The sequence below is a fragment of the Solanum dulcamara genome, chromosome 5 (assembly GCF_947179165.1).
Source record: "Solanum dulcamara chromosome 5, daSolDulc1.2, whole genome shotgun sequence".
In the NCBI taxonomy this organism is placed as follows: Eukaryota; Viridiplantae; Streptophyta; class Magnoliopsida; order Solanales; family Solanaceae; genus Solanum; species Solanum dulcamara.
In genome coordinates, this window is record NC_077241.1 from 72,283,836 (window position 1) to 72,344,783 (window position 60,948).

The 60,948-nt window shown below is 32.6% G+C and overlaps 5 protein-coding genes, 1 non-coding gene and 2 pseudogenes across 8 annotated transcripts; 5 read left to right on the forward strand and 3 right to left on the reverse strand.

The window, feature by feature from the left end:
- Nucleotides 1-8,534: 8,534 nt before the first annotated feature.
- Nucleotides 8,535-8,608, reverse strand: TRNAT-AGU (transfer RNA threonine (anticodon AGU)). The gene has a single exon. It is a non-coding gene; the product is annotated as a tRNA-Thr (tRNA).
- Nucleotides 8,609-14,229: 5,621 nt separating this feature from the next.
- Nucleotides 14,230-20,191, forward strand: LOC129889659 (cellulose synthase-like protein D3). 3 transcript variants are annotated; one of them, XM_055965061.1, is made up of 4 exons: nucleotides 14,230-14,466; nucleotides 15,776-16,684; nucleotides 17,046-17,853; nucleotides 18,195-20,191. In XM_055965061.1, exons 2-4 carry the CDS (start codon nucleotides 15,828-15,830, stop codon nucleotides 19,947-19,949), a joined length of 3,420 nt encoding a protein of 1,139 aa, XP_055821036.1. In that variant the 5' UTR covers nucleotides 14,230-14,466; nucleotides 15,776-15,827; the 3' UTR covers nucleotides 19,950-20,191. The 3 variants fall into 3 exon arrangements, with proteins under 3 accessions (XP_055821036.1, XP_055821035.1, XP_055821037.1); XM_055965060.1 differs by lacking the exon at nucleotides 14,230-14,466 and adding an exon at nucleotides 15,078-15,417; XM_055965062.1 differs by lacking the exon at nucleotides 14,230-14,466 and adding an exon at nucleotides 15,078-15,417 and having other exon boundaries at nucleotides 17,046-17,625.
- A 7,538-nt stretch (nucleotides 20,192-27,729) lies between these two features.
- LOC129889660 (CSC1-like protein At1g32090) lies at nucleotides 27,730-37,487 on the forward strand. Its single transcript, XM_055965063.1, has 11 exons — nucleotides 27,730-28,252; nucleotides 29,391-29,543; nucleotides 31,406-31,541; nucleotides 31,722-31,823; nucleotides 31,942-32,061; nucleotides 32,233-32,313; nucleotides 32,538-32,878; nucleotides 34,339-34,584; nucleotides 34,753-35,077; nucleotides 36,245-36,478; nucleotides 36,755-37,487. The coding sequence occupies exons 1-11, from the start codon at nucleotides 27,939-27,941 to the stop codon at nucleotides 37,148-37,150; spliced, it is 2,448 nt and encodes an 815-aa protein (XP_055821038.1). The 5' UTR covers nucleotides 27,730-27,938; the 3' UTR covers nucleotides 37,151-37,487.
- Nucleotides 37,488-38,880: 1,393 nt separating this feature from the next.
- Nucleotides 38,881-43,607, forward strand: LOC129889662 (4-coumarate--CoA ligase-like 6). The gene is made up of 6 exons (XM_055965065.1): nucleotides 38,881-40,252; nucleotides 40,722-40,911; nucleotides 41,269-41,414; nucleotides 41,676-41,743; nucleotides 42,893-42,995; nucleotides 43,200-43,607. The coding sequence occupies exons 1-6, from the start codon at nucleotides 39,137-39,139 to the stop codon at nucleotides 43,311-43,313; spliced, it is 1,737 nt and encodes a 578-aa protein (XP_055821040.1). The 5' UTR covers nucleotides 38,881-39,136; the 3' UTR covers nucleotides 43,314-43,607.
- Nucleotides 43,608-44,462: 855 nt separating this feature from the next.
- Nucleotides 44,463-49,128, forward strand: LOC129889664 (plastidal glycolate/glycerate translocator 1, chloroplastic). The gene is made up of 8 exons (XM_055965066.1): nucleotides 44,463-44,832; nucleotides 45,193-45,508; nucleotides 46,166-46,427; nucleotides 46,539-46,654; nucleotides 47,283-47,392; nucleotides 47,791-47,968; nucleotides 48,082-48,211; nucleotides 48,573-49,128. Exons 1-8 carry the CDS (start codon nucleotides 44,566-44,568, stop codon nucleotides 48,721-48,723), a joined length of 1,530 nt encoding a protein of 509 aa, XP_055821041.1. The 5' UTR covers nucleotides 44,463-44,565; the 3' UTR covers nucleotides 48,724-49,128.
- A 639-nt stretch (nucleotides 49,129-49,767) lies between these two features.
- Nucleotides 49,768-51,618, reverse strand: LOC129890738 (premnaspirodiene oxygenase-like; annotated as a pseudogene).
- Nucleotides 51,619-53,203: 1,585 nt separating this feature from the next.
- Nucleotides 53,204-55,867, forward strand: LOC129889665 (receptor-like protein 9DC3). The gene is made up of 2 exons (XM_055965067.1): nucleotides 53,204-54,516; nucleotides 54,597-55,867. The coding sequence occupies exon 2, from the start codon at nucleotides 54,647-54,649 to the stop codon at nucleotides 55,253-55,255; it is 609 nt and encodes a 202-aa protein (XP_055821042.1). The 5' UTR covers nucleotides 53,204-54,516; nucleotides 54,597-54,646; the 3' UTR covers nucleotides 55,256-55,867.
- A 2,515-nt stretch (nucleotides 55,868-58,382) lies between these two features.
- Nucleotides 58,383-60,126, reverse strand: LOC129890739 (premnaspirodiene oxygenase-like; annotated as a pseudogene).
- Nucleotides 60,127-60,948: the final 822 nt, after the last annotated feature.

Genomic DNA, 60,948 nt, shown 5'->3' on the forward strand with positions numbered 1-60,948 from the left:
CCGTGGGCCAAGTGAAAGTGCGTTATTTGAATAATGTTAAAGAAAAAATATAATTGTACTATGTTTGTTTTATATTAATTATCTATTTTTTCGTTATTTATATGCTTCTCAAGAAATCAAAAATAAGAAGAATAATTTTAATAATTTGCCCCGATGATTATTTTTTTTTGAAATTTTATAAATTTATTTACACTTTAAAAAATTAATTATAAAACTATTCTTTTTTCTTGATATGGAAGGAGCGGCCCAATTCCACCAGTAACGTATTCAAACATGTGTCCGTCCTAACAATACTTATTGTAGCTGCAGTTCTAACATGATTGACTTTATTAATCCCTTAAATATTCAAATTATTTTCATAATTTAATAGTCGTAAGTTGTGACTGCAAAAGAAAACTATATTTTTTCTTCCTTTTTTTTTTACAATGAAAATAATATCTCTACTTTATTCAATTGTTAGAAAAATTACAAAGAAATATAAAGCTTAGTATCTTACAAGAGTTATTGTCTGGATATACTTTTAGGAATTTACAAGCAACGCTCTATCAGGATACAACAAAGCTTGAATATATATGTAATTGAAAACGCTATATCAGAAAATTCATCATATTTAACTTTTTAAAAGAATCGCTTCTTTTCTGAACGGCTGTAACCGTATTTGTTTAATTCAATTTTAAATATTAATTTAAATTTCAAAATAAATAAATTATGATTCTATAAATGGCAACTGTGGCAAACTGTGTCCAAAAGATTTCATGAAATATAATTACAAGACAGAGAATAATGTCTGATTCTATGGATCACTAAACCACTGTGTCCAAATGGCATAAAGTGTGTGTTAACTTTTTTTATTTTGTAATACTGTTGGTACATGAATATAGAGAATCTAAGAATTATTAATATACTAATAATTAGTAAACCTAGGTTCATGTGGCGTTGATACCATCATTATACTTCAAACTTTTTAATTCCCATTCATTATTATTCACTAGTTTCAACTTTTAAAAAGAAAGAGTATCATGTGATTTTCAAATTCTCCCTTAGATAGGTCAATAGAGTTTGGCCTGCCACTAGGGAATGTCCATTACTACCAAAAGCAAAGGGTCATTTGGTTAAAATAATTATGCAAAAATTAATAATGCATGAATTTATTTATGCAGAAATTGTAGTAATTATTTCTTGTTTAATACTACTAATGTTCTAGAAAAAGGAAAGGTATAAGTTTGAATGATGAGGGTATTTTAGCAATTTCAAATTTAAAACCATGTGTAATGAATTCATTTTTAGTAATAAATGTGAAATAATATTATAGACTTCAAAAAAAAAAAGTGTGACACCTAAGACTAGGCCTCCTAACTCTCATAGAAAAAAAAAAACTACACACAATCTGCTAATTCAAAGAAAACTAAATACATACTACATAGTGTTGAAATTTAATTTCTTTCTGTATTTATGAAATTTCCAAATTGGTATTTTTATTTATGCCTCGAAATATCTTTGAGTTTCCAACTTATCAAGTATGATAAATTATGGAAAAATTACTTGATTGAGTGCTTTTTAAAAATTAATTACTGATTTTAGCAATATTTTTTATTTATTACCATTTATAACAATATATAGCAATATTATGATAAATCTACACTTGTATTAAAAGTGAATTATGCATACAATATAAATGTATTATAAGTGTTTTAAAATATATATTATATTTGTGTAGTAAGAAACTGACATAATGTATTATAAGTCTATTAAAATATGTGATAAATGTATTATCTATCTATAAAACTTGTATTATATATGTTTTATAAATAGTTCTCTGCAATATGTATTAAAACTGTATTATAAGTGTTCAGTAAAATTTATTTTTTATTGTTATAAATGGTAAATATTTTTTTAATATTATTGTATATTAATGTAAGTTTCCCATAAATTATTGTTCCACTTCCCATATAAAAAATTTCGTATTCTTATTTTTATATTTTATCTCGTAATATGGGATATATGTTGAATTTTATAGATAGATTAATTCTCCTTACTTTATCAACCAAACGGTGGCCGGTCATTAACTTATTAAACCAGGATTAGTTCTTAAAACACAACCAAACGCGCTAATATGTTTAGTAGTATTTGACTGAAATGAAATAAGTGTTGTATGTAGACATAAAATTAAATATGCATATATAAAATGCTAAAAAGCACCTCTAGCGTCTAATAAAATATAGAAATGATCGATATTTTTTCAGAGTAGAAATATGACATTTTTTAATTGACAAAGAGAAGAGAAGAAAAAAATGAATCAAATTGAGACAGATGGATATATGGAGTGTCACAATCTAAGTATTCTTGAATTGTTTTTTGTCTCGAGTAAAGATTAATTATAAAAGGCTTGTCAATTTCAAAAATTATCATCGATCCCACTTAGATCATATCATAGTTGGCTGCCTGCCAAACAGAAATTGGTCTTTTTTTCACATGGAAATATCCCTTCTTACTTGGATTTATTCACTTAAAGAAACCAAGATTGACAAGTTACGCAATAGAAAAACAACCAGTAACATATATTCAGTGTAATATTATAAATAGATTTCAGAAGGATAGTGTGTATTGTGTACATAATTTCACGCAGTAACGAAGTGAAGATTTTTACTCAGGGAATTAAAATCCGAAAAAATAGACACATAAAATATTCGAAGGAGGGTTCGACATCTACTATATATACATAAAAAGTTATTTTACCTATGTATAAATAGTGCAATTTTCCATCGAAGGGGGTTCGAATGAAACACACCCCCCCCCCCCCCCCACACACACACACCCTTAATCCTACGTTGTGAAGGTAGAGATCAGCAGGTTATTTCCGATAGGCACTTAAATCAAGTAAAGTATATAAAATCATATAAAAAAAAGGAAATACATTAGTGGAGAAATCATGTTAAACATAATGGAGTTTAATCTGGTAGTATAAACAGAATAATGTTAAAATCATGAAGACCCTTAAAATATTGATTGAATTTTTTGTCCTTCATAAAAAATTCTTGTTTAGACAAAATCATCTTTTTCTATTTTCCTCTAACTATTGTTTAATTATGTTTAATATATTTAATGTTGATTATAATAGCTATCCTAAAATAATTGGAAGACTCTTTTAAGTATACGGAATTTTTGGTCTCCATAAGGCAATAAAGTTACATTAAGGTATCCTATAATATAATATAATATAGTAGAAAAGTACATGAGTCCTAACTATATAGAGAGAAACTTCTAGGATTTTAAAACTTTTTACCTCATATATTTGTTTCTCATGTGTCCTTTTGGCTTTTGGACAATAATTCTTTCACAGTTAATTTAATTTGTAACGTTTTTAGGTTAGATTATTTGATTTAAGTAAGAAATTATAATATTTAATATTTTAAAATTAATTAGAGTTTCACTTTACATTAAAAAAAATTCTATAGCTATTTAAGTAATATTTTTGGATCACAAAATTATTAGAAACATACCTTTTACTTCTTCTTCTTACTTCTATGTTTTGTTCTTATTTTGAGGATTTTGATTAAAGTCATCTTCTTGCATTATTTATCGTTATTCTTTCTACTTTTTTTAGTTAATAATTTTAAGCATTATATATGGATTATGTATAATCAGTAATTGATAATAAATTCTTCCATTTTGATAATTTCTCGTGTTTCTCTTTCAGTTAAAAATTATTGATCTAAAAATTGGACGAAACAAGCATTTTGCCACCAAATGAAGTTGTCGATTTTTTTTAAAGGTCTAACACTTTTCTTTTTTCTTCCTTTGTTAAATTGTGAATTAGTTTTGATTGTGTTATTTAACTATATTTTGGTATGTTATTCGTTAGTATTATAATTGTCTTTAATTAAACTTATTTGTTGAATTTGAGATATAAGGTTATAGTTAAGTGTTAAATCTTGATATATAAAGCTTTTATTTGAATGATAAACCTATAAATTTAGGGTTATAGTCGATTCCTTCAATTTGGGTCTTAGTAATTAAATTTGAAGGCGAATCAAATATATGTTATTCGTTGTAAATCAAATTTAATCTATCTAGCTATATCTATATCAATGCATCAAACATATTACCCTACCCTACTATAGTCAAAATTATCTTTTACTATTTTCGTCAAATAAAATTATAATTATACATAAACACTAATAATATAATATTCTAAAAGTTTCCCAAAAAAAAATGCCCTAAAATTCTTAGCTTCCACGATATCCAAAAGCTTCTAACAACTAAGAACTCCAAAAATCAAAAATAAAGAAGAAGACATATGAATTAGGTAATAAATAACTATATATAGCTAACTTTATATAACGCTTTATACAAATTCTCAAATATTTAGGACTTTAATTAGTACCTGATATGTTTGGACTTCAAAATTAACTAATTTTACGTATTAAATTTTTTCTTAATTGATATATTAATTTTATGCATTAGATTTATTATTATTTGATTTATATAGGTCCTTAAAAATGTTGTTTGAAATTTTTAGTCCTTCATTAAAAGATTATGCTTTAGATAAAATCGTCTTTTCACATTTTTTGTCAAATTATTGTTTAATTATATTTATAATATTTATTCTGAAAATATATAAGAAGAATTTTGATAAAATAAGAACTTTTAAACTGTCAAAAGACTTCTAAAATATATGATAAGAGATATTGAAATAATTAATTGGAGAATTAATGTCGATAGTTTTCTTCTAAAATATATAAGGAGAACCTGAGAAAATATTAGGACAATAATATCAGTATTTTTTTTTTAAAAAAAAAATAACTATCGATTTCAAATCAAACCCTGTTCACAGGTTACACTCACGCATGATTTTCTTCATTGCGGGAGAGGATTTGGACCAGAGATTCTTCTTTAGTAGAAATATTAAATTAGTAATAAGTTTTCTACTCAAAAATAAAAGACTTTCTCGGTACATTAAGTAAAAATAGGCACATGCAAGAAGACATAACATTAAAATTGCAAGTTTTACCCCCCCAAAAAAAAGCACAACAAAAAATTATTTCCGAAAAAAACAATCTATCACGAAAATAAAAGTAAAAAGTACTCAAGTTCTCAATGATATTAAATTATCTTTCTTGCAATGTCTATTCTACTAATCCCCATTTTATTTTATGTGTCATCAATTAACTTGATACGGTATTTAAAAAAAAAAAGGAAGATTTTTGAAATTTATGGTCTAAAACAATTTTTAGATATTTGTGTTGTTGCAAATCATTTCAGTAAGGTAAAAAAAAAGTTTTAGAGTTAAAATATTTTTAATTATATTAAGATGACATTCTTTTTGAAATGGACTAAAAAAAAGATGTCACATAAAATAGAACAGATAGAGTATATAAATTAAGTTTATATTAACTTTAACATATATTTTAGAACTTCTTAATTATTAATCTTTTAATACATTTTATCATATATTTTAAGACTCCTTAATTATTAATTCTTCTAATAGTCTTATATATTATTTAGGACATTTTAATTTAATACAAAAAATAATAGGCGTACCAATTTAGATTTACAAAGGCTTCTGCATAAATTTGGAGTCATGATTACGTCATCTTAAATATATACAAATTTAATTGACCTTCTTCCTACATAATTTAAGTCTACATATTAAATTGTACAAAAACAAATTCCCCCCTATTATATTAATAATAATTGAGAGGAAAATGACGAAAAGACAATTATATCTAAAACGAAGTCTTTTAATAAAAGATAAAAAGTGATAATTGATGTCGCTACTAATTAAACTAAAATATTAGTGAGAAGATAGTTTTGTCGATATTAATAATCTTTTTAGTAAAAAAATACAGTATCAACTATATATTTTTATATTTTTATTGATGAATTCATAAGCATTATACATTTGCGGGTAAAAAAGAATTTCATAGTTAATTTAACTTTATTTAGTGACGAAACACCAAATCATTCAAACAAACGCCATATGTATTTTAACGTCAATTATTTTTAAAAATATTTTTTATATACGTTTTTTATTAATTGACGCAATGCACAACTCTACACTAGTTATATTATAAACAAACCACAAGTTCATTCCCCAAATAAATATGAAACTCTAACACCCCTTCACATTTAGGCCTAACTGAATCGTGAATACTGAATAATGAGTCCAAACAAAAATAGATTTAACTTTAATACCATAATAAATTGATTTTGGACCTAACTTACACAGTTACACTTAAAAGTTCAACAATTTAGATCGAGCCTCAGTAAGGTTCACCAAAAAGGTAAAACGCTTCTTATCGTCGATTTTTTCATATCTTATATATATTCAAAGATCTAATTTTTAATCATTCTATTGTATCATATGAACATGTATATGTATTTTGGTGGTCCACATAACAAAAGCGCATATGAATAAAGTGAAAATATGAAGAATGAAGAAAAATGTGGAATCGACTAAGGACACGTGGCAAATGGTCAATGCAGACATTCCTCCTCAAGTTTTGCCATAAAATCTGCCGTTGATTAAAAAATCAGTAATTTGGATTGGATTACTACTAAGTACTTACTAATCATGGCCTTAATCCCACCAAATTTTTGTGTCATTTATCATTTTATCTAAGGAAAAAGTTCTAGTGGGATCAATAAAATTGACAGACGGAGTAATTTTGACTACCCCATTCGGTCAAAAATAAAATATTAGGGAAACATTAAAAAATATCTTGGGCAACAAATATTTTAAGTAAAATAATATTTTTTTTTATCCTCAATCCTGTTGGATTTTTTAAACCTAATTATTCTTTCGAATAAAATTTATGCCCAATTATCCCTTACTCTCAATTCCTTCTTTTTAATTGTCGAAATGCATATTAATGAACAAATGATTGTGGAGTATGGTAAGACGTAAGTCATCAGATCAAATTCGATAAGGGGCTTTGTAAAACTCAAAGGAAACTGAATGGAATTCATAACTGTCTCAAAGAAGAAGCAATGACGGTATCTGGGGAATAAGCATCGGCTAACTCTGTGCCAGCAGCCGCGGTGATACAGAGGATGCAAGCGTTATCCGAAATGATTGGACGTAAAGCGTCTGTAGGTGGCTTTTTAAGTCCGCCGTCAAATCTCAGGGCTCAACCCTGGACAGGCGGTGAAAACTAGTTCAAATTTGAGCAATTTTTTCTCTCTATCTACCTATCGTATTCATGACTTTTAAGTCATAACGAAGTTCAATTATCAAAATACAAAAGTTTATTGTACTAAAATAAATATTTGTTTTTACTTATTTGATTTAAAAAATTTAAAAATAATTTATTAATTTAATTAATTTCTAACTTAAAAAATATGCTAAATCAATAAGATGAACGGATGATATACTTGTCAATTTCAAAGATTCTACAATGCTTAGACAGCTAATTTAATTCTTCAAGGTATATTGTGATAATCACAAGCTCTTAAATTTGTTCAAATTAACTTAATTTTTTTCGTGCAAATATTAATTATTTGGTAATTAAGACTACTACAATTTAGAATCAGCAGCTTTTATAATGCGGGCTAAATTTTAAAACAATAGTTTAGGGCAAAGAAGGAAAAGAAACTAGAGAGCCGTTGTAAATTCTGATTAAAATATGTGAATAGTGCAAAATTCAGAGTTGAATATTCTCTTTTTTTTTCAGCCGAAAGATGGTACTTTTTTTCAACACACTTTCCTCCTTCTATCTAATTTTATATAATTTTAAAAAACTCAAATTCATTTAGCCACGATAACAATATATATATATATATATATATATATATATATATTGTAAATTATAATAATATATTCGATGAAATATTAAAAAATAAAGTGTGTGTAAGTCTTATTTCTACTTCATTGAGATAGAAAAACTGTTTTCTAAAGACTCTCTTCAAAGAGAGCAAATCACAGTAGTTATAGAAAAAAAAACATGAAAATTGATAAAAAAAGCAGTAGATGATAACATATATCAAAATTAAGAAATTATAAGAAAAAAGATTAATACTATGATAAACACAGTGTTCCACCACATCTAGAGCCCGTTTGGATGGACTTAAAAAAATAATTTTTATGTATGAAGTACTTTTAGAATTTTGAAGTGCTGAAAGTTATTTTTATAAATAAGCAGTTGAGTGTTTGGATAAAAGTGCTTAAATGAGGAAAATGATGTGAATTTTAGGGTTAAAAGAATAAAAATGGTAGTTTGGAAATTTAGTTAAAATATAAGGGATATAAAAGTAATTTCTATGGTCAAAGAAAATGACTTTAAGCACTTAGAAAAAAAAAGTTAGAAATCCTAACTTTTTATTTTTGACTGACTTTAAGAACTTTATGGCTTAAAGTTATCATTAGACAAACACGTCCAAAAGCTAAAAAGGGATTTTAAGTTGGTTTTGACCATCCAAACGGGTCCCAATCATGTCTAAAAGTAAGACAATGCTCAATTTAGATGCTATGAAATTTATTTAAAATTTAAAAACTGTCAAAATTTGATAAAAAGTCATATGACTTGAAGTTTGGATGCTCTTGTTGAGAGTCGAACTCAAGACCTCCCGCTTACTAAACGGGTGCTCTAACCAACTGAGCTACAAGAGCATTTGTTTACTGTTGAAGAGTATATTTTATTGGAATTGTTGGGAAATATCATACACACCGTTTTACTAGTAAATTTAATAGATTTCAAATCGATTTATGGAATCATCAGCTATGTGTTAATCTCAAATTAATTATCTTATCCCTCATACTTTGAATCGAGGCAGATAAATTGAAACGGGGGAAGTAGATAGCTAAAGATAAAAGAACAATCACATAGATGATAGAACTGCATGCATAATATATGTGATTTATGTGCCTTTTAAATTTTTAATTATTGTGATTATAGTATTTTTTTAATATAATTTTCAAATATATAAAAAAAAATCCAAATAATTGGTGAATGATAAATGATAAATAAATTAAAGATAGAATTGAGTGTATTTATGGTACTAAAGAGAAGTCCATGGTTATCAAAATTGGCCATGAAATTCATATTCGTTAAACCTTTAAAATTAAAATGTACTCATTCCACTTCATATCAGTTGTCCATTTTTCACTTTATATGTCCTTTAAGAAATCATAAATTAAAAATATAATTACCCTTTAAAAAACTTTTTAAAAATTTTACAAACTTATTTTTACCCTTTCAAAAAGAACTGTAAAGATAGAATGGTAAACTGTAATTATTATATCTTAATTTTGTAAATTAATGATAATTTGAAATAACTATTTTCAATAATGTAGATAATTAATATGAGATGGAGAAAGTATGATATTTAACTAAAAAAATATTGACCATATTACATGCATTTATTTGGAGAAAGAAACAAGTTTTGTAACTAATTAATACAGCCTAGCGTTCTCACATTCAGATACACGAAGGAAACACGTAAAGGGAGACGGTTGGAAACTTGGAATTACATTTGAAATTTTCTTTTTCTTTTTCTGTTGTAGGAAAGAATTAAATTAGTAATTGTTTTTGCTAATTTTATATGAAATCAATTTTATTTTTTATTGTTATAGAAATCAATGTTGACCCCAAAAATATGTTGTATTCCACATTGGCCCCCCTAAATTCATGCATATATGCATGTGTTTTGCCTGAATTTATGCTTTTCACATGACCAATGCATGTTCAAATATCAAACAACATATCAATATGATTCACAAATTGGTCAGGAAAAAAACAGTTTACGCATATCTTACTCCGACTTCAGGAGGTAGAGAGATCAAAATAGTAATAAAATTGAAAAATAAATAAATACTAATATTAATACTAATAATAATAGGATTCAGCTCCTTTTCATTTTCATTGTCTCCATTTTCCTCAAATTCTTACTTGCATGAAAAATTGAAAACACATGATGTCAGGAATTAAAATTAATGGTTGATATTTAATTAATTAAAACAAAATTCTAACCATGATTTATATAATTTATATTTCATACATTTGCTTTCAATTTTTTTAATAATACCACAATTAATTATAGCTACAGCTTATTTTATCCATAATTTTTTTAAAAAAATCTCGCTATTCCTACTTATTTTTTCTATGTCGTTCTCCATTTATTTGCATGTTTGCTCACAAAGTCACAATCGATTTTCCAATTTCTTTATGGGTTGAGAAAATATTGGAAGTTCATAAATCTGGATAAAGGAGAAATAATGGAAAAAATCTTAAATTAATAAGAATGTATTTATTATTCAAATCATGATTATGATCTTAATTTTAGTTGATTAAATTTTAATCATTAATTTTAATGAATGTCATGTATGTTTTATCTAATTAAAAAGGTCAAATCCATCGGTGGCCCCGTAAAATTGGCACCAACTTCTACTTAGACACCTCAACTAGGCTTTGTTCATTTTAGACACCTTATGTGGAGGTTCACTATCTCATTTTGACACCATTTTTATATTCTCAGAACTAGATTGTGCGCGCGTATTAAATGTCTCCTACGTGGATAAATAAATAAATCGACATGTGACATGTGGATTTTTTTTAAAGCTCACTTTTAACTTTGTTTCTCTCTCGAGAATATCCCACCCCACCCCCATTTTCTTCTTCTTCTTCATATCTTGTTTTTCTTTCTCTTTCTTTGTGGTTTTCTTTTTCAAATCCACCAAAATCTATATGTTTTTCTTGTGCCAAACAAAATTTTCATTTCTTGTGTTATATTCCTTGATTCCTCCTTTCTTGAAAATTGATTTTACATTTTGAGTGAAAAGTAGCAATATTATTTAATTTGCTTCCTCCTTTCTTAAAAATTGATTTTACATTTTGGGTGAAAGTAGCAGTATTATTTAACTAGTGTTATGAAGAATATTATGAGGAGGATGCTATTTGAAAAGGGTGCAGATATAATGAGGAAGAAGGAATAAATAAGGCTCACAAAGCAATTCGGTATTTTTTTGAATTGTTATTTTCTAAAAATCATCTCTATTTGTGTGAATTATTTTCTTAAAAGATGTCATTTTGCTTAATTTAATTTTATCGGTTGTAGTAATAGACACCATTGATGTAGCAGAACTTAAAATTTATTTTTTGATTTGATTTTTTTTTAAATACCACATGTTGTTAGAAAATGTTGGTGGTCTTATTTTTCTACGAATTTTGTTGTTGAAGAAATTAGATTCTAATGTAACCCAACAAAATTTTGTAGGATTTTTTCAAAGAATTGTGCGGTTATGGAGGGTGGTGGAAGGTGAAGAAGTTTCCGGAAAAAACGAGTGAGGAAGAAGAAGAGAGAGAAAAAAATAGAAAAAAAAATAACTATTCACGCGCTGAAAAATCGTGTAATACACTTGTTATGTTGAGTTAGCAAAAAGGGTCAAAATGAGACACTGAACCTTCACATAAGGTGTCTAAAATGAACAAAATTTAGTTGAGGTGTTTAAATAAAAGTTGATACCAACTTTAGGGGCTACCGATGAATTTGACCGTAAAAATTTGGAGAAAATGAAGACAATAGAAATGGGGAAGAGCCCTATGAATGATTAAGGGAATAGATAGGTGCTCCATCAATGCCTAAACTAAGGTTGAAGAAATAAGACAATAGCTATACATGCGTTTTTGAGGGAGAAGTGAACTAAAAATGATTTTGTAACTTTGTTTGTCTCCATATATATATTAATTAAATTTATATTATCTCCGTCTTATTTTATGTGAATATATTATAATTTCAAGAGTTCTGAGCAAACTTACTCAAAATATTTTTTTTTCTATTATGTTGCTATATACGTCATTACAATAAAAATAATATTTAGCGGCAATAAATATATACATTAACAAAGAGTGTTAAAGTCTCTATCGAAATTATTTAATTGTCATTAGATCTAATGTTGTTATAAGCTTTAGAGATATAAAAAAAAGAGTGCAAATTGCCTGTAAAAAATATATTTAGCGGTAATTAAGCTATTACAATTAATTAATACTTGTTACTTGTTATGTTAACATGTAATACTTGTCATATAATTGTTAAAAATGTAAATTTTATTTATAAAATTTAACGAATCAAATTATTTACTTACCTCATTCTGTTTTGTTTGCTTGATTTGGACTCGTACAAGGTTAAAGAAGGTAATTAATTTTTTATTAAAATTTATGGTCTAAAATTAAAGATATGTAGTATGTTCTTTTCGTATCAGTTTATATGTTTGGTTTGATTTGACACAAAATTTAAGAAAGTAAAAGAGAAGTTTGAATCACGTGGTATTAAACTAAATATATGTATTTTGACTTGGCACACCTATTAAAAAAATAATTATTCATATAGTGAGTTTACTATTTTACCCCTATTAATTGATAGAGTTTTAAACATATTACTAACTGCGTTTCTTAAGGACATTAACTCAATGTTAATAAATTGAGGATATAATAGGAAGAAAAAAATTATTCTTTCTTGATTTGTCAAAATTGACAAGTAAAAAGAGATAATCAAATTAGAAAATATTTGACAAGTAAATAAAAATGGAGGAAGTAGTATTTTCTTCATTTCAATTTAGATGACACCATTTGATTTGATACAAAGTTTTTAGGGAAAAAAAGAAAGAAGGAAATTTGAAGTTTTTGGTGTAAAACAAACTAAGTTATTTATATGATTATAAATCACTTCATTAAAAATAAAATAAAAATATTAAAATTAAATTATTTTTAATTATAAATAAATAACATTAGTTTTTAGATAAATTAAAAAAAAACATGCCACATAAATTGAAACGGAATAAATACTTCTACAAAATTTGGAGTAACAAGACAATTGAAATACAAAAACTTGGATATGGTGTTTTTTTTGTTTTATTTTTTATTCGGTGTTTGAAACTTGAAGCTCCAATTAAATTCGAATCGCGTATTGTGAAATCTATTTGAAATGGCACTCCCAATAAAAATTCTCTCATAATAAAGCTCAAATTTAATATCTCTAATTAAAGATAAAACAATTCTGATACCATCCCTGCCAGTGTGGATATGGTAGTAGTTATCATATTGGATGAATGGTTCAGCCCACCCATGATAGTATTATCTTTTTTGGAAGTATGATGAGCTGGAGTATACTAAAATCTATAATATTATTAAAATAGGTGAGCTAAATAGATAAAACTCCTACATATGTTTTTGCTTTTTGGCCAAACGCGTACTTACTACTAATTCCTTCGTTCCTTTTTTTTTTCATCCGAAGTACTTCTTCATTTGAAATTTGAAAATTTGCCGAGCCGAGTAGGGGTATGTTTTGTAAATATCCCAAACACGAAGGATAATGTTGGTAACAAAATCGAACATATCAATAATAGTTCAACGTTGTCTGCATGAGAAGAACTTTTGCCTGTTTATACACCCGTTACAGTGTGGGCCATGACATTACTGATGAAACCAGGGAATTATAACCTACACCTTAAGACCACCACACTCAACCAATAAGAATGGAGTATGATGAATTTAACGTTGATTAATGATACATAATTATATATGTATTTATGTTTCAATTTCAAAGTTAATATAGTATTTGTGTATTTATGCGCGAGATTAGGAGAAAAGTATTTGAGATACAAGTTATATTGGCGATATAACTTGTATATAGTGTCTTTCCTCTCTTTCGATCTAGTTTGCCCCTCTCTTTTTAAATCTATTGCCATAAATTATATTTAAGCAAAATATAATTCTTATTTATAATTATGATTCAAATTAAAGCTATTTATGAAAATTTTTCTTAAAATTTTAGTATTAAACTGTATGGTATTTCTTATGCTAAAAAGGAAAATAAATTATAAATAAAATGTAAAATAATATGTATTTTATATAGAAAAATAATCCAATAACCAATTAAGAAAGATGGAAAAATCCTTAGAAACTGTTTGAATTAACTTATAAGCTGTTTCAGTTGTTGAGTGGCCAACTTAAAGTCATCTAATTAAATTTATTAAATTTAATTTATTTAAAATAACTTACACACCTAAAATAACGTATAAGCCAAAAATAATAAGTTAGATTATCCTAATTTTTTAAAATTTATAATAAACAGTTTTTAACTTATAAACAGATTAAAAAAATATATTCAAACATGCTCTTAGTTACTTGGTAATTGGTATTGGTAATAAAATCATTTATTTTTTTTAAAAAACAAATAAAAGATTGTAGAATTGAAAGCCGATTGTAAAGAGTGTGAAAATCAGCTGTACCGTGTATCAAGCATGCTCAGACCGACCCCCTATATTCCCGATAATTACTTTTTAAACCCCATAAATTCCGTCCTCTTTCTCTCTCCGCCCACAAAATATACTCTTTCTTCCATACTTGTCTCCTTCAGTAAGAAATCAAAACCAGCAACAGTAAAAGCCAAAATCTTTCGCACCCAACTCATCTTCAAAAGTTCAAATGCACGGACTTTGCCTAGTAATAACTACATTGAAGAGTAGATAAGGTAAAAAATTACATAAATCTCACTTCTCTTTTTTTTTTTGGAAATTTTCAACCAACCCCAGAAATAACTACATTCATTCAGATCTCTTATTTTTATTTCTAAAATTTCTCATATATACACATTTTATAACCCCTATGTGTATTTGGGTATCAGGGTTTTTGTGTTCTTTTTAGCCGTCTGCTGTAAGCTGCAAAAAATAAAAAATAGAAGCTTTTTTAGGTTAGTTGTTTTGAAAAAAAAAAAGAAGCAAAAAGTTTTAATCTTTCTTAGCTGATGTGTTCTTTTTTTTTTCAAAATTTTGAGGTTAGTAAGTAGAGTACTAATTTTCTGATTTTTTTTTAAAGGGGTGACAGAAGAAAGAGGGAGGGAAATGGGTATTGTGTATTAAGTCTTACGTAATAGAGATTTTTAATTAATTTAATTTACAACCCATTTGATTTAATTGGACAATGGAAGACTAAGTCCGACTTGTCAAAGGGACCCCATGAAAAGCTTTGTTAAAGTTGTAATTTTGTAGTGTGTATATGTTTGCAAGTAGTGTGTGTTTATATTTTATTGGTATTATGTTTTGAATATTTCTTACACGCCTTCAGTTGGCCGATTCTCTTGTATTTATAAAAATAATGTTTTCCATATCTATGTTAATTGTCTTATAAGTATTGGGCTACTGGTGGAGGTCATATATATATATATCTCTACTCGTGCAAAATCATTATGATTTAGATATATATATATATAGGAGGGAAGATTTGTATGTGAAGAGAAGGATCTGGATGTGTTCTTGAACTTGCATTTTTTTCCCTTCTGTTTTTTTTCCACCTTGGTTTCTGGGAAAGTTTTGTTCTTGAACTTGCATTTTTTCCACCTTGGTTTCTGGGGAAGTGTTTTGGATTTTCCTGGAAATGGTCTAGGAGAATCTTGATTCTTACTTGTTGGTGTATCTCATCTTAGGTGATCTTCTCTTCTGAGGATTTTTGTTATATTTTGAATTGGTTTGATGCTTTTCACACAAAATGATCAAGTGTTTTTTGCTGAAAAAGGTGCTCCTTTAATGCTTTTTAACTAATAAAGAGAGAGGAGTGGCTTTGGAGAAAGAGAAAGGGTTTTTTTTTGGGTCATGCTTTTGTTTTCTCAACATCATTGACACGCTGGGAATCTCCAAAAAAAATTTCATTTTCCTGTTTCAAAAAGAAGTTGAATCATTTTGAATCCAGAGCTTGTAGTATATCCTTTTGCACTATTGCTTTTAGTTTTGATCTTTCAACTTAGAGTTAGCTAATGATCATATTGCTTCTTTGGCCTTGTGCAGTTTCAGGCTTTGTTGTTTCATCAAGTAATCTTGAGCACAACTTTAAAGTAACATGACTTCAAGATCCTTCAAAGCCTCTGATTCTCAACAGGGTAAGCCTTCTGGTGTCACCTTTGCAAGGAGGACCTCATCGGGTCGGTATGTGAACTTATCAAGGGAATCTCTGGATAGTGAGATTAGTGGCATTGAATTTGCAAACTACACAGTGCATATCCCTCCAACCCCTGATAATCAACCTATGGATTCTTCAATTTCTCAAAGGGTGGAAGAGCAGTATGTGTCAAATTCCTTGTTTACCGGTGGTTATAACAGTGTGACTCGTGCTCACTTAATGGATAAGGTAATTGAATCAGAAACTAACCATCCTCAGATGGCTGGTGCTAAGGGTTCTTCTTGTGCTATACCGGGTTGTGATGGGAAAGTCATGAGTGATGAAAGGGGTGAAGATATTCTTCCTTGTGAGTGTGATTTTAAAATTTGCCGGGATTGTTACGTTGATGCTGTCAAGACTGGTGATGGGATATGCCCTGGTTGTAAAGAGTCTTACAAGAGCACTGATTTGGCTGAGAATGCTGTGGATCCTGCTGGACGACCTCTGACTTTACCTTCAAATGTTAGCATGTCTAAAATGGAAAGGAGGTTGTCGTTGATGCGATCAGGTAACAAGTCAGCGATAATAAGAAGCCACTCGGGGTTGATGAGGAGTCAGACAGGGGATTTTGATCACAATAAATGGTTATTTGAGACAAAAGGGACGTATGGCTATGGAAATGCTATATGGCCAAAGGATGAGGGGCTTGGAAATGACAAAGAAGATAATGTTGGTGAGCCTTCTGAGCTTCTGAACAAACCTTGGAGGCCGCTTACACGTAAACTGAAGATACCTGCTGCAGTTATTAGCCCATACCGGTAATTTCTCCTCCCTAACAGTTTCTATTGCCATCTTTCTTCTCTATTTCATTGAATTCAAGAACAAAATTTGGTGAAATTACCCACATCCCAGTGGCTAGTGAAATTACAAATTAGTTTTAACACAAATGCTTCCTTCTAATCAAAGAAGGATGCTAAAACAGTCATCATAATTTTTCTTCACTGTAAGTTCCTGTTATGTGTTGATGGCCCTCTAAAAACATGTGTGAGACTTCCATCTTTTATCTTGTAATTTACAAACTTAGCTTCTTGAGTATACCATAGTTAAGAGACATATTAATAAATTTAACTTTTTTTGGTGGATACCATTAATAAATTTAACACAACTCCATTTATGCAGGCTCTTGATTCTTATTCGCGTTGTTGTTCTTGGACTATTTCTTCAATGGAGGATTACCAATCCGAACAATGATGCTATATGGTTATGGTATATGTCCATAATCTGTGAGGTTTGGTTTGCAATCTCTTGGCTGCTTGACCAGCTTCCAAAGTTATGCCCTGTTAACCGTGCTACCGATCTTAATGTTTTGAAAGAAAAATTTGAAACACCAACTCCTACCAATCCCACAGGAAAATCTGATCTTCCAGGTATAGACATATTTGTCTCTACTGCAGATCCTGAGAAAGAGCCACCACTAGTCACTGCGAACACGATACTGTCTATCCTTGCTGCTGATTACCCCGTTGAAAAGCTGTCGTGCTATATTTCTGATGATGGAGGTGCTCTTCTGACGTTTGAAGCAATGGCAGAAGCTGCAAGTTTTGCCAACATTTGGGTCCCGTTTTGTCGTAAACATAATATTGAACCAAGGAACCCGGAAACCTACTTCAGCTTGAAAAAAGACCCTTACAAGAACAAAGTACGTCAAGATTTTGTTAAGGACCGCAGACGGGTGAAGCGTGAATATGATGAATTTAAGGTTCGAATCAATAGCCTCCCTGATTCAATTCGTCGGCGTTCTGATGCCTATAACGCTCGAGAAGAAATCAAGGCCATGAAGCTTCAGCGAGAGGCAGCTGGAGATGAACTTTTGGAACCCATCAAGATAACTAAGGCTACTTGGATGGCAGATGGAACCCATTGGCCTGGTACTTGGATGATTTCTGCTCCTGAGCACTCTAGGGGTGATCATGCAGGAATCATACAGGTATTGATTCTTCGTATTAATGATGTCTAGTTATTTGTTACTTCCATTATTATTTACTGATCAGGGCATAATTGTTTGATGCATTATTGATGCCTATGATCTCATGCTAAATCCACTCCTCTTTGTTCCTCCCTCCAAGGATGAGGAAAAAGAGGAGAAAAACTTATTTTCTTCTCCCTGGTTATTATTAAGCCAGTCTTTTGGGGCTTCTCATTTTGCCAACTGTACGTTTATTTTGCTATTTTATAATGTTCGTCAGCTGACAATGTCTTGTATGTTAGATTCTTGAAGTAATAGATTTGGTTTAACATTGCTAGTTGTTTTTCTGAATTTGGTTACAGGTTATGTTAAAACCCCCAAGTGATGAACCCTTACATGGAACTTCTACTGATGACGGTCTAATTGATTCAACCGAAGTGGATATTCGTCTCCCCTTGCTGGTGTATGTCTCTCGTGAGAAGCGTCCTGGCTATGATCACAACAAAAAGGCTGGAGCCATGAATGCCTTGGTCCGAGCTTCTGCCATAATGTCTAATGGCCCATTTATCCTCAACCTTGATTGTGATCACTACATCTACAACTCGCAGGCAATCAGGGAGGGAATATGCTTTATGATGGACCGGGGTGGAGATAGAATCTGTTACGTTCAGTTTCCTCAACGTTTTGAGGGAATTGATCCTTCCGACCGTTACGCAAACCACAATACTGTTTTCTTTGATGTCAACATGCGCGCTCTTGATGGCCTTCAAGGTCCAATGTATGTGGGGACTGGTTGTCTCTTCCGCAGGACTGCTCTTTATGGTTTTGACCCCCCACGAAACAAGGAATACCACCCTGGTTGCTGCAGCTGTTGTTTTGGTCGGCGCAAGAATAATGCCACTGTGTCCTCTGTCTCTGATGACAGCAGGGCACTTAGGATGGGTGATTTTGATGATGAGGAGATGAATCTTGCTTCCTTTCCTAAAAGGTTTGGTAACTCAAGTTTCCTCATTGATTCCATTCCAGTTGCAGAATTCCAAGGTAGACCACTTGCTGATCACCCTGCCGTAAAGAATGGACGACCACCTGGTGCTCTAACTATCCCAAGGGAACTTCTTGATGCCTCCACTGTTGCTGAAGCGATCAGTGTCATTTCGTGCTGGTACGAGGACAAAACTGAATGGGGTAATAGAGTTGGATGGATTTATGGGTCTGTTACTGAAGATGTGGTGACAGGGTATAGGATGCATAATAGAGGTTGGAGATCTATTTACTGTGTGACGAAGAGAGATGCATTCCGTGGCACTGCACCAATCAATCTGACTGACAGGCTTCACCAAGTGCTTCGATGGGCCACTGGTTCTGTTGAAATCTTCTTCTCTCGCAACAATGCTTTTTTGGCTAGTCCTAAGATGAAAATTTTGCAGCGGATCGCCTACCTCAATGTTGGCATCTACCCCTTCACCTCGATATTCCTAATTGTATACTGCTTCCTCCCAGCACTTTCACTCTTCTCTGGTCAGTTCATCGTCCAGTCCCTGAACGTCACCTTCCTCACGTATCTCCTCGTGATAACATTGACTCTTTGTGCACTCGCGGTGCTAGAGATCAAGTGGTCCGGCATTGCTTTGGAAGAGTGGTGGCGTAATGAGCAATTTTGGTTAATTGGAGGCACAAGTGCCCATCTTGCTGCTGTGCTTCAGGGGCTGCTGAAAGTGATTGCTGGCATTGAGATTTCATTTACACTGACATCAAAATCTGCCGCTGATGATGATGATGAATATGCTGACCTCTATATTATCAAATGGAGTTTCCTGATGATCCCACCTATTGTTATCATGATGACTAACTTGATCGCGATAGCTGTTGGTGTAAGCCGGACAATATATAGCACGATACCACAATGGAGCCGTTTGCTAGGAGGGGTTTTCTTCAGTTTTTGGGTTCTTGCTCATCTCTATCCTTTCGCAAAGGGATTGATGGGAAGGCGTGGAAGGACACCAACAATTGTATTTGTCTGGTCAGGACTTATCGCCATTACCATTTCGCTCCTGTGGGTTGCGATCAACCCCCCTGCTGGTGCCAGTGAAATTGGAGGGTCCTTCCAGTTCCCTTGATAGCTCCAAACACATTCCATTCAAATTATTCTTTAGTTTTTCTACTTCTTTTTCTTCCCTCTCTGTAACAAAATGTGGACACAAGGGCCTTGAATATTATGTGGATTTTACCATCACTATTGTCCTTGAATTTTTGTTTATGGTTCAATGTTCATAGGTAAAGGCAAAACATACAATACATTTGTTTGTAATCAAAGCCTCAAATAAGACACTCTATAGTAAAAATTAGATTCTTTTTTGATAATATACTTTAGCACCATTCTTGTTTCTCTGAAGTTTTAGTTTTTCCAATCCTTTTAGTAACTTCAGACTAATTTGATGCATAGTGCATACAATTTGAACAAGTCTTACAATAATGCTACTAAATGTCAACTCTTAAGTCATCTGCTGATTATTACCAAATTCATAAAGTCAAAATCTTCTATTTTTCAAACCAACTCCATGACTTCTTCAAATCAGATTAGTTAAGTGGAGTGTCTCATGCACTTTGAGGAATCTGGAGGGATATATAAATCCTCCGATTTCAATTCACTCAATTAATATAACAATGAAAAACTGCAAATACATTTTCTTAAGCTTGGTGCAAATAGGGGCAAGGTAAGGTCCAAAACAGTGAAAAGTTACTCGTTACATCTGACAATATTAATACCGGAGCCACCCTTGTTCAAATGACGTCAATTCACCGATAAAATTATAGTGTAAATGATAAAAACCATTTAATTATATATACGATATGTTGACCTTTTTTGTGTGCTTATTTCTTTATATTTACACGTTCTAAATGAAAATTCTGATTTTGTGGCTAGACAACATCATTATTTATTTTTTTAAAAAGGCAAAAAAAGGTTGAACACGTTAAATCTTTTTTTAAGTGTATATATGCTTTACCTCTTCAAATGGATGAAGTAGGTTCAGGTGGTTGAACAAAACAACTACTAGTCAACTCCTGACTACCTAAGTTATATTTACCTTCCATTATCAAAAGTTGAAAGAACTCACCAAACTTTGTTTGAAAGATTAAACCTTGGAGTAGATAAACATATATTTGTTTGGTCAAAAATATGAACAAGTACACTGAATTAATTAGGTTTTAAATTTAATATGTTAGTTGAATATATGTTCATAAAGACATAGTCCACCACTCGTCACCTTAGCCATTAGATTTGAGGGCCAAAACATTGTCACAATTCAATTACCATTTGAAATGTAACTATTTCTTAAAGTAGAAATAATATTTGAAAAAAAATACTCCTACCTCATTAATGGTATGCAAAATTGGGCGAAAATCATTTTCACTTTTAACTTTCCTTTAAAAATTAAACTCTCCCTTCAACTTTAAACAATAATCGAACTCCTCCTTTTATCTTATGCATTGTCCATTTTATTCTTGTTATATCACATATATGTAACATCTCTTTATATTATATATAATTTATTTTTTAACCTAGATATTTATAACTTTTCTTTAAGTTAATTAATATTATAGGTAGAATAATACTTTTATGAATTTGTCACAAAATTTAATATTATTTTTATGATTGTTATTTCAATATAATATGCATTAAGCATGTCTATATGTATGTATGCGTATATTTTTGTTTTTCTCCACTTTTTTACTCCATGCGTTTCATATCGATTGACTTTTTTTTCCGGTTGATATGATTCCTCTTTTAAAAAAAATTAATTAGAGGTGTATTTTACTAAAGTAACATTATTAATAATGCTTTAAAACTTTAAATTTGACTACTACTACTTTATGCAATTATCTAATATGAAGGGTGTAAATAAAAAAATATTAATTTTTTTTTTATTTCATAAGTTGGACAAGTAAATTAAAACAACTATTTTTGGAATGAGGGTCAAGTAATATAAACGGCGGTATTCTCTATTGTCTATATAAATAAACAAGTTTTGATTGACATTGATGGAGTATTACATAATTTATAGTCTAAAATAATTTAAAATCTAAATAAATACAATCTTTAAAAAATTTACCTTAATTAAATTAATTATTTTGTATTTTCTACGTCAAAATATATTTGTATATTTATTATTCTCTGTTATTTTCACTTGTATACATAAGTATTAGAGTTTTAAATATTATTAATAAAATTAATTTTCTTATTATGAAAATTAACTTCATTATAGAAAATCATTAACTTATATATTTAATTAATATTTTTTACTTTTTTCGTCCAAAAAAATAATGTTTATACTTTTATGAACATTCCAAAAATAATATTCATGTATCGCGAAGAAATTGTTTGTTATGAGAGGCATAATTGATAAGCACAAAATAGGGAAGAAGTGAAAATGGGCTTCTTTTTAAAAAAAGTTTGTGGGTTGGATTGATTTCCATATTGGATTAAATTGACCCAACTAAGCCCAAAGTATTAAAAATCTATCAATAGGATTGTGATGGAGTGACAAGTACTATTTTGTCCTTAATCAGAAGTCTCGAATTCAAGTCCCCCTAGGTATGGAGTCGCCTTTGTTAGGGAGCGCTTTACTTCCCTATATGGGACTTTTAGGCGCGAATCCGAATTTAATCGGACTCCAAAGTGAGTACCGAATACCGATGAAAAACAAAAAAAAGTATTAGAAAATCTTCTAACATTAATCCTCCATTCTCATGAAATGATATCAGATACACAAAAAAGGATCATTTGGTTGGTGAACACGTTATCCAAAATTAATAGTGATGAAATTATATTACTAATTTTAATCGAGATCGGGGATAATTTAGTGAATGTATAGTTTTCTCTTCTTGTCTTGTATTCATAATATGATGAGACAGTGTTTACCTTGCATATTTATTTATTTCATTCATTAGTTTAGATGTTTTGGAATTACACAACAAATAATATAAGTTACATTCTTTTCTATATCAAGAAGTCTGAAAATATTGGACAAAATTACCCTTGTCTAAAACACGTAAAAACTTCAGTTTACTACGCTTGGACTTTAATACTTTTACAAGTGAGACTTCATCACATTATGTTAAATGTATGAAATTCCCTTATGAATGAAAGTCCAGCTTGTACTTGTGAAACTTGTAACTCTAGGACAGGGGTGGCTCAACGGTGTTAAAAAAAAAAGGCACGTGTCTTAGGCTCCCAAATTTGAGGGGCTCCATTTTTTCAGTAATAATAGGTTATAAATTATTATTTTTAACAAATATTGAATACTATTAGTAGAAAAGCAAACTTTTCATATAAAAGGAAAGAATTATTAGAGGAAACTTGACATATTTGGAGTACTATGTCGAATGAAAGATAATTTAAAATAAGAATGATTATATTATCAACTGAAAAAAATATATTAGAAGAAATTAATCTTATAAAAGTTATTATAAATTTAAGTTTAAGGCCTCCATTTGATTTTGGCTTTAGGCCACTAATCTGCTTAAGGCGCTACTGCTTTATGATATTGTCAACACTAAAATTATACCACTCAATTACACACAAAGTCAATTCCTTGTTGGATTTCCAAACAACCCCCCCTTAAGAAATGGTACAAAAGTTTACTTATCAATACTTTCATTAATCCATTTTCTTTAACAAAATTATAGTACAGATTAGTGTCTTGTACAATAAATTAACCAGTGGTCCAAAAATTGCTTTCAGAAAATACTTCATTTTTTATGTTTGGTTATCAAAAAATATTTTTAAGGAAAATATTTTCTATCAATTTTTCACATTTAAAAATAGATTTATTTCCAACAAAATACAATATTTGCCCAATCAGTACATTCCCTCTTATTGTAAACCAAACAAAAAGTTATCCTACCTAGGAGGGTGTGAAAGTGGTCCTCTTTAAACATGATGAGAGTTGACTTAGCAAGGGGTATTTTTTTCGTTTTAATTTATTTTTTAAATTTAATTCAACATGAAATTTTACAAACATATAATTTTTAAAATTTTAATTTATAGTTTTAATGTAGCAAAATATTCTTTGAATATGTAATCTTGAATATATTTTGTATGATGTTTATTATAAAAAGTTACTAAATATAAAGTGACACTTTTTAAACAAATTTAAATTAAAACTAAAACAAATAAAATAAAAAAGGAGGATATATTTGTGGCTTTATGCTTTTATGAGAAAGACCAACTATTCCCAAAGCAAAAAGTATAATTTTTATATTATTTAGAGACAACGAAGAAGAAAGACAAATGTCATAATTGAATCACGCTGTGAATAGGGATGACAATTGGGCGGGGCGGGGCAGATATGGATTAAATTTTTCAAATCGCTCCGCCTTATTCTGCATAATATTTTTTTTTATTTTCAATCTACTACGCTCCATCCCATATAGATTCGCGCCGCATAAGTTTTTATGTTTTTTTCTTTTTTAATTAAATTTAATATGAAAATATAGTCCAGCACCGCATAAATCCTCCCTGCAACTCGCCTCACATTAATTTTGATAATAATTATTTCAATTCGCTCTGCATTTGCCCCGCCCCACTCCGCCTAATTCTAAATTCGCTTCGTACACGCCCCGCTCCATTGCCATCTCTAGTTATGAAATATAAAAGAGATAATATTTTCACTTAGTCTGGTCACGAGAGCGCTACTATGAGCTGTTAAAACTAACTATATATTACCTCTTTCCTTCCCATTCTATATAAAATATTTATTCACATTTAATTTAAAATAAATAATAAATTATATATATATCAGTTAATCATAGTTTAAGTGATAAATATTTATATCTAACATATATTTTACATCCATTTATTTGGTATAAACCGTCGTGTGAGTAATCTTTTTCGTTGATGATAAATACTTTTCACTCATCAAGAGGTTTATTATAAAATTATGATTCAATTTTTAGCTAACACATACTTACAAAGAGAAAATCACACTCGATAACGATGGAGGTAACAAATAAACTAAGTGATTGAAAACTACACAGGTATATCAACTTTTTGAAAATAATTAAGCTATTCAGTTGTAATTTGTTCGTCTTACTAATTTCTTAAAAGAAGTTTTATTTTGATAAGATTTGATCTGAATCGTCTGATTTAGTGAGGGCGGCCACATTATGATGAGCTTGAGTCGATTATTTTCAAGATTTAATTCCAGTTTTTTCTTATGTAGTGTATTATTATTTTGCCTTTTTTCTACCTTCTTGCTTCCTATTCTCCCTCTTTGCAACTGGACTCTCTTCCGAGCTACTCTCACTTTCTCGAAAGGCTGTTTGTCTTTTTTCTTAATTCGACATTAATTCTTTAATTTCAATATACATCCCTGTTAAATTAGGTCTTAGGCCTAACTCATATCCCAAAAGTTAGCTCCAAATGAGGAGGATAGCCCAAGCCTTATAAGGAGTTTCCACCCATCTCATTAACCACCAATATGAAACTTTTATCATTCTTCAACAATCCCACATGATAAGCTTATGACTATAAGATGATATGTATATATATTTTTAATTTAAAATTATAAAATTTATTTTTTTAAATTGTGTTCAGTTAAATTAAGAAATAAATTAAAAATGAGTAAGTAATTGATTGATGTAGGCAAATTGAGACATATCTCATATATGGACCCCAAGAATGCACATGGTTTTCATTTGTTTGTGGAATTTGACAATGATAGGAATCATATATTATATTGTATATAATATCAAAATGGACCACTAGCACATATCTTTTAACTAAACCCGTGATTAAAAGTTGTTATTTAGCTGTTGAGGGTTCAGCACACCAGATTCCCTCAAAAACACACCACTGAAAGTTACTTCAAAAAAAAAAAATTAGAAAGAGAGCAGACGAGTGAAGAGTTGAACCGTTACTAATAAGATGAAAGTTTTGATAGCAAACAAAATGATCCACTAATATTTCTCCTAAGTTTATTCATATATATATATATATATATATATATATATATATATATATATATATATATATATGTTGGCATGGCCTATAGGTGGATTGATTATCACTTTCTACTTCTTTTTAATTTAATTTTCCAAAAAATTGTTTTGGCATGGCCTATAGTTCATGAGCTTGTACCCTCTAGATATGGCAAACTAGGACTTATAGTCAAATAGGTCATACAATTTTGTAATATGAAAATGGCTATAGTAAGGTGGTTGCATAAAAAATAAGACACATTTTTTAGGTAGCTTGAAGTCACAAGATCCACCTTACTAGTAGCTAATTGTAAGAGTACTAACTCATGAAAAAATAGGTCAATTTATTGCAATTGGAAAAAATTCAAACTTTTAAAGCGTAGATAAGAGATAATTAATTACATATTGTAAATATATTTATTAAAAATCAAAATCATCTTTAACCGACTTTTTTAATCCTATGAATGAAACAAAAAAAGAAGTCGTGAGAATCAAACTCATACTTATTGTGCGGAAGCTAAGAGTCCCGTTGATATTGCTAGACTATAATGAGATAGACCAAAACTTTTTTTTTTTAGAATTTTGTGATCATCTTATATCTAAATTAGTATATTTATCAATAAGTTTACTTTTTGTACGTGATCACATTTTGTCTTGCTGTTCTAGAGGAATTTTGGTACGTCACATTTATGCCAGAACACTCTAAGCTACCGCACTAAGCATTAATTAACTTAACTGATATAATAATCTAGTAAGTAATAAAACAGAAAGAATAAAGAATGAAAAGAATTATACATTAATCATAGAGAATGAGGATAGTGATTATAATTCTAAATAAATATAAACCATTAGTAACAACCCCATACAACCCAAAAGTTCCTTTATATTCTTACTTTCAACAAATACTCCATTAAAATATATATGGATTAATTAATAAATGAACAAATAAATTAATACACAATATATGTGTTTGTTTTTTGTATGAAGGAAAAATTAATAATTCATATATCCACAAAGCCAAGGGACCAAAAATTCTACAACTATGTTATTATTATATTCTCTTTTCTTGATCCACATGCAACCTAATTGATTTCCAATCCTATCCATTTTATCACTATGCTTGTCTTTATTTACATCTTTTATTTTTCTTCTGTAAAAGTTGTATGAAATGGAATTCTTAAAATTTTAATGACTTGTTAACAGAACAAATTTCTCATTCTGTTAAATTTAAAAATAAAATAAACTTTCCTATAAAGAGTAAATTTTCAAATAAACAACTCAAAAGTATTTCACAAATTTAAAAATTATATACAACCATATGATGGAATGTTCTTGTATAACATTAATTAATTGTTCCTTTCTGGTGACTTCTGGAATCTGAGCACGTTCTTTAAAAAGGGAAAATAAATAAAAGAAAACTTTATCAGATAAATAAAAAGGTAGTACTTAAAAAGAGAAAAGATAAATTAAAAGAAAACTTTTAACATGAGTGCTTAAATGAAGCCAATGTTACGGCGATTAATCAGGGATTTGTAATTATTACAATGGTTCTTTGACATTAGTAACATAGAAAACTCCCAAATTTGATGACTTTAAAAAAATATTATAATAGTATATATTTAATTTATGTTGCAATTTTTTTTTTAAATTTTACTTTGTCCAAAAATAACACATATCACATAAAATAGAGATAAAGTAGCACATATCAATCAAATTCAATAATTTTAAAATTAAGTGATAATTTACATATATTTTAAATTATTTTCTTTAAAATTTATAAAATTTAAATATTAAATTAGAAGTCTAGAGTCAGCAAACAGGTTAGGAGGGTCTGTTTTTCTTTTTTCTAGAGTTGCCCAAAATCCCAATACTAAAAAAAAGAACCATTTTTATTGAACCCCACAAAGATACAAATCATAGGAAATAATTGAAAACTGAAAAAAAGACTGTAGGCATTCACCATTGCCAATTGATAAAACTTCACTACATCCAGAAAAAAAATAATATATTCTTTTCTTTTCTTTTATTTATACTTGCTGTTTATATACCAATCTTCCTTTTTAATACCAACTTTTGTTTCTGCTTTAGACTTGTGATGCTTGTTGTGTTCTCATTGTTTTAAGATTATGGCAACTCTTAGTGATATTGGGGTTTCAGCATTTATCAACATTCTTGGTGCTTTTGCATTCTTGTTGGCTTTTGCTCTGCTTAGACTTCAGCCAATCAATGACAGGGTTTATTTCCCAAAGTGGTACATTAATGGGAAGAGGAGTGCTCCTAGGCATGTTGGGAATTTTGTGGGGAAGTTTGTTAATCTCAATTTCAAGACTTACCTTACTTTCCTCAACTGGATGCCTCAAGCTATGCAGATGAGTGAAGCTCAAATTATTGAACATGCTGGCCTTGATTCTGCTGTTTTCTTGAGGATATACACTCTTGGGTATGGAATGAAAAAACCCCTCTCTTTTCTTGATTTCTGTTGTTTTTGGCTGTTTAAAGTTAACTTTTTTTGTCTTGCTTTAAGTTTTCTTGGAATTTTCTATCTGGGGTGGTCGAAAAATCCAATATTTTGGCTTAAACCTTTTCAATTGATCAATTTTAATGGTCTTTCTGCTGATAAGTTTCAGAATTTACTTAAATTGGCTCCCCTTTCTTTATCAAGGGTGGAAGGGGAAGCTATTGATGGAGAAATTAGCTTGGGAATCTTCCTTTGCTTTAGAATTACATATATGAAGATAGACTGAAATCCTCAATTAGATTTTATTTTTTCAGAATAAAGATGAGAACTTTAGTTTTCCCCAATTCAATTTTGGCCCACTAATACAGAAATCATCTCCATTTTGGTGTCCTTTGCAGTTGTTAAATATTCTTTTTTCTCTTGTTTCTTACTTCCTCCAGTCACATTTTATGTGAAGGTGTTACTGTGTACTGTCCAGATTTTTCTTTGACTATAATTTTCTCAAACTTCTTAAATATTTTGAACCATTAGCTATGTTAATTTGTCGTATTTTTTGTGTAATTTTCAAATGTGAACTTTATTTTAAAAAATTTGAAGACCCTATACCCAAATTAATAGTCGAAATTAAGTATTTTGACTCGTAGTAGTAGTCCGGACTCCCTTCACATAAACTGCAACAGAGGGAGTACTTATTGAAAATCTCTATATGTTAAAGTGTACCTTTTGCAGTTTCCCTGCTCAAGAATTTCTATGGTAGTTAATTTGTTTGCTTGATTAGCAATTTTTTTCTCCTTATCCAGAGTCTAATTCCAAGTGGTGTACAATTTATTTCTCTTTTCTTTTCCTGTTGCACTGATCCATTTTTGTTTGTAGTTTAGAGAGCAAGTTACTATCTTATTCGACCACATAAGATAGTGTACTCTAGCAGTCTAGAGTGAACTGAAAAACATAGTGTAAACAGTCTTATCAATTCCCAAATTTGCATGCATATTGCCTTGTATCATCTTTTCTTTTCTTCCTTTTCCTTTTTGAGGTCTCATATCAGTTAGCTCTTTAGATTCAATGAAAGCTGCTGCTTAAAATTAATCTGATTATATACCTGCATTCTTGTCTTTGCCAGCTTGAAAATTTTTGTGCCAACTGCAATTGTGGCACTTCTGGTTCTTATTCCAGTTAACGTGTCAGATGGGATATTGTTTTTCCTCAGCAAAGATTTGGTCGTAAGTGATATTGATAAGCTCTCGATATCCAATATTAAACCCAAATCCTTGAAGTAAGTCTCCTCTTGAATCATTACCTCTCATTTGATCTACAATAAGCACATGCATGTATATATGTTTCTGAGAAATGATGAAAGCTAAATTTGCGCTTTTACCATTGCTTACTCTGATTCGTCTCCTTATATATTGTTATTGCTTTTTATGATTTCTGTTGTCTAAAAGCTTAGTATTATAGAGCGGAACATTTACTTATCAGGGAAATTATTGAGGAGCACCAGAAGTATGTTAAAAAACAAAGTGGCATAAATTTTTGGAAGTTCCTGGAAAAGGGAATTGTGTTCACAAAGTTCCTTCTTTAAGAGCCAAATGTAAATTGTGTGTGTTGCTCCTTCAGAGATTTAGAAGGGTGATGCTTCAATTTGTCTTTTAGAAAAGTCGGGCCGCTAACTGCTGGTGCGTGGTGGTGGTGGTGGTGGGTGGGTTGGGAGGGGGGGGGGGCTTGTTTGCTAGTAGAAAGCACCTTGAACTAATGTTGATCGAAGCTAGTGATTTTGGGTATTATGCAAATTTCATTTCATATACGGTTTCCAGTGTTTTCTGTCACGAGGTTTGTTGTCTTAACATCTGATTCTGACTGCATCTGCTGGTGCGTGGTGGTGGTGGTGGTGGGTGGGTTGGGAGGGGGGGGGGGGCTTGTTTGCTAGTAGAAAGCACCTTGAACTAATGTTGATCGAAGCTAGTGATTTTGGGTATTATGCAAATTTCATTTCATATACGGTTTCCAGTGTTTTCTGTCACGAGGTTTGTTGTCTTAACATCTGATTCTGACTGCATCTGTAATTCAACGTTTTTACTTCATCCAACTGCTCAAGTTGATGGTTATGTTGACAGGCTTGACTTTATAAATTAACATATTTATTCGGTTTAGTTAACTATTGACTGCCACTAGTTAGTTAATTCTTGGTTTGTAAGGTCAAGAAAACAAGCCTACTGTTTTCATGTTGTGGTCCAGTATGACTTATGGGTTAAACTGTTTTCTTTTGGATCGTGCATGAGCTTGTCGCCTTTGGAACATCCTTTTCTGGAATTATGTATTTTACTGGCCCAAAAAGAAATCTAGATTGATCACATCTGCAATTGTGTGCATATAACATTGTTGGAGGTTTTCAACTGCCTTATTTTCTCTTTTTGGACCATGTTTCCACTTGGTCAAGGGATTTGAGAAAGTTGGAGGTTGAATGATAGAAGAGTCCTTTGAAGTCAATGTTCTTGTAATGGTAGGACTTATTTCTGCCAGAAACTGTCTGCAGACAAGAGAAAATATTACTAGAGAGATTTCCGAAGGGATTGGTAAAATTACTGTCATGTGACCAAGAGGTCACGAGTTTGAGTTGTGGGTATAACCTCTTGCAGAAATGCACGGTAAGGCTGCGTACATTAGATCCTTGTGGTCCGACTCTTCCCTTGACTCTCCGCACAACGGAAACGTAGTGCACCAGGATGCCCTGTCAAAACTCCACTTTTTAGAAAGAAGGGCCTACATTAGATATTTACCTAAACCAGTAGGTCCTTGAGCGGATCCCACGTTAGCCCCAAGACGTTTGTAAGGGATTGGGTAGGTGATAAGGTTACGCTCAGATCTGTAGAATCAATGATATAATGCAGAGTGACTTATTTTGTTGCAGCATGCATTTTTTGAGAAATATTTATGTTCTGCTGAAGGGTAAAAAATAAAGGAAAATGTTAATGAGTAGTTGACAAATTGTCAAGAGGAACGGAGATATGTATGGCGTAACTTCGAAATAGTACTTTAATTTGTCTCGTCCTCTTTTTGTTTGAATTTTCTTGTTCTGTGTGTATTCCTGTTGGATCTTATGCTAATAAGGAGCTGCAATTGGTTGTTCACATGAATCAGGTTCTTTGTCCACATAGCAATGGAATACTTATTCACGATTTGGACCTGTTTTATGCTGTACAAGGAATATGGTAGAGTAGCTGCGATGAGATTAAAATTTTTGGCTTCACAAGACAGGCGTGCCGAACAGTTCACGGTGGGTAAACTGGGACTGGTTTCCTTGTTCATGAGTTTTATATTCTTTATCCATGAGCTGAAGAAATTACCAAACTTAGATAGAAAATTTGTTTTTACAGGTTTACAGACTCTGTCGTGTTGAATTTGAGATAAAATTTAGTCCACTTTACAATCAGCCTTTGCATATCTTGTCTTTCAGGTTCTGGTTAGGAATGTTCCTCATGAATCTAAACGCGCAATAACAGATAGTGTTGAAAATTTCTTTAAGAAGAACCATCCAAACCACTATCTTTGTCACCAGGTAACATGTCATTCTAGTGGGTAATTTTTGGTCATTTTTTAGTGAGACGGTGTTTACTACCTCTTCTTGAGCTGGATTTTCTTACTTCATGTGGTTGCTTTGGTCTTGTCTTTACAAGGCTGTCTACAATGCCAACAAGTTTGCCAGACTTGTCAGAAAAAGGGCTAGGCTTCAAAATTGGCTGGACTACAACCAGCTTAAGTTTGAAAGAAACCCAGAAAAGAGGCCAACAAAAAAGGTATTTTTTAGCTGATAGAACTCAGGAAAAGTGACATTTTTAGCTTGAACTTCTCATGGTACTGCTACCGTTTTTTTTTTAAAAGGAGATAAAATTCTCATGTTGTGGTTTTCATCTTTTTTATACTTTATTAATGTTTTAACAGCATGTCATATCTCCTCTTTTCTGCAGAAAGGCTTCCTTGGACTTTGGGGTGAGAGAATTGATTCTATTGACTACTACAAACAGCAGCTTAAGGACTTTGATAGAAGAGTGAGTTTAGTTGCTAGTTTGATTATCTTATTTGTTGTCCTTGGCCAAATGAAAATTCTAGTCAACATCTTTATTATATTTGTTATATTAGTGGCATAAAGTTGTCCTTTTTCTCCCTCCCCAGCATATGTCTTTGGAAAGGAGAGGTGCATCTCAAGTTAAGCTTTAATACAGGCTCCTTTTCACCAATTGACTTATCCTTTGTATTATGTTTCTTTTTCTAGTTGACAATGGAACGTGATAGCATTCTCAAGGACTCAAAATCTATCATGCCTGCTGCTTTTGTATCGTTTAATTCAAGATGTGGCGCAGCTGTTTGTGCACAAACACAGCAAAGCAAGAACCCAACATTGTGGCTGACTAATTGGGCACCTGAACCACGAGACATATACTGGAACAATCTGTCTATATCTTTTTTTTCTCTCAGCCTCCGCAAGCTTTTGATTTCTGTGGCAGTGTTTGCTTTGGTATTCTTTTACATGATACCTATTGCCTTTGTGCAATCGTTGGCTAATCTGGAAGGCTTAGAAAAGGTTGCACCTTTCCTCAGGCCACTTATTGAATGGTAAGAACATTTTCTCCGCTTTCAAAGAAAATGCATTGAAGAAACCTAGACCACCTAACGATAACAAGAACCAGGTTCTTGCGTGAGTAGCAGTGTAATAAATCAGTTAACACAAGACACAAAGTTATTGTGGAAAACCTCCTTGCTCAAGGAAAGAAAAACCACAACCTACACCTTGTAGGATTTCCGCCAAACTTCACTAACTTCAACGAGCGATTTTAGATTGCAACTCAATAATCAAAGGGACTAACTCTAGTACCTCAACTCTTAACTCTTAACGATTAACTATAACCGCTAACTAAACTCTCCCAAGAAGTCAAACCCACTTCTTATTACAAACCCCACTTTCTACCTTAGAGAATTATCACTCAATAACAACCCTAAGTAGAAATTCAAGTACACAAACTTTTCAAAAAGAAAACGTTACTCTAGTTCTTCTTTCTTCAGTTACTTTGCTCTATGAATGCTGCACTGCTCTTGCTTGACAAAAAGCTCGATTTTAGATTTTGCAAAAGCCACCTCTCTCTTTGTGAACAATCTTTTCTTTTTATAGCCTTTGTATGAAGACCTAGTTGAGTCCTACAAGGAAAGTAAATATTCAGCTTATTACTTTTCCTTATAGGGGTTTCATTGTGCTGTGCTTCCTTATTTTCGAGTTTTTGACTTTAATAAGAATTTGTACAGTTCCCGCGTCTTCATACTTCACCTTCCAACAAGTGAACCTGGTTCACATTTGTCATTATCAAAACCTGCTTGAATATTGCCATGTCATCATGCATATTGATTAGCTTAATGCAGTAATCTGGTTCTTTCATGCCTTGTGCGAAAAGTTGATTTAATGAGGAAATATCAGTATGCAGTGCCACATCCTGTATTGGTTGGTGTTTAAATTCGCAACCATATTTGTTACAAATACATTGGTAACTCTGCGTTAGTTTCAAATAAGATTCTACTCTTGTCAACTTATCAAAATGCTTAGCATTTTTCTGGACCTTCTCCGAAATGGATTTTCTTTTTCTGATTGTCATTGTGCAGATATTTCTCTTTAATTTATCTGCAAGTGCTAAGCAACAGTAGAACTTTAGCCAATCAGCTGGTTTGATCTCCCTAAGAAAATGCCATCTAAGATGATCTTGGTGACTGACTGCTGCTTCTTTTGATCTCAGCAGATAGATTTCAATTATGAAGACACAGTAGGCTTGATGAATGTCTAAGCAACTTTCTTGAGACTATATGCGCTTTACTACATCCCACTTTACTTTCTGTGTATGAACTCTTCCTAGTTTACGTATTACGTCAGAGAAAAAGAAAAAGGACACCAATTATTTTTCAGACGCCTGACTAATTTCTTTTCTTCTATTTCTATCTACTAGTATTTTAATTCTTCTTTTATATCGACAAATGTTGTAATTTTTTATAAAGAGTTTCTTGTGAAGCAAAATTTTTGGAAATCCTTGCAGGAAGGTTATCAAGTCATTTCTACAGGGTTTTCTTCCTGGTTTAGCTCTTAAAGTGTTCTTGTTTGTTCTTCCTGCCATTCTGATGTTTATGTCAAAGATCGAGGGGCATGTGGCGTTATCAGTGCTTGAGAGGAGAACAGCTGCAAAATACTATTATTTTATGTTGGTCAATGTATTCCTGGGGAGCATAGTAGCAGGGACAGCTTTCCAGCAACTTCATGCTTTCCTTCACGAATCAGCTACTCAGTAATCTCTCTCTCTCTCTCTCTCTCTCTCAATCCCTGTTGGATCACTATGTCAATGGGTGATTTGCTGAAATTCTCCAGTACTCGTAATGGTAATTTAGGCCATTCTCATAATTCAAAAATTATAGTGATTAATTAGTGACTGAGCATTTTGCAATAATTCATGCAGGATACCGAGAAATATAGGGGTATCAATACCAATGAAAGCAACTTTCTTTATGACATATATAATGGTTGACGGTTGGGCTGGTATCGCTGGTGAAATTCTCAGATTGAAACCTCTGGTTATTTTTCATCTGAAGAACATGTTCCTTGTGAAAACTGAAAGGGACGTGGAGAGAGCAATGGACCCTGGGAGTGTAGATTTTCCCGAGACACTTCCAAGTCTTCAACTATACTTTCTTCTGGGAATAGTATATGCTGTGGTTACTCCAATCCTTCTTCCTTTCATACTGGTCTTCTTTGCCTTTGCTTATCTTGTTTATCGTCATCAGGTTAGTCCTTATTCCTTTATTCCTTTTCTTTTCAACTTCTCGATTTGTTTATTAGCCTTATTAGACCATGTAGCTAGAAGGAGCTCTCGTTGTTTTGAAACAATTTATTAGAGTAGTTCATTGCATCGGTGATCAAACTTTGAGTAACCTAAAGAAATGTGTGGCAAATTATGGGGAATGTAGTTCGCGTGTTCACAACAATAGATTTTTTGAGTGTTGGAATCGACATACTATTTATAAAAGTTTCAGTGAGTTTTTGATTTAATTTTTTATATATCTATGTTACCATTTAATCAAGGAAAAAAGGTCAAAAATGCCCTAAACTATTTGAAATAAACAAAAATGCCCTCCATTTGTAATTTGGTCCAAAAATGCCCTTACCATCAATACTTTGGTCCAGAAATGCCCTTATTGTTATTTAATGGGTCAAAAATGTCTTTTTTCAAATAAATATATTATTTATTTTCTTTTTGAACATGCTTTTTTCCTAATAATATTTCTTTTATTAGCAAATGCTTATTCTACTTCAATTATAAAAAAAATAAAAAATAAAAAATATTTCTTATTTTATTATAATTATTTTTATCGTTATTTGAATAATAATTAATGATGAATTTATTATGATCTTATATATATGACATATATTATCCGATAAAACTTAGAGTACATGAAATTATTCTTTTTTAATTGATCAAATGAGATTACATTTACTACATTTTTAATACTTAAAGTGGTTTAAAAAAATTAGAAAACAAGAGTAGAGTTCCTTAAAAGTAATATTTTTATAAGGAACAAATTTTTTTTAAAAAAAAATATATATTTATTTGTAAAAGGGCATTTTGACCCATTTTGTAACAATAGGGGCATTTTGACCCATTAAATAATAATAAAGACATTTTTGGATCAAAGTATAAACGGTAAGGGCATTTTTGGACCAAACTATAAACAGAAGACATTTTTGTTCATTTCAAATAGTTTAAGGGCATTTTTGATCATTTTCCCTTTAATCAATTCTATGAATATATACAGGGCAATTTCCCTTGGCATGTTAAATCTTGAACAGTCCATCATATGGAGAGAATACCATAGTATCTTATTTCAAGAACATAGCTTTATCTGGTTAATTTTATCATCAAAAATTTCTGATTATTAGTTATTTTTATACAGGTGATCAATGTGTACAACCAACGTTATGAAAGTTGTGCTGCGTTTTGGCCCCACGTTCATGGGCGCATTATAGCAAGCTTAGTAATATCTCAATTGCTTCTGATGGGTCTGTTGAGCACAAAGAAAGCTGCAAAGTCCACCCCGTTCCTCGTGGTGTTGCCTGTTTTAACCTTAACATTTCACAAGTATTGTAAGAGTCGATTTGAACCTGCATTCAGAAAGTACCCCATTGAGGTAAACTTCACTTGCTAGTCATATATACATTTTTTGTCAACACATTTTTGGGATATAATGCATGCTTCCGGTACATCATATTTCTTCGTGATGAATTTTGCGACCACTTCATTTAAAAGCTTTAGCTGACAGAGGGAACACAGTTTTGATTATTAATTAGAGGGAACCTTGTCTAAAAGCTTAATCTGATAGAGAGAACATACACTAGTCTATGTACTTATATCTTCAACAAATAGTAATGGAAATACATCTCTCAAATGTTCTCTTGAATTTCAGGAAGCAATGGAAAAGGACTCGCAAGACCGATCTTCTGAATCCGACACCAACTTGAAAGCGTACTTGGCTGATGCATATCTACATCCTATTTTCCACTCATTTGAAGAGATTGAATTGGAGGACGTTAAAATTGACAAAAAGCCACCTCCTGACAGCCCCAGCCCTCCGCTGAGCATACTCAGTTCTCCATCCCCAACTCATGATGCCAAAGATCACAAGGAAGTCGAGCCATCTGGGACGTCTCAAACATCTCATAACGTCCAGCACTATGAAGTCGGACAACCAGGGGATTTGTTTCACTACGAATACGAACAAACCAGTCATGTATATCACTATGATTTCGAGTCACAATATCACCATGATTTGCAGTATCAGCATAACGAATATCATTATTGAAGCCAGGTTTCATCCTTAGTTTGATTGATGTTTAGCAACTCAATTGCCTTAACCACCTTACTTAAGACCAGCTTAACATTTTGCTAACCAGGTCATGCTCTTCTAGTTGTAATTTTTGTCCATCAATGTAAATGCATTTGTGTTTCTTTAATTATTATTTTTTACAAGTTTTTTGAGATGTTAATACATGTGTTGTTTTCCTCTTTCTTTGTTAAGAAGAAGACATCAAGGTGAAGTAGGAAGGTCTTAGACTCGGCCTGTGCAGGATTTTAACTTGATGGGTTCGACTTTTAAGATTTTTAGTATTGAATTATATTAAAGTTTATGGATTTGTAGATATTATAGTATTTTGTTGAAATTTTTAGGATAACTACATAAAAATCTACATGTATATTCTGTGTCGGAAATATTGAATTTGAATGAAGCTGGGTTGAAGCATTGCATAAAACTAATACAGAGACTCAAGTTTCCCACAAAGGTCGGATAAAGCTTTTGTACATTCTACCTCCACTTGATCACAGCGTGTACATTGTTCTCAAGATAACTTTAGGCTGTATTTTCCTTCTAGTTGTTTTTTTAATGTAAAATTACAACTTTCAAATATTACAAATGGAGATTTTTGTATAAAGAAACAATAAAATTCCTCCATCAATCAACTTCCCACTTGGGGTCGTGGTTCGATTTGGGTTTAGTTTTCCTTCTTTTTTTTTAACAGAAATCAAATCAATTAGTTTTATTTTTCATATAGTGGAATCAATTTTTTCTAAAAATATATATGTGACGTACACTTTCAAATACGTATATTTCAACAACTAAATTTCAGCATAACACTACCAAGTGAGATACTCTTTGTGGGAAAAAATGTCATTTATCAAGATTTATTGATGATAATCGAATTAAACACTGAATCAAGATCTTAACTAAAGACAAGTTATTTTTAACATTGTTATAAAATATCTATTGAAGTACTTTTTTACCCTTCATACAAGTATGTTTTGTGCACAATTGTAAATCTAATTCATTAAAATGATAAAACTGAAGTCATAAAAAATAATTAAAGAGATAAAATGTGGGAGAGCCTTTTTAGATGGCCACCGAAACTGTTTTTAATTTCTTTGCTTGATAAATATTAAATGGATGAAGTGATTGATTCAACTCATTAATAATTTGCTATATTTTGTGGCAATTTGGATTAGATACACGTGCAGCTTGTCCAGAAATTAGTAATAATATTATTAGCGTAAAAGACATCTTGTAAATTTATCACATAAAATTAGAAAAGATGAGGTTTCATAGGAATAGATTCTTTGAATTTTCGCATATATCCATTCAAAGATATCTTAATTATGCTCTATAGCTATAATTTGCTAATTACAATTCGTAATTATAGTTATAGTAACGTTTGTATAATTTGCACAACGTTTGTATATGTTTGTATAATTCGCTATAAAATTCTCAATTTTTGTATAGTGTTTGTATATTTTACTATACAATATTTGTATAATTCGCTATACGATGTGTATGACTACTTATTGAATTGTATATAAATTTAAATATCTATTTATCTATACTCAGAATTAAAAGACATAAATAATAATTGATATCAAATTAAAAGACATATTTACGTGGAATTTCCGTAAGCGATGAACGTGTCAAAATTGATAGCAGTAGGGCTCCGTTAAATATACCAAGGAAATGACATAAACAAGCCCAACTATTAACGGAGACAATCTGTCAGTGGAATCGAATCCTTCCTCCTTTATTCCATAAAAGAGATTGATCAATTTTCTGGTTATTGAATTTCCGACTTTAATCTTACAATCTGATACGATGGCAAAGCCTAGATTTTTTGTGTTGTGTTTTAGTAAGTAATTTTTCCTACCTAATAAAATGGCAAAGCCTAGATCTTTTTTGTTCTATAAATGCAGTGCAGTGGGATTTCTTGATTTTGAGTACAACACTAATTAACCCTTTCTTGTGATCAAAATGGCAACATTCTTGAAAACCCAATTGAATTCCCATGCCACAGAGGGTGAAGGAAGTGGGAATGGCGAAATTGAGAAAAACCCTTCTAAAACCCCTGACCCAAAAGGGTCATTTCCCTTTTGGTACTGTGCTGAAACAGGTATATACAGCAGCAAACACCCTTCCATAAAACTGCCTGAAGACCCTTTTCTTGATGTTGTTTCCTTCATTTTCTCTCACAAACATGGTGGGATTTCTGCTCTTGTGGACTCAACTTCTGGCATTTCAATTTCCTATTCAGAGCTTTACCCAATGGTTAAGTCCATGGCTAGTAGTCTTCATCAAAGGGGTGTTTCACAAGGTGATGTTGTTTTGATTCTCCTCCCTAATTCCATTCATTTCCCTGTTATTTTTTTGGGTGTTTTGACTCTTGGTGCAATTGTAACCACTATGAATCCCTGCAGTAGTTTGTTAGAGATAAAGAAGCAAGCCCTTGATTGTGGTGTAACTTTGGCATTTACTACTAATGATAAAGTTGATAAATTGTCTACATTAGATATTCCAGTCATAGGGGTGCCAGAAATTTTGGTTTCTGGTTCAAATGGTAGTGAAAGTTCTGTTTTTTATGAGCTGATTTCCTGTGATCTCAATTGGGATTCAAGACCTAAAATAAGTCAGCAAGATACAGCAGCAATTCTGTACTCATCTGGTACTACTGGTGCGGGCAAAGGCGTTATCTTGACTCATGGGAACTTCATAGCCATGGTGGAAACTTTTGTAAGGTTTGAAGCTTCACAATATGAATATTCGAGTACTGAGAATGTGTACTTGGATGTTACGCCGATGTTTCATGTGTATGGGCTTTCTCTCTTTGTGATGGGGTTGTTGTCATTGGGAACTACAATTGTTGTGATGAGAAAATTTGATGCTGATGAGATGGTGAAAGCTATTGAAAGATACAATGTCACTCATTTCCCCACAGTCCCACCATTACTAATGGCATTGACTAGAAGAGCAAAGGATGGTGCTTCGAGCAGTATGAAGAGATTGAAACAGGTTTCATGTGGTGCAGCACCAGTAAGCGCAAAATCCATTGAAGACTTTGTTCACTCTCTCCCTGATGTTGATTTCATTCAGGTATGTGTCCTAAATCATTGGCTGTCAGTTGGATGCAGCTTACCACATATGTCAAGGTAGCTACCATTTTGGAAAGACAAAGTTGCTAGTTAGTTCAAAGTAGAAGTGCTAGTCCTATGTTCTTTGATCTGCTTAACTTCCCTTTTTCGTTTTTTGTTCTATTTGATATGGATGAAAACAGATTACTTTCTCTCATCATTTAAAGCACACATTAGGGAAAAATTCAATTGGGTTGTGTTTTCTATAGATATGAGTCTAATCAAAGCTCTTTACCTCAGTTTAACCCTTCAACAATAAATATTTGCTTCTTCTTCTGGTTCTACTGTCCCGTGAGCCAATTGGCAATTGGAGATGTGTTAGAATATTGCAAACTTGGAGCATTACTCATCCAAAGAGATGGAAATGGCAAAATTATCTGTTTGTTTTGCTTTCGCTTTTCAGAAAAAATATGTCATAATTTGTTGTCCAGGGATATGGCATGACTGAGTCAACTGCTATTGGAACACGTGGTTACAATACTGAAAAGCTGCATAATTATTCTTCGGTAGGGCTTCTAGCTCCAAACATGCAAGCTAAAGTAGTGGATTGGGTCACCGGTTCAACGTTACCTCCCAACTGCATGGGCGAGCTCTGGCTTTGTGGACCTGGTGTAATGAAAGGTACTTAGTTTCTCTAATGCTACTGGTTCTATTTATCTGAAGATTCTGAAATGCTCTTTATGCTGCTAAATCATCACATAATTTTCTAAGCAGCTAAATTTTGTAAGATATTTTCTGGTGGATATGCATCATCCTTAGATTTTTTAAAAAGATTTTTAGGTGAAAAACTGTGAAACTTTTAGCTCATATAACCATAGTGTGTCTCTGATGTGTATGATATTGTTTGAGCTAATGATTAACAAAAGCTGATTTGCAAAGTTATTGCCAAGTGCCAACCGTATATCTTGTTTTGGCTTTACTACTATTTATGCTCTCTAAACAAGTAGTAAAAATTCTGTCTTTGGCTTCAATTTCCAGGATACTTGAATAACTTAGAGGCTACTAAGTCTATGATTGATGACAATGGTTATCTTCATACTGGTGATATTGCATATTTTGATGAAGAAGGATATCTTTATGTCATTGACCGTCTGAAAGAGATTATCAAATATAAGGGCTTTCAGGTAGATCTTTCAATTTCTTGTATTGGAGTTCTTGCCTATTTTCTGAGATCTGAAACTTGTTATGTTGCTTCTGATATCATATATTGATAAATATAGATCTGACTTGTAGTTCATGGGTCAATTTCTTCTCGATGTTTCATATGTTTGAGTAGCATCAGAGAATTTACCATGAGAACTAAGGCTTGCATTATTAATTCAAACATTCTTTAATTTTTTGTCGAGATTGATTGATGGATTCTCTTGCTGTGTATAATTTTGCAGATAGCTCCTGCTGATTTAGAAGCTGTCTTAGTTTCACATCCAGATATCATTGATGCTGGAGTAACAGGGTAAGCTTGATTGGTGCTTCAGATATTGGTGCAAACCTGTTAAGAGGAATACATGTAATTTGAATATTAATTAGTAATTCATCCTCCATAGATACCATTTCGATGACACTGAACTTCATTCCTAAGAAGGGAATGCCAAATATGAAAAATCCGAAATAAAGGTGACTCGCTTGGAAAAATGGACACCAACATGTAATGTCTGGTAGAAGCATGAATGGGGGAAAACTTATTTTTCAATCACATCCAACTATTCCTTCATGTGGTTAAAGATGATACTCCCTCCATTCCATATTAAGTGAATTTGTGGGGCAATGCACACATATTAAGAAAAACATTCAAGGACATAATTTGAACCATACTTTCCACTATTGCCCTTTGTAAAATCATAAATATAACTTTGCAAGTAGTGCGATTTATCTCCTAGAAAATATAAAACTTCAATAAATGAAAGGGCAAATATGGAAAAAGTTTCAAACATCTATCTTGAACTTTGAACAATTCAATTATTTTGAACAATGAAAAATCCCTCAAAAATTCACTTAATATGGAATGGAGGGAGTAGTGAACTTCCTTAAAATAGAATTCGCGATAAATACTCTTGCTCGAGTCACAGAAGAAATTTGATATCCTGCTGCTTATATCAATTTGGCTCAGAGTATATCTGGTAGTCCTGCACATCTTTTTGGTATCTAGACTGATGTAGTAAGTTATGCTCTCATCACTTTGTACCTAGAGCGAGTCGTGCCACTGGTTTGTTCAATCATGAAATATATTGAATCACGGGAATTGTCCAACCAGACCAAAAGGAGCTTTTCCTCTACTCTTTTTGTTTATGAAGATATGATGAAAAGGAATCAGACTGTAATTCTGAGCATGCCCAGATGTTTGGATTTTTAATAATTTTAGTTGTATTGGAAGGTGTTATCATTAAGTAGTAAAAATAAGTGCATGGTAAAATTTACGGTCTTTACTCAAAATTTGTGGAAGATATTGAAGGCAATGTCAGTAAAAGTATCCACGTTGGTTCTTTATCACCAAATCTTCCATGCTGATCCTTGGATGATTGCTTAACATCATTTCTTTCTGCCACTTTTAGTATGGTCAGGTTGCTAGCGCTCTCATCCACTTTGTTGTTAATTGATTTTTCAGAGCCAGAGATGAGGAAGCTGGAGAAATTCCAGTTGCATTTGTCGTCAAGAGAGATGGATGTGCACTTTCCCAAACAGATGTAATCGACTTTGTTTCTAACCAGGTAATAGTCAGCTTCACTGTCTGTTTTTTCGGGTTTCTTTGTGTCATTCTCTCGCTTCATCTGGCAGTGAGCCATTCGTCTCCCTGCTAGTATGACATGACTAATTTTATGATTTTCAAGAATACATATATATGGTGCACCGCGAATGCTTGGTATATAGGCACCTGACACCTCCAGCTAATAGCTTCATATTCTTTATAACAGGTTGCACCATTCAAGAAGATTAGAAAAGTTTACTTCAGAGCTTCCATACCCAGGTCTGTAGCTGGGAAGATTCTTAGAAAGGAGTTAAGGAACTTATTAACTTCCAAATTATAGAGCATCTTCATCAACTGTTGAGCTCTGGAGTTGACCAACAAAGTTCACGCACCTGTGAAACACAGAAGAAATCAGTTATAGATGAAGATACTTTTTTGTTTTCTTTTGTAGATGCAAATAAATAATGGGGAAACACCAGTTGGACACTCTTGATCAATTTTATGATTTCAGCAGCTCTAGTTGCCATTTATAGCTGCCAAAATGTATCGAATAATCCCTTCGTCCAGCATATTGATCTGCTGGATTTTGCCTGAAATTGAGAGCAAATGTTTTCTTTACCTCTTAAGTGAAAAACTAGAATCTGGCTGCCCACATATTTGCTAAACCTTCAATTTTTACTACAAAGGCAGGGTATAACAAGAACTCTGGCCCTATGCCTTTTGTTAAATGAATCAACAATGGTTACATGTTAGGCTCTCAGAGGGAGCTGCATTGGGCTGCCCCTTTATTGATTTCTAAAGGATAATGGGGCGACACTTCTTGCTAACTGTTACTTTAACCTTTCTTCACCAATTCTTCAAATTTAGTCCATAACTCTAAAGTTGTTCAAAGGAACTTATAGTTTGTTTGGTTATATTTTTGGGAAGCAAAAAGTGCTTACATTTTTATTTTTATCTTTGAAGAAAAGGTGCTTATTTTAGACCGTTGAGGTGTATGATCAAATCTTTAGGGAAAAGAAAAATGAGATTGAGTAGTAGCAGAAGCTGAATTATTTTTTCTTCTAAAATATTTTTCGAATCTTGGTCAAGTATAAATTGTTGCTCCAATATTAGTAAAAATATTTTTTAAATTGATCAATCAAACACAAAATGTTATTCTCCAAAAGTAATTTTTTCAAAAATATCTCTACCACAAAAAAATATTTTTCAAAATAATCAGATTTTAAAAGTTCGTCAAACAAATTACTTGTGTTTTAGTATGAAGGAATTTTCCACGAAAAATGATTTCTTAAAAGATCTACTTATTTTTCTTGAATTAGTCGGATTCTAATACTGGCAATACAGCAGATTGGAAAAACAAAAGCAAAGTTGAGGATCCAAATAATTTAAGAAAGTTGAATAGAGACAAAGGAGGCAACGAACAAAACTGATTATAGTATTGTAGGGGACAAAGAGTCACTCGTTCTTTTATATGTGATGGAGAGAATAAGAATCATCTTCTACTTCTCACATCCACACAAATTTCTTAACTCTCCAGTTCAAGAAATGATTCCACATTTACTAACTACATTCTCTTCTTCTCAAGATTCCCCATGGCAACAGCTTCAGCTGTTCCAAGGAGTTTATTTCTCCCCAATCTCCATTACCCAACAACTCTCTCTCAAAGAATGCTCAAATCTTTACAAACCCCACTTATAATCCATTCTCAGAAATCTAATGAAGTCCCTATCAAGACAAATTTCGTCCAAAATTCACTATCCCATGAAATGGGTGTTAAGAGAATTCACTCTAGTAGAAGACTTATTGTCAGATCCATGGGATCAGACACTAGTGTTACATCCACAGGATTACCAAACAAGGCAAAAGATTAAATCTTTTCCACTTTCATATTATGAAATTTTGATTGATAGCATGTTTGCCAAAACTTGTAAAATATGCTTTTTTTTTTGGGAAGTGCTTGCAGTTCGTGTTGACTAATCAATTTGAAAAATACTTTTGCGAATATTAGAGCAGTAATTTATTGGGTAAAGCTACTTTTTTTTTTTTGAGTTCTGAAAAACAGCTTTTGCTACTACTGCTCGGAAGTACTTACAATTTCCCAAAGCTTTGCCAAATACCTCAACTTTCTAAAATAAACACTTTTGGCTTGCCAGAAGCTTGGACAAACATGCTATGAAAAGCTTGAAATTTGATGTTTTTGGGTGTTTGTTTTGCTGTAGGTGTTTGGAGCATTGCATTTAGTAGTTTCACTTGGAATCATACTGGCCATGGATAAATTGTTAAAGAAAGCATTTGTGGAAGCTGCTATTAAGTTCCCAAGTGCTCTATTTGGAATGTTTTGTACATTTTCTGTTCTAACGATTCTTGACTCCATTGTTCCTAAGGCTGCAGAAGGATTGATGAACTTTTTTGAGCCTGCACTTTTGTTTATCCAGAGATGGCTTCCATTGTTTTATGTACCTTCTTTGGTTGTTCTCCCTCTTGCCATCAAGGATGTTCCTGCAGCTTCTGGGGCCAAGATTTGTTTCATACTAGGTACCATATCTTAACTATCCGATAAATCCCAACACTTTTGGTTCTTTAGCAGTAAGAGCTCTTAAGATCAACTAACTTTAAGTTTGATTCCTATTTAGCTTCTAGAGGCCCGTGCTTTGCTAATTAATAATCACACTTTAAGTTGATGTGTATAAGAAAATGCTATTAGTTATTCATGACTGAATATCTTCCTATGAAATAAACAAAGTTTTTTTGGACATTGAGCTCAGTAGGACCTGTTTAGAGTTGAACATGTTTCTACTAACTTGCACCTTAACATATTGTAAGCTGCTCAACAAATTATCCTACAGCTTGTTTGAATGGTTGTCATAAATGTATTGTTTTGATGAATACACCGATTTGATAGATTGTATGTTTCTTGTCGTTTCATAATACCACGCACCAGCAATTTGAAGAGTAAGCTTACAATATTATGTATAAAAAAGTACGATACATGGTAGAGTTATTATAAAAAGGTAGGGTAAATGGTAAACTAAATTATTAATACTAAGGGAAAATAAGGTAACACCGAAACCAGACCAAATCAATGTCACATATGGTTATAAAAAATTCAGCTTCCTTCCTTTTCCTCTCTCCCTCTTTGTAAGTTTATTTCCTCATGCCAACAGACTGTAACTGATTTTGACTTCTCTGCAGTTGGAGGCTGGTTGGCTTCTCTTTGTGTTGCGGGTTTCACAGCTATATCAGTGAGGAAAATGGTAAAGACCAAGATGATACCTGCTGAGCCCATGGCAAAGCCTTCTCCCTTTTCTTCTTTGGAGATGTGGACTTGGAGTGGGATCTTTTTGGCATCATTTGTTGGTGCACTTTACTATCCAACAGCGCTGGGAACAAGTGCTAGAACATGCCTACCCTTTCTACTTTCCTCTACTGTTTTAGGCTACCTAGTTGGATCAGGGTATGATTTAGCATCTCAGAATGAATAAATCTACTTTTTAGTTTATCGTGTAAACTTTCTTCGTTTTTCTTGTTCATCTGGTCTGTACATTCATAAGCTTTATATCCTCAGGCTTCCATCAGCTGTAAAGAAGGTTTTCCATCCAATCATCTGTTGTGCTGTATCTGCAGATCTTGCAGCAATTGCCTTTGGATACCTTTCTAAGTCTGGACTTGATCTAGTTCTTGGTGAAGATCTTACTTCTATGTTATAATTTATTTTCTTATTCTTACATTGGTAACATAAAAGTTGACTTGGCTATAGCTATATCAACTTCGATTAGCTCATAACAGTTGAAATAGTCTGTGATTTGTGTTTCATCATTGGCCTTAGGCTTGTGACCTGGCAGAAACTCATGGAATTGCAAGATATAACCGTGTCATTCACGTTAAAGGTCCTTCTGTTTAGAAAACTTTCTGAACCGTTGGTCACGCAGGCTCAAATTGGATAATAGAAAAAAAAATCCTCTTCTATGCATAAGCATCCATTTTCCACCAAACAAGATTTGAGAATGAGGATCTTGAATAATTAGGCAACAGGGGCAGCCACGATTTCCATGGGTAGATGATAGAGAAAAAGGAGATAAAAGGGAGACTTCGTGCATAAACATTTTTTAGAGTTCAAGAAATCAAAATTCCTTAACTGTTACTTTAAAACGTTCTACTTGTATATATAGTAAGATGTTACAGTTTCTGCCCGTTTGTTTACTTGTGTAATACATCAGCATTATGGGCATGGGATGTCGAACTTTCTGAACAACATCATTTGTCCCGTTCAGCTAATCAAATTGTACTTTTCTGTTGCTTATATATTCAGGAGATTATCTTACAAAGGCCGCATCTAATCCTGGAGCAGGGGACATTCTCATGGGATTTTTGGGATCAGTTATCATCTCCTTTGCCTTCTCAATGTTCAAGCAAAGAAAGGTAACTGGAAATGAGCTGCAACTAAGGCTGCTAACAGGATAGAAATTTAAAGTAACTTCAAAGTTATAGAAGAATTTTAATGTTTACGGGTGACTGGTGAGGAAGGATGTATATGGCACAAGCATGGAACAAAACAAGGAAAAAAAAGGCAAATTACTAATGGTTTAAAAGATAAAACTAAAAGAACAATGACATTCCAAACCAAGCGGTTGATACATTTGGAGTTGTTTTGCTTGTCCTTCACTTTTCTTACAAACATAAACTTTTTCCTTTTATCCCTCACCTTCCTGACTTGCAGCCAATGTAAGATGGGTGGTCCTTCAGAGGATTCACTCTCTTTCAGCTTCTCACCTGTTCCTGTCTTTTGGTAATGCTAATTATCTATTTCCTACTCTCAGCTTGTTAAACGGCATGCTGCTGAGATTTTCACTTCTGTCATTATATCCACTCTCTTTTCACTGTATTCAACCGCTCTTATTGGACGGCTGATTGGGTTGGAGCCAAATTTGACTATATCGATCCTACCACGATGCATAACTGTCGCACTAGCTCTCAGCATTGTTTCTCTATTTGAAGGTCAGGAACATCTCCTTAATGATCTTGTTCTCTGAAAGCTTGACAAAACATGGATTATCTGGAAATCGAGAGTGAAAAAGATGCTAAACTCTTCTTGAATGTGTGATATTCAGGTGTGAATTCATCCCTAACAGCAGCTGTCGTTGTACTAACTGGTCTGGTGGGAGCAAATTTTGTTCAGGCAGTGCTGGATAAACTTGGTTTCAATGATCCTATTGCTCGAGGAATTGCAACTGCATCAAGGTAGCAGCCATTTCATTGTGCAGATAGCAATCTTAGCCATTTAGCTTATAGTGAGAGAACGGTTCCATTCAAGAGTTATATCAAATGCTCCATTTTGAAAAGAAAAAAAAAAGAGGAGAATTTTATCAAATGCTTTAGATGGCAGTAAAAAGAGCTATAACAATTTGGCTTTTGCTACCTCAGTTAACGATAACAAGTTTTCCTCTTCTAGGATCAACAGTTTGAGTTAAACTCTAAAACCATATTTAATTAATTGGATGGATTTTTATATCTGAGAAAAATTATGAGTTGAAAAATTTACACAGAAGAAGATCAAAGCTGTATAATATTGCTCTAATGACTATTTTTCTTCTGTTTTAAGTGCTCATGGGCTCGGAACAGCAGCTTTGTCAGCTAAGGAACCTGAAGCTCTTCCATTCTGCGCTATAGCATATGCCCTGACTGGTATATTTGGCTCTCTTATATGCTCCGTTCCAGCAGTAAGACAGAGCCTACTGGCAATTGTCGGCTGAGCGGACAGTTCTCACATTCATCTTTCTTCATACCAATTCGATCATTCTGTTGGGATGATGCCGGCACAATCACCCAAGTTAAGGTTCATAAGGCAATCGGGTGACTTGCTGTTTCTTCGCAATGTTCAGCTTCTAGATGCAAGGTGTTTATAAAGTTGTTATTATTGTTTCTCTCACTCTTGGGGAGAATGATTAGGAACTTTCCTGTATCTAGTTTTGGGTTTACTTAGGATGTGTATAGAGGTACGTATCCATAGTTTTTTGTTGCAAGGTTTTTTCTTGTAAATTGAAATGAATTGCTACTTCTTTTATGAAAGTAAGCACAGCTGAAATAGCTTGAAACTCAAATGTATTTATGATCTTATGATTCATAATTATATTCTGGAATGAAGTGGGATTGTTGTAGATTTCATGGGATAATGCAATGTTCGTCTGGACCAAGGATAATCTGAAAAAAGATATGGGAGCTTTCCGAAACCCTCTAGACTTTGCAGTCAAGATTAATGCTCTTTTCATTCAGATGACACAATAAGGACTGGACTAGGCGCCAGATGACAGACATTGAAGGTACAATTTCATCCTTTAAACCCTCTCTTCCCCGTTCCTTCCCCTTTTTGGCTTTTTTATTTTCTCAAATATCTAGCAATGAATTAAGAATGCAAGAGAAGTTCATTCTTGCCAGAAAAGTCAGAACTAGCTTTGCAAACAGAGAAAGACCAAGGTTGAGGTTTTATGAGCAAACTGCTTCCATATTCATCCAAAGAAACAGAACAAAGCATGACAGTCAACAATTCTCTAAAGCATTGAAAATAATATGTAGTCACTGTCTTCCAAAATTACATAGAAAAACTGAGTAGCAAACAAAACCCCAACTAACCCTCCACCAGTGGTCGAGGCCCGAATGTAGTTCCTTCACACTGCATAATTCCAACCAAGAACAATTATCAACAGCCTTCCACCATCACTCCTTTGCACTTATAAGGATGAAATAGGATTTATTACTTATTTAGGGGATACACTTAAAAAGATTGAAATGGAGCTTTGCACAGAATCTGAATAGGAAAGAAAGCATCATAAGACTATGATAATGACATTTTATGTCATTATTGTGACAAATCATGTGGAATGGCAATCAAGTGAAGATCATGTTTCCTAGCTGCAGATATTCCAAGTGTTTCAGTCATATCCAGACCCTCGGGTTGTAGTTCATAAGGAAGTTGCCAATCGAAGTGGTAAAGCAACTGTGCTAGCAGATACACAACATTAGGTAAACCAAAATGCATTCCCGGACAAATCCTGCTTCCTGCACCAAATGGAGTAAATTGACACTGATTTTCCTTAAAATCCACAGAACTGTTTTCAATTCTCTGTCACAAAAATTTCAGGGTCGTCCCAACTTTCAGGATCTCTTGCCATAGCCCAACAATTAAAAATCACTTTAGTTTTAAGAGAAATAGTGTATCCGTCAATTGTTGTTTCCTCCCTGCATTCTCTAGGGGCTAGAAGAGGACCTGGAGGGTGTAAACATAGCGGTTCTTTAATCACTAAATTTAGATACTTCAACTCTTCGAGAATATTATCATCATAAACCTTCTTTCCGTTGAAAGTCTTTCTCACTTCCTCTTGTACTTTAGACATGACATTTGGGTTCTTCGTCACTTCAGACAATGCCCAGTGATTGTTGTTGCTGAAGTTTCAGTTCCCCCGAAGAACATGTCCTACAATATTGAAGTTTAAATATTAATTAACATATGACTTTTTCAAATGACGGGACTATCAAAAACTACCACGTGAGATAGCTATGAACTTAAGAAATCCTTCATGTATCCCATTTTGTGTAACATTCTGTGATTATGTAGAGTTTAAGAAACTAAAGAAGACTTTTGACCCACAATATATATATATATGAAGTACCAAAGTTATCCTCACTAACAACAACCAACGAGAGATGGTAAGATTTCCTCATGTGGCACTCTTTTCTTTGATGTGAATGTTAAGATTAAGCAACTTTCAGTCTTTTTTCATTCGTCTTAGTTTATGTGGCACTCTTTTCTTTGATGTGCACAATAAGCGTGAACATGAACAAGACTTTAAATGATTGACTGTTTTGATGAGATAGAACCAAATTAACTTACAAGAATAACCGCTTTGATGTTGTCGTTTGTCATAGGTAATTGAAGTTCGTCATTCTCCATAATTTTCACCCTCACACTCGTTATTGCCTTTCCCCCATTTGCTTTATTCTGTTTATGATCATTAATAATATTCTCCAATATTACATCAAGCTTATGATGCATATTCATCAATCTGTTTCTCTTTCCACTGATTTTGTGAAGTAATTTCCAGGAAGGAAAGATATCTACCACATCAAACCCGGTTAATAAGGCTTATAATTCCTTCATGATACTATTAACAGATTATCTCTATCATCCTATACTTTTCCGAAAGCTGATCTAAATATAACAAAGCTGGTACGTTGAAGAGCCTTTTCAGTCATGTTAACGACAACATTTGGCGTGGAATGAATTGATGCAATTAGATTATGACCTCATCTTGTCGAATTAAACTAAACGACTTGACCCTCTTTGCATTGAGTAGCTCTGAAATGCATATTTTGTGCATCTGTTTCCAGTAATATCCATATTCTGCAAGTGCAATGTCTTTTTGATGATAAAAGACTATATCAGAGGTCGCACTTTGAAATGAAAGGTCATGAACTTTTAGAATTTCTTTTGCCAAATATGGCGATGATACTATAACTGCATCAACTTCCCCTAGTTGCAAGTGCATCAATGGTACTTGTGCTGGTGGGAGGCTTATGGTATAAGTTGGCTCGAACAACACGGAGAAAGAACATATCAAGAAACAAGTTACAATAGGAAGTTCTAATGTCATTGTAATTTCACTCGATCACACGATAAAACTAATGATCACCTGAATGACTTTGAATGAAAATATCCTCAAATATTGAAATATCTATTCAAATATTAATGTCCAAATATGTAAAAGTGTTTTAATTGTTTTAGAGTCCAAGTTTTTTTGTAAATTAAAATATCCTTTCAAACTCTAAATTGTTGCACTTTTGGGATATAAATCATATTTGGGGTTAAGTTCGTTTTTCGCTACTGTCAATTTTTATTAGATTTATAGTATCTAATATTTAGTGAGATTTAGTAGGAATTTATATATATACGTGTCAAAAATTTTGGGTTCAAGGCTACATCATTTGTGTCATTTCCCAAATTTACGTCCTTTGAAATCATCTAGAAGTTCTGAATCGTGTTGCAACAGTTTGATCACTCCATTCACTACACTTTTATCTTGAGTCAACGGTTTATGAAGACAGACTCTCTACCTTCTCAATATACACACACCTCACCCGATGGAATTACACTTTAAGAAGTCTTGTGGAAAATTATAGAATACACCTAACAAATTTGAAAACAGCAGAAGAGACAACTAATCAAAAATTTCTGATAAATTTCTCTGCAGGTGGAATGATATTCTTCACAAAGTTATTCAAAACATATTAATAAGCAGGAAAACACATCAAACAAGAGCTTTATATAATCGAATGAAAACAAAATTTTGAAAAAAAAAGAAGCAAATAAAACAATAAAATCAATGACTTCAAAATTCCACACGGTATTATTGTTTTATTGTTACATACTCTTTAAGTTTACGTAGGAGGAAATGGAGGACTTAAATCATGTCTTTAATTATTGTTCTTTTTTTTAAAAAAATAAAAATAATTCTCACTTGACCTATTAGTCAAGCAATAGTTTCTCTCATAGGAAATTTGTTAGAAGTCTGCAGAATATTTCTCTACAGTGTGTGTAACGAGAACAAATTCACATCGTCTTGCCTAACACACACTGCAGAGATAGTGGATAACCTCGAAATGAACACAACATCTAGAGAAAATTAGCACATAAGGGAGTATTATTTTGTTAGGTCTTCTCCGTCCTCTAAAAAGTCTTGTGGAACACTACAAAATATGAGTAACAAGTTGTTAGAAGTGACTAGTACTCATCCCTGGGCAACACGTTCTCTGTTTAGAGCTCATTTGGATTGATTTATAAATTGTTTTTAGTTTTTTGAGTATTTGACTGTCAATTTAAAGTTATTTTGTACTTAAATTCAAAAAATAATTAAGTTTGTTTGATTCAGCTTATAAGCTGAAAATAATTTATAAGCCAAAAAAAATAAAATTAGACTATCCCAACTTAATATTTTTAGATTATAAATTATTTAAAATAAATTAAACCTAATATTCAGTTAGTGATGCCATTGTATTTTTTTTTTGGCTCCATTTATGCCGAAGTTGGACAAAACACATATTGTATAATTGGTACTATCAACCAAGACAGAGGGTCTTTCTGGAAATTGACTGAACACTTGGGACAGTTGTTTTGCAACCACAAATTAGTTTGTGGTAGATGGGGGGGCAAGTACCCCATTTTATTTGTCTGGATGTTTTTCTTTTCTTTCTTTAATGGGAAAAGAATTGATATATATCCCTCATTACCCAAGTTTCTTTTCCATGGTAATGATGATTGATTTTTAAGAACAGAACACCCTGTTATTTGCTTAATACAAACAAGAAGATGGGACGTCTCTTTTTCTTTAATCCATTTCTCTGTTTTGTGTTGCTAAATGGATGCTTTTCTTCATCCTCTGTTCATCATCTATGCTCTCCCAGTGAAGCTTCTGCTTTGCTTCACTTTAAGCAATCCTTTGAAATATACTACCACCTTAGATGTGGGGTTGATGAATACAGACATCTTGATTACCCAAAAAAAAAGTCTTGGAATGAGAGTAGGGATTGTTGCACTTGGGATGGAGTTAATTGTGATATGTTAATCGGTCATGTTATCGGCCTGGACCTTAGTTATAGTCAGATTTGGTTGTAATTTTCATCCCAACAGTAGCCTCTTCCAACTTCATCATCTCTCAACACTAAACCTTGCTTACAATGACTTTTATCCTTCTTCAATCCCAAATGGAATTGGCCGTTTGAGGCATCTCAACCTTTCTGACTCTTCCTTTTATGGTAAAATCCCAACAGAAATCTCATACCTTTCCAATTTGGTTTCACTTGATCTTTCTTATTCTCATATTGGATTACAACTTGATCAGAGAACATTTGAAGCAGTGCTTCAGAACTTCGCATATCTGGAGGGTGTTATCTCTCTCTCCGATACCTGTGAATATTTTTTCCTCCTTAAGGTACGTGGATCTTGTAGATACTAATCTGCGAGGTGTTCTCACATAGAACTTTTACTTGGAAAGCCTCATATTGAGATACAATGATCTTCTCAAAGGAGTTTTACCAAAGATCCGGCCGAGCAGCACTCTGTTGGAGTTGAATATTGCATACACAGGCATCTCCAGTGAGCTGCTCCAGTGAGCTGCCTGATTCAATTGGCACCTTGAGTTCCTTGAATAGCTTGTACCTCTATGGATGTCAATTCTCAGGTTCCATACCTGATTCCATTGGCGACCTAACCCAAATTAGGGAGTTATTTTTGTCTTATAATCATTTCACTGGCCACATTCCTTCAACAATTTTAAACTTGACAAATCTTCAATACTTAAGACTTGCCGAATAATTCCCTGTCTGGCCTACATCCTAAGACATTTCAGATCTTGGATATTTCTAACAATAAGATTCGTGGTTAAATCCCTGACTGATTAGCGGCATGAGGTGGGACTCCTTGTGGTACCTAAACATTTCACAGAATTTTTTGACAGGCTACCCTACCTACCACAATTTCATTACCATAATCTAAGGTATCTTGATCTTAAATTTAACTCCCTTCAGGGTCCACTACCTTCATCCATTTGTAACATGAGCATACTTGAATTTCTAGATTTATCAGGCAACAACTTCAGTAACTCCATTCCAAGTTGCTTGGGAAGCATGTCTTTGCTAATGGTGTTGGACTTAAGAAGGAACAATTTCACAGGAAGTCTTCGACTGTTATGTGCGCAGAACACTTCATTGAGTATCATTGTCTTGGATGGTAATCGATTTGAAGGACATGTCTCTGTGTCGTTGCTCCACTGTGTTGGTTTTGAAGTTCTTGATTTGGGGAATAACGCTATAAATGACACGTTTCCAGCTTGGCTAGGAACACTTAAAGAACTGCGGGTCCTAATATTAAAGTCCAATGTGTTCCATGGACCAATAAGTCCTTGTCAGATTACGGTTTGCTTTCCCAAGTTACGAATTTTTGATCTTTCTCGTAATGAATTCAGTGGCTCACTTCCTGTAAAAGTTTTTGGAAACTTCAAGGCAATGATTAAATTAGATGGTGAAGACACAGGAGAGATCAAGTACATGGAACCATTTGAGAAGTTTTATTACAAATTGTATGAGGTTTCAGTGAGGTTGGTGATCAAAGGTCAGGATATTCAGCTAGAAAGAATCAGCACAATTATGGCAACCATAGATCTCTCAAGCAACCATATTGAAGGTGTTATTCCGAAAACACTAAAGGATCTCAGCTCTCTTTGGCTACTCAATTAATCCCGTAACAATCTCAAAGGAGATATTCACGGTAAACTCGGCCAATCCTATCCCCATGGAACTTGTGAAATTGAATATGCTTGAAGCATTCTCTCCTGGAATCGGCTCACTGGAAAGATTCCACTGGAATTGACAAGAATGAACTTTATGGCATTCTTAAACCTCTCTCAAAATCTCCTTGTTGGACGCATTCCTCAAGGTTCACAATTCAAACATTTGAAAATGATTCGTATGGTGGAAACCTTGATTTATATGGTCCTCCTTTAACAAAGCAATGTGGAACAAGTGGTTCATCGCATGTTCCTCAACCATTGGAGGAAGAAGAAGAAAAAGATGAGTCATATTCTTGGACTTCTTGTTGGAACTGTCATGTGGAGTCTCATGTTTAAATATCGTCAGCCAAAATGGTTTCTGGAATTTTTTGAAGGCATCATTCCCCCGAAGAAAAGGCAAAGAAGAGAGCTCAGAGATGATGGACTTGATGGAGGATTGAAAGAGTGAGCTTTTCTGTTTTAGTTTCTATGTTATTAATTTTCTTGTTTGTTGTTTGTATATGTTTGATAGCAACTTACTTGTATGTGTTGTTTTAGCAATAATGGTTGTTTAAGTTAAGTTATTCTGTTTCAGTTTCTTTCCTGATCCTGACTAAGTAGCATAATGAATGGATGATCCACCTAAACACACAGAATTATGAGTTAACCTGCTTGCTTGTACATGTAAATAGTGACATCAATCCGTATTTGACTTGACGTGGATTTTAAGAAAGTAAAGAAGACTTTTTGAATCTTGTGGTGATCTCAAACTAAAGACATGTAGAATGTGTCAAAATGTCCTTCAATCTTGTGGTCTTAAACATGTCACGTGGAAAGATGACTAAAAAGGAAAGCAAGACAAACAATTTGCGTGGTCCTCTCCTCCTCTATCAAAGCAATGTGGGAGAAGTGATTTGTCGCATGTTCCTCACCATTGGAGGAAAAAGATGAGTCATATCTAAGTGGATTTACCTGGAAATCAGTAGTCATAGGTTACAGTTTTGGACTAGTTTATGAATATAAGTCTACTTTCTTTCATTAAGATAAAAGGAAAATATCATGAAACAATAAAAATTGAACAAAAGAATAATTAACTTGACAATCCAAAGAGAATCTCCAAGAAAGTAGGAGGTCTTAAACATTAGTCTGTCTTCAAATGCGGGAAGGGTAGACATTCAGTTCGACGAGGGCAGGTTCCGCCGCCCTGCAGATCTCAATCTAGCGACGGAACCACCCTGCTGCCGCTGCCCTTCGTCCACTTAAAGTAACGTTGTCTTAATTTCTAAAATCGTCACTTGATTGACATTAACGTTGTCTTTCTAATATCACCAATTAAATTGACATACTTTGAGAAATGACATGAAAAGATTTCTTTCGTTTAGATTAGATAAAAAGTTCTGATTTTAGTATAAAGTTGGAGGAAGAAAATATTTTTCATCTTATCTTTATATATGATGAGAAAATGAGAACGTACATTGTTTAATAGCTAAATCATTGTTTATGAGAAACTTTTCATTTCAGTATGGGATATGTTAATGCATACAGCATACTTGTATGCATCAAGCCAAAACAGATTGTAATTGTTCTATTGATCGCAATTTGGTTCAGGATCAGTAATCAAATATTTCTCATCTAAAAGTATTTAAATATGCAGTCGATTTTACTTCTGAATTATTCTACTTCCTTCTACAATATTTCTTGCACTTGCAAAGTAAGTTTTAAGTGTGATTTGACTGATCATTGTGTTTGCTGTACACTGGGGTTTGAAGTACCATTACACCAGTGTGGTTCATTCATTTTTTTCCTGGAAGAAAATAATCTCATACCTCAGGTACTAAGAGGGATTAAGTTTTTTTGGGACAGTGTAAATTTAGTGGATTCAGATATAATTTTGTTTCATCTCCATTTCTGGTCCTACTTTATTCAAAATTTTACAGTATTTTATCTTCGAATCAGCAACCATAACAACTTAGCGTTTCTTTGATCACTAAGTTCAGATACTTCACCTCTTCGAGATCTTTGGCATCCAAATCTTTCTTCTATTAACCATATCACTTCTGCATGTGTTTTGGCCATCCATTCGGGTTCTTTATCAGTTAATACAAATTAAGGGATCAAACATATATATATTTCAAGTATATTTATATGCAAGTTAGGTGGATTAATAGATATATGCTTCAGATATTATTGCTGATTAAATAAGTTAACTGTCTTATTACCCATATCTTTTATCAATATATTTTGGCAATTTCAATGAACAAATGAGGAGACATGACAAAAAACTATAGATAACCTGACAAATCATCCTAAATAATAGTTATAACAAGATATAATGATAATCGAAGTGTAAAAAAACCACAAATAGAAACCAAACTCAAAGACAAGAAACTACAAGAGTAATACAACTAATAGTATGACTAATATCGGTGTCAAATAAGCTTTTTAAGTATGTTTTAGGGTTGCCTTCTAGTCTTTTTACACATTGTTTGTTCTGATGCTTTACGTGTTAGTTTTCTTATTAAGGGTAGCATATTAAAGTCTGTTGGAACTAAATTTTGCCAAATCTTGATGCCTAGCTGATGCTTTTCAAATAAAATTTATGAACTGTGCTTATTACGTCCGTTTAAACCGCGGCAATAAGCAGATAAAACCACTATAATTGCACCCTTTTCTTGTAGTGACTAGTTAACTACTTTTATGCCCTTTTTTTTGGGTCAAGTGTTTAATGGTTACATGAAAAAATATCAATACTCTGAATTCTGATCAAATGACTTAAAGTTACAACTAATTCATAGAAAGAAAAGTGTATTACGATCGGTACTTGTACTGGTTGGAGGCTTATGTCTGTACAAGCTGGTCCAGACAACACTTGAAAGTAAATATAACGATAACAAGCTACATACGTGAGCAGAAAAACAAATACAAACAACTAAAGTTACTGATTTCTTTGTCGTGCTAAATTAACAAGCTACTTATGTTCTATCTTTTTTTTGTACCTCCTTAACCTGAACCAATTACAATTTCAAATAGAATAATACTATACCACAAATAATACTATCTATATATCTATATATGTATAGATAGCGTTATAATATTTACTGATAGTTTATATACGAATCATGTGGAATGGCAATCAAATGCAAATGATTTTGCCTCGTTTCTGTTATTCCAAATGTTTTAGTCATATCTAGATCCTTTGGTTGTATTCCATAAGGAAGTTTCCAGTCAAAGTGGTAAAGCAACTGAGCTAAGGGATACATCATGTCGACTAAACTGTATTGCATTCCCGGACAAATCCTGCTTCCTGCACCAAATGGAGTAAATTGACACTGATTTCCCTTAAAATCCACAGAACTGTTTTCAATTCTCTCTGTCACAAAAATTTCAGGGTCGTCCCAACTTTCAGGATCTCTTGCCATAGCCCAACAATTAAAAATCACTTTAGTTTTAAGAGAAATAGTGTATCCGTCAATTGTTGTTTCCTCCCTGCATTCTCTAGGGGCTAGAAGAGGACCTGGAGGGTGTAAACATACAACAACAACAACAACAACCCAGTGAAATCCCACATCGTGGGGTCTGGGGAGGGTAGAGTGTACGCAGACCTGACTCCTACCAATGTAGGACGGCTGTTTCCGAAAGACTGGAGGGTGTAAACATAGCGGTTCTTTAATCACTAAATTTAGATACTTCAACTCTTCGAGAATATTATCATCATAAACCTTCTTTCCGTTGAAAGTCTTTCTCACTTCCTCTTGTACTTTAGACATGACATTTGGGTTCTTCGTCACTTCAGACAATGCCCAGTGATTGTTGTTGCTGAAGTTTCAGTTCCCCCGAAGAACATGTCCTACAATATTGAAGTTTTAACTATTATCATTTGGCCAAGATTCAAATGAAAGTAACATATTTTATGAGATGGATTCAAACTTCAAGAATGACGGCTTTGATGTTGTCATTTGTGATTGGAAATTGAAGTTCATCATTCTCCATGACTCTGAGTAAAACATCAATCAGATCTTCAACCCCAAACTCACTGTTGCCTTTCTTCCCGTTTGCTTTATTCTGTTTTTGATCATTAATAATGTTCTCCAATATTACATCAAGCTTACGATGCATACTCATCAATCTCCTTCTCATTCCACTGATTTCGCGAAGTAATATCCAAGAAGGAAAGAAATCTGCCACATCAAACCCGCCTAACAAGGCTAGTACTTCCCTCATGATCATTAACAAATTATCTCTATCATCCCATACTTTTCCGAAAGCTGATCTACAAATCACGGAGCTGGTAAGTTGAAGAGCCTTTTTTGTCATGTTAACGACATCATTTGGCGCAGAACGAATTGATGTAACAAGATTATGAACCTCATCTTGTCGAATTAAACTAAACGACTTGACCATCTTTGCACTGAAGAGCTCTGAGATGCATATTTTACGCATCCTTTTCCAGTTATCGCCATATTTTGCAAATGCAATGTCTTTTTGATTGTAAAAGACTATATCAGATGCTATAAGCTTTGGCCTACCTGCAAAGGAAAGGTCATGAACTTTTAGGACTTGTTTTGCCATATGTGGAGATGATACAACAACTGCATGAATTTCCCCTAACTGCAGGTGCATTAGATGTCCATATTTTCTGGCTAAATTTCTAAGAACATGATGTGGAAGTGCTCCAATCAGGTGATGCATGTTTCCAATAAAGGGCAAAGTCCCTGGACCTGGTGGCAATCTTTGTTCACTCCTAGTTATTAGATTTTAACAGTTTCGAACAAAGATTATTAGAAGGAACAAGAAAAGCAATAAATGAATTAAGTTGAAATGAAAAAGCAGAATCTCCATATTATCACAATGAGGAAGATTACAAGGCAATTTCTAGCTGCTGAATGTTTCTACATTAGAATATTGTGTCAAAGTTATCTCATTTTCCAAACTTTTGCAACAAAGGCATATTTTATGTGCAATAGGTAGATTGATAGATATATTTCAGGGATTATATCTGATTAAATAAGTTCACCTTCATATTCATACATCTTTTATCAATATATTTTGCCAACTACAAGATTTGAGTGATTTTAGATCATCTAAATTTTAAATTGCATGTATTTGATGTCAAAATCACATAATAATTTCCTCTTCAATAGATGAATTTAAGAATATGTTTGTTTTTGTGTGTGTGTGTACCTGTAGATGTATATAAAAAGTAATCTCTCTTCACTTGATCGTGAATACACCTATTGAAATTAAAGATATTGAATGCTTAAGTTTGAAGAATGTGCTTCTCAGCAATTGATATATGCCATGATACATAAACGTGCCATTTAACTTGGCTTCAACTTTAACTTTTAACTTTAATTTGGGTGTGTATGAGTAAATGAAAATTGAACAAGTAGACACACATCCTACGTGAAATAATACACATAGGGCGTCATGTAGGATGCGAATTGCTAGGTAGGATGAATAAAACAATGCCACATTGAAGATTAGAAGAGAAAGTAAAAGGTGGATAAAACAAAAGAATCTGATTAAAATGCCAGCAAAGCTCAAGAAAGGGTGGATCACCTTTTGTTACTACTGCAGCTTAAGGTGTCATGGTTCAAACAGTGGTATTAAAAATGGTTATTTGTGCACTTCACCCTTCATACCAGTGTATATATTATTTAT

Coding starts and splice junctions, on each gene's coding strand:
- LOC129889662 (XM_055965065.1), top strand. CDS start 39,137: ATGGCAACATTCTTGAAAACCCAATTGAATTCCCATGCCACAGAGGGT. Junction 41,415..41,675: donor TCAAATATAAGGGCTTTCAG/GTAGATCTTTCA, acceptor ATAATTTTGCAG/ATAGCTCCTGCTGATTTAGA. Junction 41,744..42,892: donor ATTGATGCTGGAGTAACAGG/GTAAGCTTGATT, acceptor TTGATTTTTCAG/AGCCAGAGATGAGGAAGCTG.
- LOC129889665 (XM_055965067.1), top strand. CDS start 54,647: ATGTCTTTGCTAATGGTGTTGGACTTAAGAAGGAACAATTTCACAGGA.
- LOC129889659 (XM_055965061.1), top strand. CDS start 15,828: ATGACTTCAAGATCCTTCAAAGCCTCTGATTCTCAACAGGGTAAGCCT. Junction 16,685..17,045: donor GCAGTTATTAGCCCATACCG/GTAATTTCTCCT, acceptor CCATTTATGCAG/GCTCTTGATTCTTATTCGCG. Junction 17,854..18,194: donor ATCATGCAGGAATCATACAG/GTATTGATTCTT, acceptor ATTTGGTTACAG/GTTATGTTAAAACCCCCAAG.
- LOC129889660 (XM_055965063.1), top strand. CDS start 27,939: ATGGCAACTCTTAGTGATATTGGGGTTTCAGCATTTATCAACATTCTT. Junction 31,824..31,941: donor ACCACTATCTTTGTCACCAG/GTAACATGTCAT, acceptor TGTCTTTACAAG/GCTGTCTACAATGCCAACAA. Junction 32,314..32,537: donor TTAAGGACTTTGATAGAAGA/GTGAGTTTAGTT, acceptor TTCTTTTTCTAG/TTGACAATGGAACGTGATAG.
- LOC129889664 (XM_055965066.1), top strand. CDS start 44,566: ATGGCAACAGCTTCAGCTGTTCCAAGGAGTTTATTTCTCCCCAATCTC. Junction 45,509..46,165: donor CAAGATTTGTTTCATACTAG/GTACCATATCTT, acceptor ACTTCTCTGCAG/TTGGAGGCTGGTTGGCTTCT. Junction 47,969..48,081: donor CATTGTTTCTCTATTTGAAG/GTCAGGAACATC, acceptor TGTGATATTCAG/GTGTGAATTCATCCCTAACA.